The sequence below is a fragment of the Equus asinus genome, chromosome 2 (genome assembly GCF_041296235.1).
Source record: "Equus asinus isolate D_3611 breed Donkey chromosome 2, EquAss-T2T_v2, whole genome shotgun sequence".
NCBI lineage: Eukaryota > Metazoa > Chordata > Mammalia > Perissodactyla > Equidae > Equus > Equus asinus.
In genome coordinates, this window is record NC_091791.1 from 102,419,238 (window position 1) to 102,491,326 (window position 72,089).

Here is a 72,089-nt window from a genome sequence, read left to right on the forward strand (position 1 = left end):
TGTGCATAAAGGGAAATTGATGGCAACAGCATACAAGAAAAAGGGACAGGAAAGAATAAAAGATGACTGTAGTGTGATTTGTGTATGAGTGATACTGAAGATAATGGTGTCATTAAGATGTGTGTGGCACTGAGGGAGGAGATAGCTCGAAGAGGGATGATCAATATTTTAATAAACTAAGTTGGAGATATCAGCAGTCACCTGCCTAGACAGCACAACCAAATCTATGAGGTTGCCAAAGGAGAAAGCAAAGAAAGACAACGATGGACAAGATGTGTGCTGGAATTTTTCCTTTAGCTCTTCATAAAAATAAACATTAAATGATTAAAGGCAGCATTCGGGTTATGATATGTAGCCTGAATCTAGGTGGAAACAGCTGGCGGGAGCCAACCAAGCAGTGGAAGGATGGTGCCATTGATCGCGAAAGGCAGTTTGGAAGGTTCAGTTTTGGTGGGTAGGTGATGTATTTTGTTTTAAGTGTCTGGTAACAGTTTGGAAGGTTCAGTTTTGGTGGGTAGGTGATGTATTTTGTTTTAAGTGTCTGGTAACAGTTTGGAAGGTTCAGTTTTGGTGGGTAGGTGATGTATTTTGTTTTAAGTGTCTGGTAACAGTAAGGCATTTTTTTCTGAAATGTGTCCAGTACGCGATTGGAGACAGGGAACAGGAGCTCAGTGATTAATGAGGATTTACCTTGATTGAAGATGGGGCTAGAAATGTAAATTTAGGAGTCATTAGCATAGAAGTGACTTTTAAAGCTGTGAGAATGGATGAGCTCTCCTGGGGTGAGTGTTAAAGGAATAAAAGGCAGAGAGAAGACTGTGGCTTCTGGAAGGCCCTCTGCTGAGGGGAGGGGCAGGAAGGAAGAGAATCAGTGGTGGAAACAGAAAGAAAGAGGAGATGCAGGGTTGAAAGTGAGAGAAAGCCAGTGAAAGATGCGGGCAAGGTCAAGCAGAAGTATCAGCTATGTCCTTGCAGCTGAGCAATGAAAGAGGGTAGATGTGGAGAGGGCTTCACTGATCAAGTCATAAATAAACAGAGCCATTGGGGAGCTTTAGGAGAGCGATAGAGATTTGTCATGAAAGACTTACTCTTTGGTGTATAAATATGTTATTCCATTTTGTTTCTGCTTATATTTTATATACACTTCAGTGGGAATACAGTGTTATATAGAGAAAGGAAGTCAGGTTCAGACCCAGGGCTGCCACTTGCTGCCTATGAAATCTTGTGGGAAGTAACTTAACGTCTTTGAGCCTGTTTTATCATCAGTAGGATAAGGATATTAATGCCTGCTTATATAGCTGGTTTGAGAGTCAAATAGAATAATTCACAAAAAGTACTAAATCATGCCTGACATATGTACAAATTGATTTATACATAGCTACTTGGATACAAATTTACGTGCAGATATAGAGCAACAAAATAAGGACTACTTTAACTAAGGCTGCTTGAAATAAGTGAGTTTTTGAAGTAATTAGGGGAAGAGGTATTATCAAGAATGACTTTCAGGAAGAAAGTGGGCCAGAAATCTTACACTTTCTTTAAAAAACTCTAATTTAAAATTCACAGACAGTTTAATTTAAAAGCTTAAGGAAATGCTAAGATAAGAGTTCTAGAGTGTGTTTTATTATAAAGTTCTTATATTCTTATATTTTTATAGTAGTAAAAAATTGCAAACAATGTAGATAGTACATCAATGGAGGATTAAACCAATTCTAATTTATCCATAAAGTGGACCATGGAAAGCTTGAAAAACTACGCCATGGAAAGCTTAAAAAGATCAGTTTGCAAAACTATGTACAGCATGATTCTGTTTAGGAAATGGTTTGATAGGTAAATACTTCTACGTTTTTTTTTCTCCCTTCTTTCTTTTCTTCCTCCCCACCTCTCTCTCTCCCTCCATCCCTCCCTTCCTTCCTCCTACCTTCCAAGAAGAAAATGCTTCACATTTATAATCAAATAAACAAAAAGAGATATTTCAGTTTTGATTGAAGAAATTTTCGTAGAACTTATCCCACACTAAGGAAGAAAATACTCAAAATAGAGGTGATGCCTCAGCCCAAGATGGTTGCTGCACAAAGCAGAAGGCATGCCCCAGAAGAAATGCAGAGGTGAAGGCTTCCTCCGAGTCCATTTCTGGTTGCGGAAACGTGGCAGCGTGCATCTCCCAAGGATTTCGGCACCAATATCTTCCCTCCCACATACTCTTCTTACGGTGTGACCTTAACATTCTTCCAGCGAGAGATGGGGTTTATGTTGCTTCCTCTTGACTCTCAGAGGAGCTGTGACTATGGTGGAAGTGACACTGTATGACTTCTGAAACTGAATTACAAAGATGATACAGTTTCTGCCTGGTCTTCAAACACTCAGCCTTGGACCCCAGCCATCATGCTGTGATAAGAGACCACACAGAAAGGCCACATGAGATCCCAGCCGACAGCCGGTAACAACTGCCGGACATGTAAGTGAATGAGCCTTCTCAAGACTTCAGCCCCAGCCCCTGGGCCACCCAGCTGATACTGAGGTAAAGTTGATCTGTCCCTGCTGATCCTGACTCAAATTGCAGATTTGCGAGCAAAGTAAATGCCATTGTTGTTTTAAGTCACTAAATTTTAGGGCCATTCATTATGCAGCAATAGGAAAATGGAACAGAGAGTGAAGTGTGATTCTTTACCAATCAGTTGTGAAGACCTCTGGAAACAGGAAGCTATAAATTATTAGGAGATATTTTAAGAGTATCTTGTATGACAGAGGCCACTGTCTCCTCATCTTTTCTTCTGGATTTCACATTCAGTGAACAGATACACTTATGTAATTAAGAAGAAAGAAACGCTCACTTGCTGACTACAACGTACTAGGTATTTTACTCAACACTCTGTGTACATTATCTTATTCAATTTTCATAGCAGATTTATGGAGTAAGTAGTATTATCCTTCAATTTACAGATGAAGAAAAAGGGGCTCAAATGGTTTAAGCGACTTGCCCGAGGACAAACAGCCAGTAAGTGCCACGGCCACAGGTAAAACCCAGGTCTTCTGATTGCTTAGACTGTGCTCTCCCTCCTATGCTAAACCGCCTCCCATCAAGATCTGTGATATATATTCGGCCTCCATGTCCGCTCTGCTGATTTCGTATTTTCCTATATTCTATTAGTCAATAAATCTTCTTTATATAGTCTTATACTACAAGCACATTCAAGGTGAGGGGGCAAGAGATTGTCTAAGCAATAGAGCAGAGGTTCCCAGGAGGACTGGTGGGGATGTGTCATAGAGGGCGATGCAGGCCTGCGGAAACAAGAGACTGAAGACGACTTAAGAATATTCCAGGAAGGGGTGCAGCAGATGGAAAGTCAAAGAGCCAGGACAGATCATGACAAGGGGCTCCATAGACTGGACAGTGTGATTGGTTTGGAGGCGTAGTGAGATGTGAGGTCTAAGGAGTAGGCAGCACCGGCCTCTTTGTATATTGTTCTGGCAAAATTGTGTGTGTATGTATGTATGCATGCATTTAAGTACATATGTATGCATATATCTATCATCTCTCTCTCTCTCTCTCTTTCTATCCATCCCCATATGTACATAGAGTAGCACAGATTGAAGTTGACCATTAAGACCTCAACTGTGGCAGTTTCCAAGTTTCCACAGAGGAAGGGCTTAAGGACAGTAATCTGGCAGCAAACGGGGTGAGGGGTTGTGCTTGAAGCCCTGTCTGCATACTAAGCAAAATGTGTTTTATTCAAAGTGTATGTTCATTGGATCACTTGGCAGGCCAAAGGGCATTATGGGGGGAGGCAAGTAGGCTTTGAAGCACCCCCAAGGCTTCTTTTGGCATGACCACTGGCCTCCTCACCAGACTTCTTCGCTAACCATAATTCCTTGCTTTACACCAGTTACATATGTTTCTATGTAGGAAAAGAACAAGCTTGAGAGGAAAGCTAACCAGTTCAATTATGGCTGTTGAGGGTCATCAGGCAAACATATAACTATTCTGCAGTCTTTTGTTTGAAATAGTAAATTGGTGATTTTATTTACTTAGAATTTTCCATGTAGGGTAATGACTTGCTTCTTTTTTTCACCTATATAGTGGGGGTTGGAGCACGGAGCTATAGGAGGGGACGCATAGCTTGAGGTGAATGGATGGACCAGAGGATAGAGAAAATGTCACTTTCACTTTCTTTTCAGAGTGGGTACTATAATTCAGAAGAGTGCCATAGAAAGGAAAATGAACTAGAATACTGAAGCTCAGCCTAAGAAAGGAATCATGACTTTTGCTCCATCTCTTTCAGTAAATTAAGGAAGTCCAAGTTCTTAGTCCCAGGTAACTCTTAGGAAAGTTTCTTGTCTTCCTTTCATTTCCGAAAACTACTGTGAGGTTCTCACTGTTCTAATCCAACAGAACAGGCTTTCTGATCTTTCGTACATTGTTTTATCTCAGACAGCTTGATCCTGCAAACCTCCCTCCTCCACAGCTGGCAGCGTGCTTCTAGCACACCGTGCCTGTCCTCCTCAGCCATGGAGAGAGGGAGGAGGTAGGTTGTGAATTCCAACATATTGGCAATACTAATAGTATTTAGAGACATATACAGAGATACATAGGGAGGTTACCTGGGATAAGTTGTGATTAATTGCATTAATTTTTTCTTATCCTTGAATTAATCTATTGGTTTAGTCAAATCCAAGTGTATTTCATTTGAAAAATGGAGCCAAGTTTTGGTTTATGTAGTGCATGCTCAGATGAAATTGTGAATCCTTCGGACATCATATATTGCTACAGATTTAGTGAAACCTCAAGTGCGAACTGCTCAAGAACATAAATCCGCTGATGATCCTGATGTCTCAAATCCTTAGAAGTGAAAAGTTTCTGAATTCTTCCCACCTTCCTGCCTCTCCCAGACGGGAGAAGATGAGGTTCTCAGGAGAAGCTAAATGGCTCCTGTCGGACCCTCTCCCTCTGAAACTCTCCCTCAGACTCATTATGGAATTGATTTGGGAGAAGCAAGGTCTCTGCGTACCTTTGTGCAAGTACTTCCTTAACTAGGACTCTTGGCCAAGGAGGTTGGGGGACCAATCCAGCTTACGCTCCACTCACTGTACACCTTAGCCCAGGGCTGTGTCTCCTAGAGAAAAAGAGATTTTGATGGTATCAGGTGTGGGCTAATGACAGCCCTTGGAAAAACTGAGAGAATGACACCAAAGTAAGAGAAATTGCAGTATTCCTGTTCACACATGAGAAATGTACACTGAACTTGTGGTTGGCTTGCAAATGACTCTAAAGGCTAGATAGAGTTTGTCCTATGGCTCTCAGGCTTTGATTGTATAGAATTTAAAGTTCCATACATTGTTTCTGAGGACTGTCAATTTTTATGTACTCATCTGGCTAACACTCCCTGAAAGAGCTTGAAGCAGGGGCGTTGGTGTTCAGTAAACACTCCCTCGGCTCTTTGATATTCCCAGTATCCCCTGCAGTTAGATAGGACCATGTGACAAATTCTGGCCAATGGTATGGAAGAGGAAATACTGTGTATGATTTTGGAAAAAGCAAAAAAGAATGAGCAAGAAGTGTGAAAAACAGGACAAGTTAATCACCCTAAAGACAGCACCGCTACGAGACGGTCGAGCCTCCACCCAGGGTGGCGGTGGAGGGTCTGTGTGGAGCCATGCCTCTGTGATTGACACGAGTCAGGGTGCACGAGGGAGAAGTGGATTTTCGTTGTGATAAGACACTGAGACTGTGAGGTTGCTTTTCACCTAATATAGCATAACCTGTTGATCCTGGGTAGTAAACACAATACTCCCAATGAATGAACTGATCTCCTGCCTTCTGGATTGTTTCCTGGGGAGTTCTACTGTGTACATTAACTGTATGAACATCCCTCCATTGTCAAAGCTGGATACCCTCAAAGAAGGTAATGTTCCTCCTTCACTTTAAATTTTAGATATCAAGTCCTTTGATTTTATTTCTGCCAGGTCTCTCAAGCCTGCCCGCCTCTCTTCAATCCCACCACTGTCCTCAGGGCTCTGGTCCACATCGGTTCTCACCCTGGACCTCCAGCAGCCTCCCAACTGAGCTCCCCATCTATTGTCCCTTCCTACTCCAATTAGTTCTACACAATGTTTCCAGGTTAACGCTCCCGATTTTATCATTTCTGTGCTCAGATTCTCCCACTGGTAACCAGTTGAAAATGCATTAAGGCTAATTATGCCTTTAATTACCAGCCTAGCCTTATTCCCCACCACTGCCCTTCATCCACAGTCAGAATGTTTAGCCAAATATGACAGTTAGCTCTTTCCTAAACATTCCTGTGGTAGATTGATTATTGACCCCAATTCTATCTCTAAATCTATGTCCCTTGCAATCTGACTTTGCCAGTACGATGTTTGAAGAGCGCACTTTGAACATCATATTGGCCATAACTGTGGGAGTGTTCGTCCATTTAGGATTTTTTTAAAAACATAGCTTGAAAGGTTAGAAGTTCTTCTACTATGTGTCACATATGTGGATGTGCAAGGATGATTGTGTATTTCTTTTGTTGAACAAACGTGGATTAAATGGAATAAACAGAGACACAGGCAGAGAAGTCAACAGTGGTTTTTGAGGATTGAATGAAGTCTCTTTTTTAAATTCTGCTCAACTCATACCTCGTCAAGTATAACTTGCAAAAATTTGCTTTGGAATAATTCAGAGGAATCTAAACAAATGCATCAAGCAGCATCATGTTCTAGAAGTGTCTACAGAAAGCAAAGGTGTTATTGTGAGTGTGATTCCAATCACAACAGAGTCTTAAAAACACGAGATCCTGGGGTTTTCTCTTTATTTCTTCTCTAGAGCATCCAGAACACAATTTCTCAGCATATAACCCCTTGATAAATTTTGTAACTCCCAGGCTGCAAGCCTGTCTTCAGATTTGGGCACCAAGCTGTGACTTTGTCTTTGCAATCATTCCTGGTAATGGCAGAGCTGCAGCAGTGGCTCCACCAAGGTCATTCTTACTGATGCTCCCAACCTGGAAGCCAGTCTCTGGTTGGGTCCGTTGGAAACCCTGCTGAGCTGAGGCAGAGCAGGGTCAGCAGTTAGTGAAGGGCTGGAATAACCTTGTGATTTACAAGAAAATGTCACATTGACTGGATTGTTCAGAGCCAAAATTGTATTTAAAAGGTCTGTGTCCCTCACCATTAGCTCTCAAGTCAAAAAATGGGGGCTGTAAACAAGCTTCTGGTAATTAATTTTTCTAATTTTGATCATTGTACTGTGACTACTTAAGAGAGCTTCTTCTTCTAGGAAAATGTACACCAAAGTATTTTTAGTAGACGGGCAAAATGTCTTTAACTTAGTCTCAAATTGTTTAGATGCAACAATGTATGAATGTATACTTATGGACAGGGTGAAGCGAAAGTCTTACCGCAGATTTAAGTTCTAATAACTTTAAGTATAAATGCTACAGATTTATAAAAACATCACTCGAACAGTTAACTGTTTAAATTTCTTTTACACTTACTAGTGTTGTGAATTTTTAATAATGTTTTTAATGACAAGTTTCATTTCAGTCAACATTTACCAAATTTAGTCAGAAAAACTGAAGAGTACATAAATAGATTTGATACATTTTTAATTAATTGTTGAAAATTAACTGTTTTCCTTAAAGATTGGCACCTGAGCTAACATCTGTTGACAATCTTCTAATATTTTTCTTTTTCTTCTCCCAAAAGCCCCCCAGTACATAGTTGTATATTCTAGTTGTAGGTCCTTCTGGCTGTGGCATGTGGGACACCACCTCAGCATGGCCTGATGAGTGGTGCTAGGTCCGTGCCCAGGATGCGAACTGGCAAAACCCTGGGCTGCTGAAGCTGAGCGTGGGAACTTAACTACTCCACCATGGGGCTGGCCCCCAAAATGAACATTTTTATTAACTAAAAATATCAGTAAAATTAAAAGTCAAACAAGAGAAAAATGAGGTGACAACAATACTAAAGATTGCTGAAGAAAAAGTATTTCACTAAAGGCTTCTTCATTTAGCACAGAGACTATTTCCATTTTTGCATATTACCATTTATTCCTGATCTGCATAATTACATTTTATAGAATTATAAAACACAGCATATTACTTTATATAATGCTTTTTAATTAATACTACGTATAAACTGTTTTGGTTTCCTATATTGTCTTAATCACTATATTTTTAAGTATCAACTTAACTATCCTATTCAATGGTGTAATATCTACTAGCTATTCTCTTCTAGCTGGACATTTAGATAGCTTTTAATAGCTTTTAAATAATTAACAATGAATATGCTATAAATGCTGTATTTGTTTATTTCTTTGTTTTCACATGTGCTGAATTATTTTTTTAGGATAAATTCCCAGGAACGCTATTCCAAAGTCAAAGTGTATAAATAACTTCATGGGTCTAAAGAGGTATGCTGATTTGTATGTTCACTAGCAGATTTTTCATTAAACATCGCATAACTTGGGAAAACATGCTAATTAAGCCTTGGCTTTTGTGATGTATTTGTTATGCTAGCACAAGCGATAAGTAAATTTAGACGTCTGAGGTGAAAAAGAGTTGGATTAAAAGAAGGCAGGGAAAAAGACAATATGTGAACAGGAGTTGTGTTATGATGACTAGAGTTTTCTGTTGATAGTACGAGAAAAATATTTATAAACTGAGGCTAGAATGACACTCACAAACAGGTAAAGACAAAATGTAAATAGGAAAAAAAATAGTTTCAATTACCATTAATTTTCATTTTAGTAAGGATAATGTCAATCTTAGATGCAGAATGACGGCTGGAAGCCAAAGATGGCTCCATCTTCAACAGGAAATCTGGATTACGATTTGAAAAGAAATGGGACAATGTCACCCGGACTGGCCCATGACAGCTGAGTGCCTAGGGCCCCATGGACATCTCATGTTTTTCCTGGAAGCACAAGCTCATTAGGGCCTAAAGTATCTTTTCCCATCCTTACACCACTACCATCGGTCTCTATGAAAGGATCTCCCAGCCCTTGGGGATGCCTAGGCATGTAAAATATATTCTGCAAGTGACGAATAGGTGACTGAGGAGAAACCTGGAAGCACCAGACCACTCTTATCATGGTTAATCTTCCCAGCCAGTTAATCATGTAGTCCTTCCAGTTACCGAGGTCTTTTTTAATTTAGAGTGAGAGGGTTGGGGTAATTAGCCCCACCAGGGTCATTGATCTTAAAGGGGATATGCTCACTCAAGTACTTTCATTCATCTTATACTGCATTCTCAAACTCCAAATCTCCTCTCTTATCTTTAGCTCAAAATAGGATTGAGTTAAGGTTCATTTTAAGCAGGTTTTACAGAAATGGCTTTCACACTGAATTAAACTTGAAAGGAAAGTACTTTTATGAAGGATAAAGCTATATGTCTGGGATTTTCCTACGTGCTACAGTTACAAATACACGCACACACACACATATATGCAGTTTAAAAAAATAATATCATCTCAGTTAGGCATCTGCTGTTTTCCGTTCTAAGTTCAATAAAAGGATATTGTTTGTACATCACACAATCCAGTTATCAATGGTGAGTCCAATCAGAATTAAGCCAAAAGAATTTCCCCACTCAAAAGAAGAGAATGAGAGAATTGTTGCAATTTAATTGTGCTTATTTCTTTCTGAAAGTTTTGGCTCCATTAATGTGTTCCCTCCATTTGTTCTTGCCCCTCTAGGCTCTGCTAACTTTCAGCTTTGGACTTCTTCAAATCTTGGATCAATAACCAGGCAAATGATTACATCACAAATACTTTCCGGGATGTCTTTCAGTGATTTTTTGGATAATATCCTGGGAAGGTACATGAAAAGCATTTAGCTTACTAGAGTGATTACGTTTTCAAAAGGAATATGGTAGATGTTATCAGAGATGGGGATTAAATCCATTCTCAATTGGTTTTAAAACTCCAACTGTGTGATCATTAAAGATGACTTACGTTTACTCTTTTTGAACCTCTTACCAAACTCTTGCCTATCTTGTCAATGTTTGTCGTGAACAGGGAGGTGGGGATTGGAAAAAGAGTGGAAACAACAATGCCTGTTTAAGCACAGCAGATTCCTCTCTCATTTCTCATAGCCTTAACGTTTACCCCCAGAGATCCTTGTGGTCTTTAAATATATTTTGTTTGTCCGATTTTTAAAGTTCCCTTTACTAAGTCAATTTTCTTTCTAAGTTTGTTTTCTATGCACAATGCACACCTATAACTCATCTTCAATTCTTCTGTACTTTGTGCTTCATCTGTCAATTGTGATTGAAACTATAAACTCTAGGCTGTGGACAAGATCAGTGGAGACATTGAATTTGGGCTTCCTGGCTTGGAGTTTAGCTTATCTTCCTACAGCTTAAGCCCCCTCAGGAACCCATGAAATAATGAAAGAGTTATTCCAGTAGGTTGCTCTCAATATTGCTATGAACAAAACAAGGTCAAAGAGCATGCTTATGGGTTGAATGCTGGATATGGAGAATGGGAGTCCACATTTACAACTTGAATATGTGACTGACATAGATATTCTAGGGTGAGAAAGAAGACTGCCTTTATCTTGCTCATATGATATTAAAGCTTGCGTCCTATTCAGCCACTTCCCCCTTTCACTTGAAATAAACAGAGAGAGATAAAAGACAGAGTCCAACTCCAACAGAGTTCATGAACTGATTCTGTTTTACTTTAAGACATAAAATCAATACAGATGTGAAAAACAAGGTGGAACCCATAATTTACCTTTTACAAGACCAGTTAAGAATTTATAACGTACTAGCTCTGGAGTCACATTTGTTTAAAAGATTGTTCCTTGAGCTGTTGGCAGTTTCTATAGTAAACATATATGTTCACCTATTTCTTGTGATGCTCAGGGCTAAAGCAGCAAAAAAGGTTATGTTGACTGGTGGGGCTAACTCAGAGATCATGATGCACAATTTCTCTGCAGCCCATCTACAAATCACAATATACATTTCTGTGTAGCTCATTTTATAAAAATGCATAGAGTTATTGAATAACTTCTGAAACACCTTTTTAAACTATGCCTATAAAGGATAATACTCTCAAGAAGTATCTAACATGACTTTCTGAAGGGCTGCTCCTTTGTCTGCAGGCCAAGTGGAAATCAGTAACAGAAAGAGAGAAGAAAGGATGCAATGGGAGTGATGACTGCAAACTAGTGAAAGGTGCCTCTACAAAAAGAAGCATGAGGGAGAAAACAATAATGACAACACAGATTGTGTTCGTGCAAAGAAAGAAATAAAGAGGATTCAACTAAGCATGGAATGATAGAATGGGATGGTGATAGAATGAGGTGGGTAATCAATCTACTTTGGGGGAAAAAATCAATAAATTACAAGGTATATTAATCTGGTTGAAACAATGAACTCTTTGAAATCAACTTTTTGCAATTTAAGAAATATAGTAGACTAATTAGAGGATAATTTTGAGCTTTTGTCTTTTATGAAAGAATCCTTCTTGTAAGAGGCAGTAAAGAATAACTGATTCTTAAAATATATGAACATGAGTTAGGGGATCTGACCAAATGATGTGCCATTGGAGATTTTAAAGCAATTAGACTAATATAATTATGGGAAATTGGAAAAATACCAGAAGAAATAGTAAAAAAAGAAGTTGTCTTATCTTCCGAGGAGGGAATGAATAATCCTGAAAATTAAGTGTTTGACAGTAACTATCATTAAGAAAACAGAACAAAGAAACTTCTCATGGGCACTGTCAGGCTTTCCTTTTTGGAAGATCAACCTACCTTTTAGAGAAGAATGTAATATTATTGGTTTATGAAAGGCTTTGTTCATATAAAATTAGCAAAATAATTGCTAGGGTCTTCAGAATTTTATTTTCTTTCTAATGACCATGGATGAAATTAATTTATTCTTCCAACAAGTAGTTGTTGAATTTCAACACCATGTTAAACACTATGTGAAGTGTTGCAGGGTTTATAAAAAGGATAAAAACATGGTCATCTTTCAAGGAGCTTAAAGTCTTGAGTGTGTATGTGTCTATATACATCTGTATCATCTATCTTCTTGATGTATACGTAATATTGTTTATAAACAAATTTTTTTATTCATATCAAATTGTAACAATGAAGAAAATATATATAATAGATACTATTCTGAGTCATTCATTGCTTGTTTTAACTGTGTTAAGTTTTGGAAATAAGAGGATGAATAAAACCTTGTTTTTACCATGTAAGAATATACAACTTAACAGGGAAAAAGAAGTACAGAAAAAGAAATAGTTGTAGAGCCATATCTTATATATTAAGTTAACCAATGCACAAATGAGGAAGTAGTTAATCTTACATGGAGGCATCAAAAACTTTCACAGAAAGCTCCTAAAGACATTCCAGTGGAGGAGGGCACGGAGGTGGGAAGAGGAAGCCTTTGAGGTAGATGGGATAGCATGATGACAGGCACAAAAGTCAGGAAGAAAATGCTTTTTTGGGAAATGTGTGGCTAGCCCAGCTGGGGGAGTGTTGAGTATAACATATACAGTGGGAAGAGAGAAGTCTGAAAAACTACATGAGAAAGCACAGGGTGTGCCATGCTATGGAATCTGAACAGTATCCCACAGGCAACGAGGAACCATTATTTTTATTTAGTTTAATTGAATTGAATTAATTTATTTGATTTTTGTGTATTTTATATTTATATATTAATATACTTATTGTATTAATTTAATTTATATTTATTTAGTAATTAGTAAATTTTATTAGGTAATAAACTCACTTGGTGTAAATTTCCAAAGATAATTGTGTGAAATATGCCCATTCTCCTATTTCTTCAGATACTGTCTACTGATTCTCAGATAGAAGTAATGACAAAATAAGCAGACTTCAGCCACCCCTCCCTCCCTTCCTTATGACACTCTGTTTTAGTTAATTGCTGTATTTTTCTTCATTTTTTTCTGGTATTTACCTTTATGCCTTTAAGTATATGCTGTACCTTTACTTACTATTTTAGATTTCAATTAGGTCATTTGAGATCCTTCAATAAAAACATGAGGAAATCAAACATTTAAATTGCCTATCCCTTTTTCTCCTTTTTCTCTTCCAATTGTGTTAACTATGTCACTTCTATATTGCCATTTACTTGTTTTTTATAACCATAATTCCCACTGCTGTTTCAGTCTTTCCCGTAAAGCTGGATGTATTTAATGCTTACTTCAAGTACGTTAGCCTTTATTTCTCTACTCATCCTTTGATTGACAAAAGATTTTCTCTAGAATTGTTTTCTGGAAGAACTCATAAAATTCTTAAGATATGAATGGTCAAAAATATTTGAGTATAAACTTCGTATTTGAACAATGGTTTGGAGGATTAGAAAATTATTGGTCATACTTTCTCTTCCTACAGGCCTTGTAGATATAGATCCACCATCTTTCAGCAACTGTTGTAGAAACTCTGAGCCAGCCAATCCCCAGCCACCCCAAGGCCTGCTACACCTTAGAGCTGACATTATTGTGTGCTTGGCTTGATATCCAAAGGATTCTTTCTGTAACTTTAACATCCAAGGCATTTGCCAAGACATAAGGTGGCTTGCAAATCTGTAAATTCACAAATTTTTGATCTGAAAAGATTTTTGGGCTTATATATTTGGTGTTTTGTTTTGTTTTGTTTTCCAAATTGTTTAGCTCTCTTCTTCATGCATATCAGATATGTATATTTTGACTCACATTTGTCCGTCTTCCAGATCTCTCATTTCTTTTCTGTGTATTTTAGTTTTGTGTTTTAGTTTTGTTTGTTCAATTATTTTTGTTTCAATGTCATTTTGATAATTTTTCTGGCCATTCTTGGCCTTTCTTTGTTTTCGGTAATGCCAATTCTTAATTTTATGGTTTACAGTGTGACATTTATCATATGAATTTCACATCCCTCTTTTTCACTTCCTTTTCTTAGCTTTGGTTTGCCTGGATGCTCAGGGGTTTGCAAATAAGAAGCTTGGTGTATTGATGGCAAAGAATTTTGGGTAATAGTTTTATGGAATGGAATTTCAGGCCTTGAGTGAGATGACTTGTTTTCCAATAACATACTCATGAAAAGTCCTTGCAGCAGGGAAGAATATCAGTAATCAGGTAGACAAAGTGGCCTACCCAATGCACAGCATTCTCTTTTCATCAGTAACCCAGGGCTTGCTTTATGGGCTCACAGGGGCAGGCATAGAGATTATACAAGGGCTCCGCAGCATGAACTTCTCTGCTTACTGGTTACTGCCAGATCTGAGTGCCCAATTTTGCAGTTGTGTGACCAGCTCTGAGCCCTGTTATCATACCACCCACCAGGTGGACCAGACAACCTACCAATGATAGGCTGATTACACTGGGGCCCTTTTGTTATGGAGGTATGTGTGATTTGTTCTCCCCGAAACAGACATCTAACCTAGATTTAGCTTTGTCTCCACTCCTGACATGTTTCTGTAGGCAATAAAAGCTGTGACTGAGCAAACGCACTATTCAACAACAACGCCCAACCAAGAAACTGATTTTACAGCAAAAGAATTAAGGCAATGGGCTTATGCTCTTAGACTTCAGGGTCCTGCAATGATCAGCCATGATCTAGAAATAGCTGGTCTTATAGAAAGTAAAATAATATGTTAATGCTAAGAGTCCTATTAGGAGGCAAAGCTTGTGCTGCCTCCGTAATAACCAGCATATAAGAATTCAGAAGGAAGGTATAGAAATGGGAATGCTACTTTACAGTATTATATCTAATGACACATTTGCAAGATTTTGCTTTCCTTATTGTAATTCTGGTTCTGCTGGTTCAAGGGTCTTAGCAGCCATAGTAAAAAGACTTTCACTAGCAGATTAAATATTGGTTCCACTGAAATTTCAAGCTTTTCAGGACATTGGATGGACAGAGATAGAGTCAAGTATTAAGATAAATGGGGTTATTGATTCTGGTTTTCAAGCAGTAATGGGCTGTCAGTATATACTGTGTGTATGGGGGGTAGAGGAGTTTTTCTGAAACTCAAGCGGTCCCCTGGTATGCCTTCTGCTTTTGCCATGTGCAGTGGCAGCCTCTTCTGCGTAGGGCCACAAGATCTAAGACAGTGCGAGAATGAAATTTTGGTCCCCCACCAGGAATAGAGTTCAGAGCATCTCGAGCGCTAACAGAGACCAAAGGGAACATAGTGATGTAATAGATACAGGAGTAAATACACTCAAGACCTCTTAATCCATAGCAGAAACTAGAGCAGTATCTATCCATAACTTCTTCTTTCCACAACAATATATATTTAAGTGATTTCCTCCGTTTCTCCTACTATTTTATATAGAATGTGTTATAGTAGGTATCGGTAGAATTTGACACATAGGTGACATTAGTCCACTAATTAATTTAGTCAATGGGATTGTGGTAGAACTGAAGGAGAAGGGACATCACTTAAAAATACTAGTCTTAGAAGAGGGAGATCTAACTGAGACTTTGGTTTGTCTCAATTTAGGACAAGGGGAAACGCATTTCCATTTTAATGATGGATAGTTGTTTTCTATCTGTTGGGAGTAGGGTGGTGGTGGGAGCCGGAACGGAAATGTAGAAGAAGGGTGTATGTTGTGTTTGTGGTTAGGCAATCATGGAAGCATGTGGGTGAGCGTTTATCACATTTGCGTCTGACAGAATCTTTGTACACTTCTCCTACATTTCAGTTATTTCCCATGATACAAGCTCCATCTTCCCAAGATAGAAACTTGAACACTCACTTTTGCAGTCGCCTTGTGACTGGGGTTAAAGCATGTGCCATAGGCTCTGCCCAGCAAACATCCCTTCACCAATGCGAAGAAGGAAGCGTTGTTTTATCAGTGAGACTATAGAGCTTGGCAGAGAGATATAGAGCCTGCAGAGGCAGTGCTGGCTCAGGGTCCTGGGTTCAGGAGTTGGTACTCAGTGTCCATACTGGGCACTTTGCAATAGCAGCAGTGGTAGAATCACGCCTGTAAGCCGACTGGTGGGTGGTTTTCATCCTGTTCTTGTTTCTGTAGCTTCTGAGCTGAAATCTCAGTCACTGAGACCCTGAAGATTCTGAGTAATGAATATACTGTAATAAGTTTCCCTTTGCTTCAACTCTTTAGAGTGGGATCTGTTGCGTGCAGCTAAGAAATCTGTCTCCTTCCCCCAGAAATCTCAGGTTTTACCAAGTTCCCCAGGTAATTCCTACACAGTCTGTACAAAATAGGTACACAGGTACAGGTCTTTGTGGGGATATCTATGAGAATTCACCAATCAAGAGAGACAGAGATAGAAACAGAGACCAGTGACAGAGAGGGCGACACAGAGAGACAAATATTAGAACTGAAGGACTGTGTATCTCTGAATCAATGGGATTCACATAGACAGAGACAAGATGAAATTTTGAGGATAGAATCGTGTGCTTTGAATCTCTGTATTTGAATTTCGTGAAGAGATATAATGACTTACAATGTAAACTAACTTACATCACTGACTGCTTAAAGCTCCCGACCTCCCCTTGCGCGTCTATCAAAATGTGAAACCCTCTTACAGCAGTAGGCAGCAGCTGCCTGCTTCTCTGATCTTTTCCCTCAGTGCTCACACCTTTACTCGCTATGCTACAACCGCACTGGCCCTTTCATGTGACTTTCCCTATCAGTGCCTTCATGCTCACTTTTCCTTTTGCTTGAACACTCTTCTCTGAAACCTTCAAACCTTTGGATCCTTTTTAATATTCTAATCTTAGCTCAAAATGTCACCCAGGACAGCTATCTCTGATCATACTATCTTACTACCTAAAGTTCTTCATACTCTTATTCCATTATCTTATTTTCTTCATAGGTGAATAAAATGACTTTACTCAGCTATGAAGAAAATGAGATCATATCCATATCCATATAATATATATATTATGACGCGGGCTTGGCGAGCCGAGCAGTCAAAGATAGATTCCCTGGACTCTCAAGGTCTAGTGGTAGTTCTCCTTTCTTCGGAGAACAGCATGGAGTAGCATGGGGACAGGACCCACGGGCAGTAAGAGCTGCAACATGAGGATGGGATCCATGGGCAGAGAAGAGCTGCAAATATGGGTTGAGGGCAGGGCTAAATTTGTAAGGCACAGGTATGTGAGTTATCTCTTTACAAGACAAAGGAAAGATTATGTAAAAAAGTCATTAAAATGGTATCAGTGCAGGTGTGGTCTGGTTATCCGGTGGTCCTAGAACTTTAGCTAAGAATCAGATCGGATTAGGTTAGGACACCCTATGCTTCCCGGAGGATGATACAGGTCGGTGTGTAGGGCAGGAAGCCTTGGGCTTCTCTCCCTGGGGCAGCCTGGATCCTCATCATATTATATATACATATTGTATGTATATTTGGTTGTGGTTTATATGTTTCCCTCTGAAACCCTTACCAGAAAAAAACAGCTTTAAGTTTTATCACAAGAGCAAAAATGTTGAATACTCTGCTCTATTCCAAGAATTTAAGATAGTGCTTACAACATAGTAGGTTCTTAACAATAGTTGTTGAATGAATAAATTAATAAAGAAATCGGTTAAAGTCTATATGCAGTGGAATAGCAAGAGGGGCAAATGGGATGTGTAAACATAGTGGAAAATGAATATTAATATAAAAAACATAGCAAACATTATTTAACAGTATGCCAAACTCTATTTTAAGCTTTATGTCTATTAAGTCATTTAATCTTTATAACAACTTCATGGGGTAGGTGCTAATAGATTTGTTCCTCTTTGCATATAAGGAACATGAGGCACAGAGAGCTTAAATAACTTTCCCAAGTTCACACAGCCATCCACTAGCAGGGCCTAGGATTTTGACTCCAAGGTCTGTCTCAAACTACTCTACCATGTGGTTATAGAATTAAGATAAGAGACCAGTATAAAGAAATATAAAGAAAGGCACAACTGAATATTTAGAATGTATTAATAATAATCATACATGCGTTCAGCTTGTACGTGAATCAGAATCAAAGCCAAGGAGAAGGTATCAAGAAAAATTAATTTTCCAGGAAAGTTGAGATGGAACTTTAGGTTGATAGGAAGATGGTTGTGAAAACTGGGAGCTTATATGAGGAACAAACAAGTGGGGACAGAATAACCAATTCTTGTGCTAAATAATTTAACCCTGCCTCAGAAGAAGTCTGTTCTCCCAGGAGGTAAGCTCTAAGCCCTTGGAATGGCCTGCCTGAGAGGAGTGTTTTGTTTCCATGAGGGTCTTCCATCGCCCTGGGTAGTTCAACAATGTGATCTATGGTGGGGTCTTTGGGTCAAGCAGGTGAAGCAATGTGACTTCAGGTGGGGATTTGGGGTCACCCAGGATCAGTCAACTTAGAGATGGAGATCACCCATGTGGTGTGAGCAATCAGTCAATCAATCAATCACGCCTAGGTGATGGAGCCCCAGTACAAACTCTGGAAACTGAGGCTTGGGTACATGTCCCTGGATAGCAGTACTCCATACGTACTGTCACACACTGTGGCTGGGAGGAGTTAATGCTGCACTGAACCCAGAGAGGGAGGATGGGTGGAAGTTCCATGTTTAGAGCCCTCCACGACTCTGCCCCATGTGTCTCTTCCCTTGGCTAGTTTTAATCTGTACCCTTCACTATGAAACGGTGCATAACCATAAGTATCACAGCTTTCAGTGAGTTCTGTGAGTCTTTCTAGCAAACCATTAAACCTGAGGGTAGCTTTGGGAACCACAACCCCTAACTTGCAGTGGGTGGCAGAAGTGAGGGTGGTCTTGTGTGGACGACGTGCCCTCAAACTTGGCCTGAACTTGTGCGTCCCTACGAGAGAGAGGAAGAGGAATGAGCATCTGTGAGTGGCTCTATGCTTCAGGATCAGTACTGAGCTCTTTGATAAGTGGTCTCACACAAACACCCCTGCTGACCTGGGACAGAGATGTTATCATCTCAGTTTCTCAGATGAAGAAACTATGGCTCAGAGAGGTTTTGTGATTTACCTAAAGATGCTAAGACCAAGGAATATACTCAGCCTCTAATTTTTTTGGGTAGTAAAAGTAAAACTTCATCCTTAGACAGTGGTGAAAGGAGGTCACACCTAGAGTGAAAGATCAGAGCTGTAAGAAGGGCCTGCCAACCTAATAGGAAGCGATGAAAACAAAGCCAGGAATTATTTAGTATTTTAGACCTCTGCAGTATGTAACCAAGTGAATCAGAACTGGATTATTCCTCAAGCTCATTCTTTAGTCCTAACTTATCTAAAACTCTACCTTCTATTTGTGGGACTCAGTAAATATGTTCTAGAAACCTCCTAAGCTTTAATCTCTGTGCATCTATTGCACATTCATAGGAAACCAAATAGTATTATACCTGCCCTAGCTCAGTATTGGAGAAACATTAAACAAGAACCAAAACATAATGCTTGTGTAAAATGACAATTTTAATAATTGCTCTAGAGGATAAGTTCAAGGTGCTAGGAGTTTGTATGGGAAGGTCAGAAAAGCCTTCTTAGAAAAAGTGATACCGAAATTGAACGTTAAAGAATGAACGGATGTAGTTGGGAGAAGTGAAAGAGTAAGAATATTCTAGGCAGAGGGAAGAAATCACAAGAGCAAGGATTTTGACATGTTTCAGAAACCAAAGGCAATGTGATTAAAGCACAGCGACAGGGAGAGGGAAGGACAAGGCCAGGTCATTGCAAGCCATCATGAGGACTGCAGAATGGGTGAACCGGACAGTATCTGGATTTTAGATATAATAGAAAACTGGCGTACAACCAAAGAAGGTGGGAAAATGAAGATAATCTAGAAGAAAGGGAAGTTCATTGATGGATGTCTTGGCTAGCCCTGAAGATAAACCTTGGATGCCCCAGTAGACAGAATGTCTGGAAATTCTGGTGCACATTGTATATGTAATCTAATCAAATGATCCCTTCCAATGGCTTTGACAGAAGATTTCCTAAAGGGGCCATGTGAAAAAAAAAAAATCTGCACACAATCATTCAGTACATCTCTCATTTCAGTAGGTTAGAGTGTCTTACAAACAAAATTAAATTAAAATTTCAGACCACTCCTGGGGGATGGAAGTGACTGTTTCCAGTGGGAGAAAATAAGGGGGCAAAAAAGGAAAGCCATTCTAGCAGATTATTTACAATTCAGCTTGTTATCATCTCAACAACTCTTAATGTACTTACCATGCGTATATGGTTTGTATGTCTGAAGCAGCTACAGTCTGAGGAATACAACACTTGTGCTGGGGGTTGTAGACTTGCTATTTAAAGCCTTGATCGTTGGCAACCCAATTTTATTTCAGATTCATTCTCTTTGTTTTTGCTCAGTTCTAGCAGCTCAGCCTGAGTCTGGTAAATAATTTAAGAATCCTGACTCAAACCACCAGAACACATCTTTCTAAATCATCAGCAACATTTTCTCTTTTCAAAGAGACCAAACCAGTCTTAGTGCTCTGGCCTCTTTCTAAGGGAATTTCTGAGAACTTCCAGTTCAAAATGGCAGACAGAGCATTTGAGGTTATACCCGCTCCCTCCCTAAAGCCTGGTGAAATACCAGAACAGCAAAAAACAAAAACAGGAAAAACCATCCACAGCAACATTAGGAGCCTGGGGAGCTGTCCATCGGCAGACTATAGCATTTAAGAATCTATGGATGCTACAAAGTCCCGTAATTGAGAACATAATTTAAAAAAAAAAAAGTGAGAATCTCAACATACAAAAAATAGGGATGATAGGGTCTCCAAAAAAAAGAGTTTCCTGGGATCAACATAGGCAAGGGCAGGATGTAAGAGTGAACTATGGGGTATCTGGCAGCAGTGTTAACTAGAATGAAAAGGCTCTGAGACAGCACATCTGGACCAGTCTTTGCCGTATAAGCTGACTGTGGAAATTGCCATCCTATGTACATTTCTATTACTGTGGAATCTGCCGTGCTAGCTAGAGCTCTCTGACTGCTGCAAGAGACAGAGGAAGGACAGTGCCAGGTAACTCCTGGCCTCCACAAAGGACACAGAACCCCTTCTCCAAGAGGCAAAAGGACTAATGCTCAATAAAGAAAAAACTCTCTAGACCTCATGTCTGCCCAGCTCCTCACTGCAGTCATAGCTTCTGTGACGAATCTCAATTCGCCGAGGGAGACAGTGGCTTTTTCTCCTCCTTTAGACCTCAGGTACACGGAATTGTACTGTCGAAATCCTGCCATTGTTGATCTATGAATGATTCACTTTCTTTAGTTAGTTATTTTTAACAATGTTATAGCCACACCTCAACCTATTACCTATAACGGAAACTAGCAGATTGATAATGACCATAAGTTCTCCTCATCCTTCTGCCACTCCCATCCCTCTGATTACCTTGGGGCTGGCCTGGTGGTGCAGCAGTTAAGTTCTCACATTCTGCTTTGGTAGCCTGAGGTTCCCAGGTTCTGATCCTGGGTGCGGACCTATGTGCCACTTGTCAAGCCCGTGCTGTGGCAGGCGTCCCACGCATAAAGTAGAGGAAGATGGGCACGGATGTTAGCTCAGGGCCAGTCTTCCTCAGCAAAAAAAAGGAAGATTGGCAACAGATGTTAACTCAAGGCTAATCTTCCTGAAAAAAAAAAAAAAGAAAAGAAAAAAAGAAGATGATCAGCTTGAATCCCATATTCATCAATCCCATGCTTTCCTTTTCACACATTTATTGTTTACATAGGAGTTCTTAAAAATATTATATTACTTACGTTATTTTTATTCTACTTTATAAAAATTGGTATCATGTTATATAAAATCCTTCTAAAGTTCTTTTTTTACTTAATATTATATCACTAAGCTTCATCTCTCTTCTTGCTTGTCTCTGTAGTTATATAGTAATATTTCATTTTACTGCATTTTAGTCGCACACTCTCCTGCTGGTGAGTATTTTGACTGCTTCCAAATTTTTGATCACGTGAACAGTGTTCCTATGAACCTGCTGGACCACGTCTCCTGTGGCCACGTGCAAAAGTTTCTCTTGGGTGTATACCTAGGAGAGGAGTTGCCAGGCGATTATTCATTTAGGGGGAATGTCCAAGCAGGGTAGCAAAGCGCTCTCCAAAGCAGTTCCCTCCAGCAAGGCATATGGCCTTCAATCAGTGCACTTCTCTCCAGCACTGGACATCGTCAGATTTAACTTTTATCATTAAATCACATAAAGTCATACGTCATTATGGTCATTATTGGCATTTTCCTGATCACTAATTATGTTGAACATTTCTTCACAAGTTAACTGGTCATTTGTATTTACTCCTCCACAAAATGCCTGTTCTTGCTCCGCACTATTTGACTTTTTTTCAGTTGGTTGGTGTTTTTCTGGCGAATTTTTAATGTTTTAAACAGTATTTTTGAGATTAATGTTTCAATTTTCTGTATTGCAGATATTTTTTCCCCATTTGAAACCTGTATTTCCACTTTCTTTATTTTTTGGTAAATAAAATCTTAGTTTTAATATAGCCTATTTTATTGATATTTTATATTCCTTGCTATTTCTGTGATAAGCAGCTACTTTTTATAAGTTACTGTAGCCATCTTGCTAAATTTTCCTATTTCTAAAACACTTTTTGTATATTATTTTAAGTTTTCTATGTAAAGTTATATTATGACATATCTATTATAAATGATATCATATTGTAAATGATGACACTTTTACTTTCTTCTTTCCAAAACTTATGAGTCTACTTTTCTTTTTCTATTCTCTTCTTAAATATTATTGTTCTCGCTAGCACTTGTCTTAAAATATTGATTAGAAGTGGTGACAGTGGACTCCCTTGTCACATTTCCTGTTGTGAAGGGAATGTTTGTAATATTTATCCATTTAGAATTAAATTTACCATATCTTTTTATTCTGTATGAATGTTGAATTTTATCAAATACTTCTTTTTGCATCTATTGAAGTCAAAATAATTATATAACGTTTCTTTTTCGATCTAATGTAGTAGTGAATTTCATTTATAGAGTTTTAAATATAAAATTATTTTTGTCACCCGGAATAAAACCCAACTTGGTTGCAGTGGATGATCATTTATTTTTTCACGTTGAAAGATTGATAAAAATCAATACTGGGGCCGGCCCAGTGGTGCGGCTGTTAAGTTCGCACGTTCCACTTCTCAGCGGCCAGGGGTTCGCCAGTTCGGATCCCGGGTGTGGACATGGCACCGCTTCGCAAGCCATGCTGTGGTAGGCGTCCCACGTATAAAGTAGAGGAAGATGAGCACACTGTGAGCTCAGGGCCAGTCTTCCTCAGCAAAAAGGGGGAGATTGGCAGCAGATGTTAGCTCAGGGCTAATCTTGCTCAAAAAAAAAAAAAATCAATACTAAAATAGTCTTGACTTGGTGTTTCTTTAAGTGCTACAATTTCTAATAGTTATACAATTAATCAAACTTTGATTTCATTTTTACTCATATCTGATGTCACATTTTTTCCCAAAATTTTTCTACTTCATTTAAGCTTTTAACTCCTGTAATATAATTTTTGGCATATTCTTTTATCTTCTTTTAAGTTTCTACACTGCATTTATGTCTCAATTTTTATAGTATTTCTTTTTAATGTTATTTTTGTCTTCATCTTGATTATTTTTGCCACAGAGTTGTCTACTTTAATTTTTTCAAAGAACCAACTCGTGGTTTTTTTTACCATTACCATTGTATTTTGTTTTCTATTTTATTAATTTTTTAAAAATTATTTTGTTGAGGTCATAATGGTTTATAACATTGTGTAATTTCAGATGTACATTATTATTTATCAGTTTCTGTGTAGACTGCATCGTGTTCGCCATCAATAGTCTAAGTTTTATCTGTCATCATACATAAGTACCCCTTTACCACTCATGCCCACCCTGGAACTCCTTTCCCCTCTAGTAACCACTAATCCATTCTCTGTCCATGTGTTTGTTTATCTTCCACATATGAGTGAAGTCATGTGGTGTTTGCCTTTCTCTGTCTGGCTTATTTGGCTTAACATAACACCCTCAAGTTCCTCCATGTTGTTGAAAATGAGATGATTTCGTCTTTTCTAGGGCTGAGTAGTATGCTATTGTATATATATATATATCACATCTTCTTTATCCATTCATCAGTCAATGGCACCTGGGTTGCTTCCATGTCTTGGCTATTGTGAATAACGCTGCAGTGAACACATGGGTGCATATGTCTCTTTGAATTGTTAATTTCAAGTTCTTTGGATAAATACCCAGTAGTGGGATTTCTGGGTTGTATGGTATTTCTATTTTTAATTTGTGGAAGTCTCCATACTGTTTTCTGTAGTGGCTGTACCAGTTTGCATTCCCACCAGCAGTGTATGAGGGTTCCCTTTTGTCCACAGCCTCTCTGACATTTGTTGATTTTTGTCTTGGTGATTATAGCCATTCTAACAGGTGTGAGGTGATGTCTCATTGTAGTTTTGATTTGCATTTCCCTAATGATTAGTAAAACATCATTAGTAAAAAAAAGAAAAGAAAAGAAAAAGATGTTGAACATCTTTTCATGTGCCAGTTGGCCATCTGTATATCTTCTTTGGAGAAATGTCTGTTCATATCCTCTGCCCATTTTTTGACTGCATTGTTTGTTTTTTGTTGTGTTTTTTGAGTTCTTTATATATTTTGGAAATTAACGCCTTGTCAGATATATGATTTGCAAATATTTTCTCCCTATTGGTAGGGTGTCTTTATGTTTTGTTCATGGTTTCCCTTGCCTTGCAAAAGCTCTCTAGTCTGATGCAGTCCTATTTGTTTATTTTTTCTTTTGTTTCCCTTCCCTGAGTAGACAAGGTGTTCAAAAAGACGCTGCTAACACCGATGTCAGAATGTACTGCCTATATTTTCTTCTAGGAGTTTTATGGTTTCAGGTCTTACATTCAAGTCTTCAATCCATTTTGAGTTAATTTTTGTATATGGTGTAAGATAATGGTCTACTTTCATGCTTTTGCCTGTGTCTGTCCAGTTTTCCCAACACAATTTATTGAGGAGACTTTCCTTTCTCCATTGTATGTTCTTGGCTCCTTTTTGTCCTTACCTCTCCTGTGTTTCTTCTCCTTCTCCTTCCTTCTTCTCCTCCTCCTCCTCCTCATTATTATTATTATATAGATAACTTCATAAAATGGACACCTAGGTAATTAATTTTGAGGTTTTCTTCTTTTTTTATGTAAGTACTTCAGGATATAAATATCTCATCTTGCATCATTTTGCTGAATCTCATACATTTTATGTGATATTTATTTTCATCATAATTTAATTATAACTACATTTAAATTTTTATGTTGAATTTCTTCCTCAGCACATCCGTACATTGAACAATTTCTAAGTAAGTAGGAATTCTAAAAAAATCTTTTTGTTATTAACATTTAGCCTAATTATGTTTTGGTCAGATTTTGATCTGAAGAATACTTGTTTTATGAAATTTGTTGAATTTTCTTTATGGCTTTGTACATAACCAGTATTTGAATGTGTGTGTGAAAAAAAGATGTGTATTCTTCAATTGTTGTAGGCAGAACTCTATAATGTGGTTATTAAGTTGAACTGGTTGATTGTGTTTTCTGCATTCTGTATGTCCTTACAGATGCTTTTTGTCTATTTGACTTACCAAGAATCAAGAGAAGTGTTTTGAGTTTTTCTATTAAAGTAGGGGAATTATAATTTTTTCCCTGTAGTTTCATAGCTTTTTTTTTACTTTATATGTTTTATTTTATTTTATTATTATTATTTTTTTTTTGAGGAAGATTAGCCCTGAGCTAACATCTGCTGCCAATCCTCCTCTTTTTACTGAGGAAGCCTGGCCCTGAGCTAACATCTGTGCCCGTCTTCCTCTACTTTCTATGTGGGATGCCTACCACAGCATGGCATGCCAAGCGGTGCCATGTCCACACCCAGGATCCGAACCAGTGAACCCCGGGCCGCTGAGAAGCGGAAGGTGCGAACTTAACCGCTGCGCCACCGGGCCAGCCCCTACTTTATATGTTTTAAAGCAATTTCATTAAGTTCTTATGTCTTAAAAGTTATAATTTTTTGCTAAATTGACCTTTTATTTTTTATTTGTGACCCTATAAATATCTAATAATTTGTTATTTAATCAATTTTATTTGATTAATATAGTCATGCCAGCTTCTTTTGGTTAGTATTTAATTGCTATTATTTTTCCCTCCTTTTAGTTTCAACATTTTGTGTCTGTCATGGTTTAAAAAATATATCTTCAAACTCTTTAATACTCCTTCTTCACAAGATGGAGCTTAATTTCTGATCTTTGACTGTGGGCTGGTCTTAGCTACGCGCTTCTGATGAACAATATGGCAGAAATGATGGTTTGGCCCAGCACAATTCCTCAGTCCAAAGCTTGACTCTGCTCTCCTGGGAGAAGCAGCCTACAGAGGGAACTCTTCTCAATCTCAGCTTTGGAAAGGCAAGACACATTGCCTGAGGTTAGCTGGTACACACAATGCTTCTCAAACTTCTGGGTGCAGACGAGTCACCTGGAGGGCTTGGTCAAGCACAGATCCCTTGGCCACATCCCCACAGTTTCTGATTTCGTGACTTTTAGGTGGGGCTGAGAATTTGCATTTCTTACAAGCTCTCGGCTGGTTGCTTCTAGTTGGAATACCATGTTTTGAACAGTGCTAAGTTAGTACTCACCTGTTTTTCCCAGCTCCTCCCAATTACTGTGTTTCTGAGCAGTCCTGAATTTATGCTAGAAGAAACCTGGCCCAGAGTTCCGACAAATTATAGGTATAGATTAGGGTTACCCAATAAAATGTAGGATTTGCAGTTAAATTTCAATTTCAGTAGCATATTTACACTAAAAACATATATTTCTTGTTTATTTGAAATTCACATTTAACCGAGTGCACTGGAACTTTCATTTGCTAAATCCAACAGCCCTACTATTGATTCAGACATTGTCTCTCCCAGTGGTTGTGAAACATCGAGTATCAGAGTCTCTTGGAGGATTTGTTAAAACACAAACTTATGCGCTCCACCTCCTCAGTTTCTGATTGAATTTGTCTGGGATAGGGCCCAAGAATTTAAATTTCTCGCAAGCTCCCAGGTGGTGCTGATGCTGCCGTCCTGGAGCCAGGCTTTGAGAACCATCAGTTGATCCCAAAGCAATATAGTCAGGGATAAGCAAGAGAATTCTTACTTTCTATCCTTTGACAAAGCCGCTACCCCACACAAACCAGTGTGCACTCTCGAGCTTTTACGTGGTTTTTGATATATCTTGGTTTTTCTTCTATAATTCTTCTGGAGTTGTTCTTGCAACAGTCAGAATCTATGCTATTTCATCATCGTGGTGAGAACTGGAACCATAGAACAGTAACTTTATTTTAACCTGTGGTGAGAAAATTTGCCCCCAAACAACAACAAAAATTCATCTAAAACTTGATATATTATTTTATATAAGTATGAACTAATAATAGCCACATTTTAGGAACACTGGAATTGAGAAGAGGAATCCTAATGTACCTAGAGTTGAGTTTATGTAGGATGTGTAACAGTAATCTTTGTTGGATATCATATATTTGTCCCTCTAGATCAGTTCTCCTCTTTTCTGCATCCTTTGCCCAGAAATACTCATCTATATTGTGTACACCAAAGAGATCCCTTGATCTCTGGCTTCTGGTTTGCTTCAGGCATTGAGGAACCAAAGGAAATTGGAGGGAGAGAGGAAGGTGCCATGGGGTGTTTATGGATATTTAAATATCCCAGCTTCTTCCCTAAAGTGCTGCCTGTAGCTGGTTGTACCTCTTGATTAAGTTACATCTACAGTCAAGGTTCTCCTCCTTACACAATAGGTCTAATTTTAGACTTGGGTAACTGTTTCTTACCCTTTTTCTCTTTTGGTCTAGAGGTAGTAACAGTTCTGCTGTTTCTAGCCCCAGAATATGACATCTTTTGTGGTTTTGCTATATCCCACCCACATCTCTGTAAATAGTCTCTTTATTAAACATTCCTTAAACTATCCTAGTACGTACATGCCATCTATTTGATCTAAATGACTCCTTTTTATTTTTATCCACATGGAAAACCAATTGTTCTAGCACCAGTAATTGAATATTTCCTTATTGATTAAAAATGTCATTTCTATTTTATATCACATTTCCATACATTCTGGGTCTGTTTCTGGGCTCTCTAGTTTTTGAAAATTTTATTTTATTCAGATTTGTGAGTAAGAAGCACTGTGAGACCCAAGAATCTGTATTTTAAACAAACTCTATGGGAAATTCATATACACACTAGATTTTGAGAACTAGCTTAGATTTTTTTTACTAATTCAGTAAGATGAGTGAGTCGACAGCAGAGACGTAGACAGGAAAACTTTCTGGTTTTGAGGGAAAAATAACTACACAGTTTTATACAGCCCAAGAAAGACACTTGGCCTTATTTTTTCCACTTCTTTTATGAACTATTTTGGAAGTCTAGAAAGGTGGATAATTCTGTTTTGATGGATCCCTTTTAGGCAGTTTAGAGCTATTGTATGTACACAAACTATGATTCTTGATTACCCAGAATATAAGTGAAAGATAGCCAAAACGAAAGATAAAACTTTGATTATGTAGGAATTTGCATTATTTCAATTCAATTTAGCTAGAAAAATACTTGATTTGTTCTAGGTCATCTGCACTTATTTGAAAATTGCTGTTTAACAAAATATTTTGCAAGGGTTAATAATCATGAATAATCATGCTATTTTTAAAAAGAATTAAGTTTACAGGAAATTATATATTAGAAATGCTCACTAGATTCAAGCACTTTCCCTTTTGGAAGCTTTGACAGCTGGCTTATGTAAATGCCTCAAGGCACCGCTATTCACCTGGAGTGACCACCCATGTTTTAGCTAAAAAGCAAGTAACTAATACTCATCCTCCAGCCCTGCAGTCTGCAAGGCGAGATACCTGCATTAGGGGTACAAACAGTGGGGGGACGTGCAGGAAGAAGATATCAGAACTTCTGTTTGCATTTATTTTAAATATTATCATTTCCAATTTTCTATTTTTGTTGCATTTTATAACACCCATAATGTTGGTAGCAAGTGATAGCAAATACATTCCTTTGTTTAAATCAAGGGGGTGTGCTCTTGTATATTGGGGGTATATGCTCTCACATTTTTTATTGAGCGTAGTACAGGTTCAGGTAAGTTTGGAAATTACTGCTCTAAAGCCTCGCTACTCTACTCGGGGTCCACCGACCACCAGCAACAGCATCACCTGAGGGATTGTTTGAAACGCAGAATCCCAGGCCCAGATCCAGTCACTGAATAGGAATCTGCATTTTCACTAAATCCCCAGGGGGTGATTTCTCTGCCCAATCAAATTTGAGAAGCACAGAGGATCAGCCTTGTAAATCCTTTCACACGTGCGTCACAAGGATCCTATGAAGGAAAAAGCTGATAGAAACTCTTTGGAAGTTGTTCCGTTCTCTTCCCAGGAGACGGGAAGCTTCTCTTTCTCCTCCTAGGTTTTAGCTCAGAACAGCCAGTGGGGAGCGGAGGTCTGTCTCCCCTGCTAGGAGATGTCCTTTCCCTTGTTCTTGGTTTCGTTTGTTTTTTACCCTCTTACGGTTTTTCCTCTGGTTTATGTTATTTCTCTAAAAGACAGTTCCTTGTGGACAATACCTCTGCTCAGGACTCTTGTAGTTTAGAAACTTGAGAGAAGCTACTTGATTTCCTAGGGTCTGTTTTGACTCTTGTCTTCTATATCGAAATAGCCTAGCTGACAACTCTGGTCTTATTTTTCCTCCAATCTATGTTCCATAATACGATCAAATTTTCTTTCTAAAACTAGATTTTAAGGTTATTCTTCTATTTAAAACTATTTCATTAAAGCAGAGGCTTTCAATTTTTTTTCAAGTATCCTACCATTGGACATTATTGAGTATGGAATTCCCCAAATGTTATATATTTTTATATTCATATCTATAAAGCACATCCATGAATTCCAATATTAGGCTCTAATTAACATACTACTATATTGAATAGTGATATATGATGGAAAAGGCATGAGAATAGAATGAAATAAATAGTATTTTACTATCTTATTAATCAGGCTGAATGTATACTGTTATCACCTAATAGCTTAGAACAAAATATACACGTTGGACAAAGTTCACTCTTAACAAGATAGATGTAAATACTTCAGATAAAGTTCTTGATAATTTCAAGTATTTTTAGCTGATGCCAGTCAGAACTGATTGCATTGTCATCATTTTTGCTTCATCATCTGGCTGATGAAGAGCTTTCCCAAGGTTCAGGGAAAGTGTCATCTTTGCCATTTTTGAGTTGCTCACTTGTATTTGCATTATTCGTATTATCTTCAGGCTGCAGCTCTTGGGAAAAAAATCTTTTTAAACCACTTGTCCATTTTATGATAGTTTAATTAAAACCAGATAATTTAATACACAATTCCACTCAACTGGGCCCACAGAAACTGCAGCATGTTGCAGTGTGCTGATATTGAGCAGACAGGAAAGGGTAGAGCTGTCAACTCCTGTCTTGGCGCCTTCAAGTCTTCCCACGGGACACCTTGTACCAGGCGAGACTTGGGACCATCTTACATATGAACCCAGCAGGGGCTCAAGGGGCGATCAACATGGTAATAGGAGGAAAGCTAATTTTCTCTCTTGTTGTATCTTAACATTATAAATAGAAAGTCTAATAATTTGGTTCCCTATAAAGACTGCTGGCCTTGATAATAAAATTCAAATTCCGTGTGCAATGTTTATTAGATTAGACTACTCAGGATTACATAAACCTTCTTGACTGGGGCAAGATTCACTCACTTCCACATCCACAAACCTTTATTCAGAGCTTACTTTTTGCCCAACAATAATAATGCGATGATGCCGTCTTAGTTTTGTCGAAGGAGCCTAAAGTCACTTTATTGATTTTAGGGAACTTTGAACCATGTTAAATAACGTTCTTAATTCAAGCATTAGTCAGACATTTCTTTTCACATTGTTATATTACAGAGCAGAAAAGAAGTACTCTGTAAGGTAAATCACTGAGAATTCAGTGATCTGTTACCTACCCATGACTATTTAATAATCTAGAAACTCTTCCAAGAGTTACAAAGTTATGGAGGTTTATGGGCTCCTTTCTCCCATAATACTGATTGCTTACATATTTTCTCCCTTATTTCCAATAAAACAAATCTGTGATCTTCAGAAAAAAAAACTGGGGTGGATATGAGATCATGCGTGATCCACTATATTCTCTCCATCCTTCTGCCAAATGTGCTTGCAATTTCTTTGATAAATGGGCGGTAAGTGAGTGAAATTCTGACACACAGACAGACTAATTCTTATAGCCTTCCTTTGGAAGGAAACTAAGCTAAGAAGGGGATCGTTAATAGCTCTTTGGAGCATCCATGACTTTGGCTTTTAATACTGTGGTTGGAAAAGGAAATACTATACTCTAAACTGAAGGAATCTGCTTTTGCATAGTAGAAGGATAAAGATTTGACTCAACTCTCCTAGGAGTTGGGTGTGTGGTTTCCTGAGGACTGCACACGCTATACCTGATGCTTAGATTCCTAAACCAGACCCTTAGACAGATTCCATTGCCTAAGTGTTCTTACAGCACTGAATGCTTGCCTGATATTAATTTTTTTCTTGTTTTTCTAACTGAGAAAGCCTTTTTCTTTCCTTCATTCTTTTTCTTTCTTTCTTTCTTCTTTCTTCCCTTCCTTCCTTCTTACTTCCGATTTTCTTCCTTCCTTCTTTCCTTTCTCCTCCCCGTCTACTCTGCCACCCTCTTCTCCTCCTTCTTTTCCTCTTCCTCCTTCTCCTTCTCCACTTCCTTTTCCTTCTTTTTACATTTTAGATCTCGGTTACTCTTGGAAATCTGCTGTCTCTTCCTAGGGTGTTCAAATGAGCCACCCTGAATTTATGGTAGAGAAAAGGCAAATCTTGGTCAGTGAAGAGATAAGATTTATCTGTCTTAATAAACCCAAAATTAATATTTTGTGATAAGTTCCATGCAATTTAATAAAACAATCTCCCTATGATTATTCTCTAGAGGATTCACCACAAGCCACAGATCTCTCACTTGAGGGAAGATCTGAGCCTAAAAATTGGAAAAAAGCTGACTTTTCCATTTCACCTTTCCTTTAGATTGAAAATAAATCTTTTTTTTTTAAGTAAAAAAGGTTCTTTTTTGTAGTTCTGTGTTTATGGCAGGAAGTACTTTGCCGCAACAGATGAAAACAGTGGGTGTGCAAGACAATGGTAATATAGACAGAGACTGAGAACATTCGTATTGCCTTATGAGGTCTTTGTATTTTATTTGGTTGCGAGAGAGAGAGAGAGAGAGAGAGAGAGAGAGAGAGAGAGATTGAGAGCGAGACCTCCATTTCATAAAGCAAAAGATTTGATGCGGCTGCTCTAAACTTGGAGAAAAGCAGTGTCATAGGGGCTAATTCTATTGTTCTGCCTTTGGTATCCAGTTTCTGTCTCTTGGGGGAAAGTGGTGTGGCCAGCGAGATAACTTCTCAGGCCACAGACTACCTCTCATGGTCTAGCATATCTGATCACTAAAACCACGGCCCAGCTCTTATTGGATTGCCAAGTATGAGACTGATTTCTCAGTCCACTAGGATGGCCTTTACCCTAAAGACATTTCCTTGAGTTTCTTGTCCTGGTAGAGAACACGAGGAGTGGGCATAACATAGCATCTACTCGAGTTCTCATGATTTAACAGCCTCATACTATGGTTGAACCACGGAATAGAAAAAGCATAACATTTAGAGATTGCACATGCTTAGAGGTCACGACTTTAAGCTCCTCTTTTTATAGAAAATAAAGTCAAGGGGAGAGATAATATGAAAGACTTGAGGCCATCTGGTGAGCCACTGCTAGAGTTGGGACTAGAGTCACAGTATCCTGCTTCCCAGGTCTGTGTTTGTTCTGTGATACCATACATGACCCTCTACTTGAGTTGAAGGAAAGGGGTGTAACTGGGCCAAACCATGTGACTAATTGAGTCTGGGGCCTTCCCAGATCTAATGGAACCCCTTTCACTGACAATACTCTTGCTAATCCTTATGTTTCTATAGCACATTACAGTTATCAAAGCCTATTCACGTACTTTTTCTTATTTCATCTTCATCATAATTGAGTGAGGGTAGATACCATTAGGTTACTATATTTAGATCGAACATCCAAGGCCCAGGTACTCTCTCAAGTGTTTGCCAATATTGGCACTTTTTATAGTTTTCTCTGTATGTGGAATCTTTAAAGACAAATACAGAATATTTGTTTTATTTCATATTTTTAGTAAACTCCATTACAATACATTCATGGGAATTTAATTAAATTCTGAGTCTTATTTAGGTAGCCTTCTGCTTAAAACTTTACAGAGATGCCCTGATCCCTAATTCAGAGATAGGAATTCCTGCACAAGGTTGAGGTTTTCTTGGGGAAACATCTACTCTAACACTCAAGAAACATATGAATCCAGCTTCAGTGCATTTTTTTTTTCACCATTCCTCAGGCTTTTATTTTAAGAAAAATTGTCCTTGGATCTCATTTTCCATTCCAACACCCCCAGGAGTGATAGCAATACAAAACAAGAAGGGTTGTGGTTATTCATTTCACTTGTACTCATTAAAAAGAGGAAAAAAAGAACTGAATAGGAATCTATGCACAATAAGCATTGAATTTATAAGATGGCATATCAAAATACAAAGTCTCTTGAAACTAATTCCAAATAGTTTTAACACAGTGATCACACAGTATGGCCAGAAGGTTGGCAGCTATTTTGTTCTGCCCCAAAATTGTGTTATGATTTAACAAATATGTATTCAGCGCCTATTATACGCCAGGCACTAGTGTGACATTTGAAGAAATACTGGTAAATGAAACAAAGTCTTGACCTCATATGGAAATTTCTTTTTATTTTACAGGTATTAAGCAGACAATATAATTTCAGGTGGTGTGAGTGCTAAGAAGAAAAAGAATGCAGTTGAGTGTAATTGGGTCAGTATATAGAGGGTGGAAATGAGGGTTATTTTAGGTAACATGGTCTAGGATGTAGTATTTGAACTGAAACCCACATGATGTGAAGTACCTAGCCCTCCAAATCTCCTGGGGAAAAACATCTTGGGAAGAAGTGACAGGTAGTATAAAATCCTGGAGGCAAGAAAGTGCTGGCCATGTTGCAAGCATAACAGGAGTGAGGGTACAGCAAAACGAGGGAGTGAGAGGTGCGTAGAGGTGAGGGCTTAGCCGTGAGCCGGGCCAAACCATGTAGGATCTTGTAGGCTTTGCTAAAGATTTTCCATTTTATTCAAAACCCAGTGGGAAGTCATGGGAGCATTTTCAGCAGGGGAGTGATATGATCTGATTTTCTTATTAAAAAGGATCCCTCTGGCTTCTATGCATGGAAAAGCCATTGTGGAGGGCGCAGGACAGTATGTGGCAAGCCCAGAAGCAGGGGACTCTGTTAGAGGTCTTCGTGGTAGTCTAGGGGAGAAATGACCAGGGTTGGCTTTACATGTTAGCAGTCGATTTGGTAAGAATTGATCAAGTTCATTACATAATTCGAAAATAGCAGTGACAGGACATGTTAAATGGATTATATAAGGAATATCAGGGAAAAGAGGAATCAAGAGGATGCCTAGACTTCTTGACTAAGTAACTGGGCAAAAGTTGATGCCATTTAATTAGATGGAGAAGTCTTTGGGAGGAGTGGATTTGGGAAGGAGGTTAAGCGTTCTGTTTTGGACCTGTTTGGTTTCAGAAGTCTCGAATACATCTACGTGTAGTTAGAAGTGGAGTAAATGAGTCTCAAGTGCAGGGGAGAGGCTGGATCTGAAAAACACAAATTTGGGAGTATCGGGGTAGAGAGGTGAAGGAAGCTAAAGACTGAGCCCCAGAGAGTTGAGGTTTGGAGGTGTGTCCTCGACGTCCATCCTCCTAGGGACCCACTGTGGTCTGCCAACTCCAGCATTGGCTCAGCTGTGTCTTCACATACCTTGGCTTCTGTGAAATCCTCAACTCACATACAATTCACCAATCCACAGATCTGAGCAGAGGGAGAAGGGATAACCTTGGTTTTTTTGTCTGAGTCGTTGACTCCTTGTCTTCTCATTGCCCCATAGCCTGCCTTTTGAATAACTCTATTGTTTCTTTTGTGACAAGTGGTCAATTCTGAACTTTGTAGGTGCCCCAGGACTCTATGTGTATACTGGGAAGATGGTCCTGGACATCCACTTCTTCAGGTGCACCAGCCAGCGTCTGTTTTCAGTTTATTACATGTATATCACAAAAGCCATCTAGGAAACATTGAGTTTGGAAGGCAATGAAATTACATGGCAGGAAGATTGCAGAGGAAAATCAGATCCTGTTTTTAGCTCCTGAGGAAGCTGTACTGTTTGGTAAATTTGAACATATGATATACACCGAAATTTCTCCTTATGGTCAAATGGGAGTTACTGAACCTACTCAGTGAGGATGGGAGGAGGCCTGACTGAACAGTGTGCTAAATTCTAATTCTAATTGAATTGGCTTTGGTGAAGTCTATGCCCCCAGTGCCTTGTATCCAGCAGGACAGCTTTTTAAATCTTGGCAGGCAGGCGATCAGAAAATCACCTCTAGCCAGATTCAATAGGAAGACAGGCAGTGGGAAATGGAGTTGAACATTCTTAGGACAGGTGGGAGTATCTGCCCTAATGTTTACTCTAGTTTACATAAGTTGAATGTATGGATCTAAATACACAAACACTGATGATCAATGTGTTTATGGAACACAGCCGCAGAGTAGAGAGCCTCAGGTATCTGTAATCCCAATGGCTAACTGAATAGATTGGAAATGTGAGGCATGCTGTGCTGGGCAAATGGAAACGTTTAACATGGTCATAGCAAAGAGAGACTGGCTGTTGTGGGGCTCAGAACTTTTAGAGAGAAATGGCCAGGGATCATCACTGTATCAGTCAGCCCAAAGTAAACACTTTAAAACCCCATAACTCAAGTACAAAGCAACTGTATTTGGGACATCATATACATTTAATAATTTTAAGAAAATCCCTCTAAAGCAAGTTTCTTTGTAACCAAATGTGTTGCCTTGCGCTTCCCTGTTTTATTTATACCTAAATGAGTTGATTGCCCTGGAGCAAACACAGAATAAATTCTTTAATAGAGGCATTTGTGGGACTTGTTTTTGAGGAACCCCATTATCCCAGTGTTCTTTGGGGCATATTAACATTTTTTTTCCTCTTGAGAAGAGTGCTGAGAATGTCATTTCCCTGTTCAAAAAACCTTGCTGTTGCATACACTCAAAATATTTAAGCACGCTATTCAAGACTATTGACTATAATAATAAAAACTGATATTTCTATAGAACTTTACAATAAAATCATACACTTTTAGAAACAAGACACCATTTCCATTTCCATTTCCTCTGGTCCCCACTCTACCCGTCCTATTTTATCAACTAACTACTGTGTAAAATTTTATCTCACCAATTCCTCCGCCAATTTCTTCTCCCTAAATGTTCACGTGCCTTGTCACCTCTTCCTTCTGAATGAGAAACACCTTCCCCACATCGAACACATTTCTTGACCCATAGAGGATTCCCAGTAAGTATTTACTATGATGAATGGATGAATAACTACATAAACGAAGCCTTTCCTGGCTCCTCTCCATTCCTACTTGTTGAAATTCTCTTTGTCTTTTAAAGCCCACATTAAAAAGACGTCACCTCAGAAATTTCTCCTAATTGTATTATTTAAATTAAATTTGTCTCCATTTTTTTCTGCTTAAAGCTCTTCATAGCTTAATTATGGCACTTGCCACCCTATCAATTATATTTGAGTTGTATGTGCCTGACCCATTTATAAACTCCTTGAGGCCCAGAGTTGGATTTTTTTAAAATTTTATCTTAGAGAATCAGTGGTGACTACCACAGGGCTTTGCATATTCTAGGTCTAATAGCCAAGTGTTACTTGAAGGTAGATATTATCACTTGAATTTTATATGTAGACTGACATTAATTCGCTAAGGGTTTGGCCCTACATGAGCTCTTCTTTATATATTGATCTACCATTTTATAACACAAATTTGTCTTATTATTGAAGTATGATAACTGGCGAGAAATATAAAAAGAAAGAAATTCAAGAGGAAGATGAGCATTGCAATATATGCTCAGTTGTGATATGAAACAAAGTGAAATTGTACCTATAAGGAAATTGAAGCTTCCATTTCAAATTACTGGGCTAAGAGTATATTTTCAGATAAAAATACACAGAAGACTTTCTAAGGTCCTTAGACCTAGAGTTTTTGAAGCCGTGGGTCTTTTTCCTGAGACTTCTTCCATGGGAGTAGAAGATCCCTGACTTTTCTCAGCTTTTAGTTTCCATCTCATTTTTCTGGTGCATGGCTAGGGTTGGATGGCCAGATTTGGTCTGGAAATTGGGAGACCTCTGCTGTCATGGAACTTGCCCTTTTCAATAGAAAATAAATCAGTAGTTAGCTACTGACTCTATTCCATTTTAGAAGCATTTCCTTTGGAGAATATAAGTTAACTTTATCTCTCAAATGAAGGAGAGAACTCTGACATTGGTTATATGGATAAGAGTGTTCCTGGAGCAAAAAACAGCAAGAGTGAGGTCTTGAGGTGGTAGCGGGACTTGCACATTCGGGTCCAGCAAGAGACCAGGTGGCTGGCTCAGAGGGAATGAAGAGGAGTTGCAGGTAAGGAGGTCAGAGAATTAATGATGGTTTAGATCTTGTGAAACTTGATAGGCCCTTATAAAGATTTTTGCTTTACTTTTTGTGAAATGGAAAAACATTGGTAGATTTTGAGCAGAATCGGGACTCAATTTAACCTATATTTTGAAAAGGTTACACTGCTTGCTACGTTAGGAATTGACTGCAGATGAGCAACTGGGAGCAACTGGTATGAGATGGTGGTGGTTTGACCAACGGGGTGGTGGTAGAGGTACGGGTTAGTGCCGGATTCTGGTTATGTTTTAAAGGATTTACTGGGGAGCTGGGTGTGTTTTGAACAATAAATAAGGGAATCAAGGATGACTCCAAAGTTTTGAGCCTGAACAAATAGAAATAGAGAGCTGCCCTTAAACGAGATGAGGAAAATTGTAGGACAGTCAGGTTGGAGGAAAGATCGGAAATGTGGTTTTGGACATGATAAGTTTCAAATATGTATTAGTTATCCATGTGGAGATATTAAGTAAGTAGTTGGACATCAGAGCCTAGACATCAGGGAGCTATCTAGGCTGAGATGTAAATCTAGCAGCTGTCAGCATAGAGATAGAATTTAAAGACATGTGATTAGATGATGTCATCTAAGGAGTGATTAAGTATAAAGAAGAGCTCTAGGACTGAGACCCGAGAGAGAAGGAGGAATGATCAACTGAGACCCAGAGGGAGTGGCCAATGAAGTAGCTTGAAAACCAGATGAGTGGAGCACTCTAGTGATCAAGAGAAGACACTGTTTCCAGGTTCTAATCTATCAACGTGTCCAGCTTACTTTTTAAACTCTTTGTCTTCCTTTTGGTTCAGTAGACCACTGACTGAGTCTGAAACATACTGTGATGGATGTTTAACAAACTGAGAGCTCTAAAATAACTTTCTCTTCTTCGAAATAACCCCTTTGGGAGGGGATGTTCCTCCAAAAATAATGCCGTTATTGCCCAAGTCATTTGCAGAATTATTTTGAGCAATTGCCACCATTTCCCCGAGGATATACACTGATAGCACACAATTATGTTCTGAAAGATAATTTTGCTGGAGGATTAGGGCTCTTCCCATCTCCAAGACCCAAGTCTGGTGAATAAGAGCTGTCAAACCAGACATTGCTGTACGTGGTTGACTCCACAAGAAGAACTTAAAGGAATAAGATTGATTTGCATCCTCCTCTATTCTTTTAAGTAACATTTTTCTTTTTTTCCCAAAAGCCATATATGCTTACTGATTTCAAATTAATATTTAGAATATACAGTTAAAAATGAAAGAAAGAGGTGGCACAGCAGGTAAGTCCACACATTCCACTTCGGTGGCCCCGGGGTTCCCCGGTTTGGATCCTGGGTGTGGACATGGCACCACTTGGCAGCCATGCTGTGGTAGGCGTCCCACATATAAAGTAGAGGAAGATGGGCACGGATGTGAGCTCAGGGCCAGTCTTCCTCAGCAAAAGGAGGAGGATTGGCAGCAGATGTTAGCTCAGGGCTAATCTTCCTCAAAATAAATAAATAAATAAATATAAAATAAAAGAAAGAAAAGAGCACCTATAATCTTAATTTTATTGCTTGTAATTGTTTTGCATCATTTTCTCATTTTCCTACTTTTGTTTTTAATTTTACCTACTGGAAATTGAAGACCTTATAAACCTCCTGGAATGCCCTTTCACTTAGCTATCAAAATAAGAGCTACAAAGGATTTCAGACAGTCACCCAGGAGTACTACTTGGAAGTGTGCATTACAAACGTCAATGTATAACGTCTAGTTTTTAATATATCTTATCTCCTTTATCTTCTTTCTTCTTTCTCCCTATCCCGTTTCCTTCCTCCAACTTTCAGTTGGTCAACTAGTGAGAAAAAAAGAATGGGATTTGATGTCAAACAGACTTGAATTTAAATTGCTGTTCTGTGCCTGTGAAGTTATTTACTCTGTCTGAGCTTCATTTCCTTCATCAATAATATGGTAATCTTAACAGAGAAGTTTTATTAAGACAGCAGTTATAATGGGAAACGTACTTAGTACATCATAGTGCTCATCAAAATTTAGTATAACTGAAAACACATAGGTTTTATATTCTGAGAAAATACTGCCTTCATTTTTTCTCATCTCTACATAATGAGTAATATGCTTCCTCATTGGTTTGTTGCAATAATTAAGTTAAACCATGTCTATAACACACAGCAGAGACACTGCAATACGATAGGTGTCCAATAAACCTTTGTTGGGAGAATGGATATATTGTATGTTTTATATTTTATTCCTAGTCCAATACTTTGCACATAGTAGGACACCTACTTTAATGTTTTTTTGAATTAGAATGAATTTTATTTCTTTATAGTCACATGCTTTTACTCATGCTGCTCCAGAGAAATATGTCATGCTATTTTCCTTGAAAATATGCGGGAAATGCGTGGGTTTCTGTTTCCAGTAGGAGGTAGATTAGTAAAATAAATATGTAAACATACTTTCCTCACAGGAAAGCCCACATTAATTATAAAGGAAAATTTCAAACACTGGCAAAAACAAAGAAACAACCTAAAAATATTACTAAGGATCACATGATTCTTTTCTAACTGTATTTTCCCTAATTGTCAAGACTATGAGACAACACTATCTTTTGAGGCTAAAAGCTTCAAAACCCTAGTTCAAATAGGGAGATCCGAGTCTTCCAGGTTTCGATCTGGTTTCCACAGAGTTCCTTCACTGTGTGTGCGTGTAACCGTGCAATTCATGATGTACAATCTCCCCACCTCAGTTCTGTGCGTTTGGCCTTTCACCACCATTTACACACGTCTTCATCGCCTACGCCCACGCCCATGGCCGCAGTGCCGCAAGGACGTTTCCTTTCGTTCCTCTCCAGTGGCAACCTTTAACAGCACATTTGAATGTTGTAAAATTTCCATTTTAAATGCTCGTTCCATCCCAACAAGCTCTTATATTATAATATCTGTTTGGGGTAAAATGTCCTCCCAGAAAATAGAATTTGTGATAAAGGACCTTCATTGCATACCCTCGCCAGCTACACCTCTCTCTCTGTGATGCACACACAGGCACGCACACCTACTCTGTCCCTCTCTCTCTGCCCCCACCATACACACATAGTACCCACATGATGATAAAACAAGTGCTCTATTTTATTAATTTGGTCATAAAATTATGGCAAGTTAGTGAAAAATTCAGTCGTCATACATTAAAACACCTCGAACAACGGTTTCAATGCCCTTCTCCTCTCATCTCGATGGTGTGATAGTGTTTTCTTCAGTTAGATAACCTCTTTCTCACAAACACACTTCCTCATATACTCGCTAACACACATGCACACACACACTCACTCACTGTCTCTTACCCTCATACATTCCCTTGTTTTTCATCCCCTTCGTATCAAGGAGAAATCTGAGGTGGCAGAAACCTCAACCTCGCTGGTTTAAGCAGAAAGAAGATGCATTGGCCCACATACCTTAGATGTACCAGGGTCAGGGCTGGCTTCTGGAAAGACTTGATGCATGGGCAATGCTTGATCAATAATTTTTGACTGAATATCAATTTTCAATTAATTCCATCCGTGTAGATATAGATCAACTATAGCTGCTTAGTATTTTCTGTTTTCCTAATTGGAAATGAGATGCCAGATTATCTAGATCTGTGGTTTTCAGCCCCAGTAGAACATTCAAATCATCTTGAAACTCTAAACAATGTCATGCCCACACTTCAGCTCCAGAAATCCTAATTCCGTTAGTCTGGGTGAGAACTTCAGTGTTGATTTGCTTAGAAGTCCCAGGTATCCAAGGGACTCTTCTGGAGCGAGTCACTCATTTCTCTGCCTTTTTGACTTTCCTTCCCTAGGGTGCTGAGGTCATGTTATCCTAAGAGGCTGAAGCTAGGGGCTTCAGCAGAAGGATCTCCAGGGGAGAGGTATTCCCCAAATTCTTAGAAAACATAGGAAATCAACCTGTAAAAGGGAAAATGATCCATTAAAAGAGAACTCCAGACAGAAGACACCGCTTAGAGTAGAAGGTAAAGTCAAAAACGAGGAGGTAGATGGGGCAGGATGGAAGCTAGCTGGAAAACAATCTAAATATGACCATAGATGTTAGACAAGAACAGAATATCTACATAGCAGTGTCTGGTTTAAGTTAGTTTAGAGGTACCCAGTCTCGTCAGACAAACTCCAATGACTTAACCCACACTGGTCTCCATTTGTATGCATAAGGTGACATCACGGATAAGAGCGGCTGGCTAAATTTTTTTCTGTATAGTTGAACAGCAGTATCAACAATGCACAAGAATGCAACCAGAGTGACCACACCAGGATTTCTCTATGCGTGAGGAGAAGCAGAGCCTAAATGCTTCTCTCTCTCCCGGGATTAGGCTGTGGGTGACTTAACTGGCAGTATCAGTTGTCAGCTTCTGCATTCGTTTCACTGAAGTCCATCCCAAACTTTGGGTGCAGTACAGTCTGTCCTCGGGTGAGACTGTGGCAAATAATTCTCGTGCTCCCATAATCAGTAGGACCCAGTGCCAGAAAATTTTTGCCGCTGAATGAAGATCTTTACCATGAATAATTACAAATGAGGCAGGCAATCATTTGCGTCATGGTTCATTGGCCCCGTCAGAGTGACACAAAGACATTTTTCACTCTCTTCCCTTGACCATACGCACTATTAAAATGCCTCTGTAGATTACTGTAAATAATTCAAATGTTTATTAGAAACTCTGTTGGAAGATCAAAGAATCATAGATAATAGGAGGGAATACCATCCAATTTATTTTTATGTGGCATGCTCCATCCATCATACCACAAAGTGCTTCAAGGGGACACACAAAGGGAGGCAGGGTTTCAAGGCAGGATTCAAAGAGGAGGTCATTGAAAATGATCTGAGGAGAAGTGTTGAGAAAGTGATACATTGTTTCTTAGGGTCCCAGTTATTTTGCTGGATCAGGTCATTTCTCTAATTCAGCTCTGACACTTCGTTATTTTAATCATTATTCCAACCAATAAACTTGGCTTACAGTAAGGAGGAGGAGTGGGCATATTGTCTAACATCTGCAGGCAGCTCATCTTCTGTGTCCTTCTGTTTTTGTGTGTCTATAGCCAGAGAAAATGTGAACCCCCTCCAACTCCCCCTGGGGTAGGGGCATTTTGACTCAACGGCATTACCCATATTACATTGCAACTGCCGTGTTGGCTCAGTGTGAAAGCAAACAGGGGAGGCCAAGTCAATGTTGGCATCCTCATCTAAACTGTGATGTTCATGGTTGAGCGTAGTCAGCTGCCCTCAGCCCAAGTGATCCTTGTCGTTGTTAGTAGTAAGTAATAATATCTGCCATCTCTTAGGTGCCAGACATGTGTCAGGCTCTGTATGTGGCAGTTTTGATACAATGAGGGTGGGATTGTCATGTGATGATTAAGTTGCTAGCGTGGGAGTCAGATTTGAGAGTCAGATTGCAGAGTTTAGAGGACTGGCTTCGAATATACTAAGTCAATGACTGGAACAAATTATTCAACCTCTCTAAACTTCAGGTTATTCATCTGTAAAATGTGTATAACAGTGAAACCCACTTCACAGCCTTGTGGATTATACAATACTCTATATGAAGAAGCACCAGCCCAGGACTGCCACTACCAACACTCGAGAAATGTTAGCGATTATTATTAATCTCACTTAGCACTTAACAGTAATAACAAATACACTATAATGAATATACGTTAATATTATGACAGTAATGTCGTTCCATTTTATAGAAAACGCTAGTGAGAATCAGTGACATTTAACATCTTGTGTGTGATCAAGCTAACATTTGAATCCAGGCTTCTTTGATTCCATACATGCTTCAAATGTAGCTATCAAAATGGTTTCCCTTTATTCACTATACAAATAGAATTTTAAAGTAATTACACCTCCTTTAGGAAAAAAGTGGATTTTTTACAGGAACAATAGACAGCCAAGTGGCTCTTATCTGCTGCCTCCTTACCTTAGTTCACTGGCTTCTGCCAGCATCTGGCTCCTTGAAGGTGCACCACTCCTGTCGTACTCTGGGTCCAGTCTGAAGATGCCGTAAGCCCACACGAAATTGCTGTTTACAGAGTAAGACCTAGAATTCTTCCCACCACATCAGTCAGGATCCTGTGAATCATTCCAGGTATTTCAAAATTTCCAACACACAGGATTTAATTCAGAAAATTGGTTACAGTGGAGTAGGAAGGACTACGAGAGTAAAAGGGGAATAGGCAGATGGCTGGAGGAGCAGAATGAAAATTAAGTAATGCACAAAAATTAGGAGCTACTAACGTTCTGGGTAGACCCATGGGAAGGTGCTAGTTTGTACCTATTGATGCATTACTACCTGTGATATTGTGGTCACTTCCGCTGAATGAGTGCCACCTTGACCAGGGCTGAAATAGGGGAAAATGTGAAGCTTCTGCCTTAGATGCTGGAGTCTGAAATCACTCTATCTCTGTTACTTCTACATCAACCGCCACACCGTCAGATCCAGGAGTGGGAAATGTCTCTCTTTTTCCTGCCTTCTGATTTCCCAACAGAGTTCTATTGGTGGAGCACAATAGAAAGCCAGGTAGACCAGGAGTCTGAGAAGCATTGTTTGCCAACTCGCTGCCCTAGCAGTACAGTTTAGAATATGGAGGGACATGTGTAGCTGAGAGACAACAAGCAAATACTTGGCACTGTAAGTGACCTTTTAGTTGAATAACCCTAACCTTTAGTTGAAACTTTAGTTTCAGTCCACAGGATTGTGGCTTTGCCCATCTTGATGAATGGTTCGGTTTTGTGATAAAGGAGAACACCAGCCATTCCTTTAATGAGAATGGCTTGTAAGGGGAAGTTATTTTATTCCCTCACAAGAGTAAAAAGGGTAGAAATGTGAGCAGACCCTTCTGAAATTTACCCAGCGCTAAATGAAATGGAATGTTGATAGTCTCCGAGTAAATGTGGCTATTCAGACAACCAATTCTGCATAATTAAAAGACTCCTACTCCCAAAAGTCTTTCATTATTTCTCTTAGAAATTTCAGTTTGCCTTGAATTTTCTAGATTTAATAGACCACTGTAAACTTTACTAGATGGCCTCCTTTGCGTTTAATATACGGTATGGCACGAAGGGTTCTCCCCTCCACAACACGAGAATCAATGACCTCTTTGTGCCTGACTGAGCCAGGAGCAGTAGAAGTACATACCTGCTAATGCCTAGCTTAGCTGATTTGTGGTTAAGTATGTTTCCATCTCCCATCTCTTGTGGTCGCTCAGGGTTATGTGACTAGTCTAGCCAAAAGGACTGTGAACAAAAGGAAGATCAGCTCCAGGTTCAGGCTGTGAAAAGCCCCTGCACAACTGCCTAACCCACTCTCTGCCTTTGGTAAGGGTGGAGGCTACGTGCTAAGATGGTGATGACGCAAGATGGAAAAAGTCTGAGTTTCCACATGGATAGGAGAAGGGCAGCCCTGAGTTTGTTGAAAATTTATGGTCAGGCAAAAATCTCTTTGAAATCTCTTCCAGTTAGATGGCTTATTTCTGTTCACAGGACCAACATTACTTGTAACTCACACTTGAAACTTTGTAGTCATTTTTTTCTTTCTTCTTTACCCTAGTTATCACATACTCTCAGTTCTATTTCGAGTGTCTTTCCAAAATAGCTTTCTTGTCTACTCTTGTGCCTACCGTGTTGGCCCATGAGACTGTCAAGAATTACCAGGACTCTTTCAACAGCCTTCTAAATGGTCTCCTTCACTCAGACTTTCCCTGCTCCAATTCTTTAGCTTGGATTCCCAAACATCATACTAATCTCTGTAAGCAAAGCTTTGATCAGTCCAATCTCCTACAGTGTAACCTTTGACAGCTGCCCAGTGCCTAAAGAATTAAGTTTAAATTTCTTAGCCTGGCATTCGTGATCCACCATGCTCTGGCTGACCCATTAGTCCCTTTGTCAACCCTATGTTTATATCTTATTGGGAATACGCTGGGGAAATTCAAATATAACCCTGTTTTCAATTCTAGCTACACACACTGCTGGGGGCCATGAGACTTGTGAAGCTAAATGATAGAAATGGCCTATTTTCTTGGTCAGGATAACCTGGACTTATGCTGTGTTGGCAAATAAACCCAAGACTTCAGTGGCTTATTGCATAGTTTATTTCCTAAATGCCCCAAACCTGCTCTATGTTGGATCCTTTCCAGACCCATCTAGCTGACTACTGCTCAGTGACATAGTGATCTAATCTGTTTCAATCATGTGACTTCATCCTCTGAACACATCCCTTCCACATTCACTATCAAAAGGGAAGAAATGGTTGGAAATGAGGTGGATTTTCACAATCTGAACTAGGAGTGTTACACTTCACTTCTGCTTATAATCTACTAAGACAATAGTCATTTGACCTTGACTACTACACGAGACTAGGAAGTGAAACATGGCCTTCTTTTTGGCCATGAAAGTGAGGAGATCCAGTTTGGGGCAGCAGTAGCAATGTCCACTTCATATCTCTTGTTCGATAATTAATTCTGCTGCTCTATGGTAATAAATTATAGTTGATGTTTTTACAATAAAACCGGCATATCATGCAAAGAATGTACTTTCATTAATATTGAAATTAATTAGATTTGCAAGAAATTCTGTACTTGTGACAATTGCTTTAGATTATGTCCTCAAAACCTGGCAAATTAATTCTTTCATTTGTGGTTTTTTGTTGAAAAGAACTGGAGAAGCACTGGGTGTATATACAAGTATGTCTTCCTGCTGAATTACTAGCAATTTTGTTAATAACATAACTTTCTATTCACATTTCAAATATTGTTTTATATTGGTGAAAACAATCTCTTCCCTGAACCATCTGATAAATGACTTTTATCTAGAATTTTTACAAAAAGTTATTTTTTAAAAGTTTCTACAATTTTTTAATGTGAAAAAAGTTGCCCAGTAGTTTTGGGGACTCATTATTATAAGGTTTCTGCTTGTTGTAATAAAATAATTCAAGCCTCTGTCTTAACTTATACAATATTACATCTCCAAAGCCAACGACAGCAAATGCAGATGTTCAAGGAGAGTTGATAGATTAGAGTCTTGAAGCTCCAAATTTTATGTTCAGTAAATAAGATTAGCTGTAAGTTGTGAGGTCTTTTTAATTTTATCTCAAGAGCTCATTCTTTCAGGATACTGGTATACCCCATTTAATGTGACAATAATAAAACTATATTAGCTGAATAAATGGGCTATTTTGTTTTAAAACTAAGGAAAAGTTCCTGGTAACTGACATCATGTCTCTTGAGTCTCTATTATGTGACTATCTTGATGCTGAGGGTATCTGTCAAATATTGATAACTCTGAGTCATGAAATCATCAGTTAAAAGGACAGATGAGAAGAACAAAACATCTATAAAACATCATATATACATTCTTAAGGAATGACTGATGAGGGGGTTATTAAATAAATGAGTGTATTAATGAATTAATGAATTAATGAATTATATCTCCAACCAAAAATCTTAAAGCAATGAAAAAATCAAATATAGGACATGTCTTAGCCAAATACTTTTTTGCTTTTTTTTTTAATTTTCAACTTCCTAATTGATATTATTTTCTATGGATTATATTTACGAAAACTAAATCCTCTTGAATATGCTTTTCAGGATGTAGATTTAGTGTAGCCTCTGTTGATCGAATTTACTAGAAAGAGTCTTTTTTGAGAATTGGCAGTACGTACATCTATTTTGTGCATTTAAACCAGAAAGTTTACTCACCATTCCTATTTTTAGAACTCTTCTATAAAATTTGGTATATTTCAGTATTTATGGATAAAGCAAATATTTAAACCATTTGAAGCATGTGATGTTATTTCTGTATTGGTTTCCTAGGGTTAGCAAAACAGATTACCACAAACTGAGTGGCTTTAAAAAGAGAAATTTATTCTTCTATAGTTATGGAGGTTACAAGTCTGAAATCGAGATGCGGCAGGGCCATGCTCTCTCTGAAGGCTGTAGGGGAAAATCTGTTCTATGCCTCTCTCTTAGCTTGTTGTTAGCAATCCCTAGCATTCCTTGGCTTGTAAATGTGTCACTCCCAACTTTACCTCCTTGTCACATGGCCTTCCCCCCTGTGTCTCACTCTCTGTGTCTTTTCCTTTTCTTATAAGGACATCAATGTTAGGTTGGGACCCACCCTAATGACCTTATCTTGACTACCTCTGCAAAGACTGTTTCCAAATAGGGTCACGTTCACAGGTACTGGAGGTTAGGACTTCAACATATTTTTGGAGGGATAAAATTCAACGCATAACACTATCTAAAAATTGACTTTTAGCTAAGGTGAATAAAGAGCTTCAATGGTAAACCTTGAAAGCAGTTGCCTAAGAATTGTTAGCCCTTCTCCACCTGCAACTTTTTAGCTGATGCATCTTTTACCTTAACCATCCATCTAGAAACACATTTGTGATATTCATGAGTTTAATCCAGAGTCATACAATCCAACTTTATCTCTGGACAGAAATTCAGGTCTGCTCCTACAGAGTTGAATTAAACGTTAACAATTGTCTCTTAAACAGGTAGATTTTACCCCTCATCTCCACTCCAAATGGAAGAATATTGGTCTGAGCCTCTTTTCTTTCTCAGTGAACAAATTTTACGTCATCTGGCTTTGTAATCAGAACAAGAATCCAGGAAAAGTATCAACCTAATCACAGGAAATTAGGGGATGAAAAGAGAACACTGAAAATTCAAGCTCAGCTCCATAAATCCTTGAGAATGTTTCATTTGATGATATTTACCCGTTAATTAGGATCAAAGGAGAAAATTCATATAATAAAGCTCATAAAAACATATTAGCCGAATATTAATGAATTCAGTGATGGGCTTCTGTTTCCAGGCAACCAAATATTTCCCGAGGGTATTACTGTTGGTTGTGAAAGAACAACAGCTCAGGCAGGGGGCCTTGTGGCTCTATTGAGTAAAGGCTCTGCAGCCTCTAGGCCAACTTGCCTGTCTTCTTGGGTTGCAGGTTGCAATGATGGCTTCAAAGGCAGCCTCTCTCACTGTCTCTATCATGTCTGTCACCAACACGAGTTACACACTCAAAATTCAATGGGGATCTGGTTAAAAATAGATTTAGGCATCAAGAGCAGGAACAGTGAGCTGAGTGGCTGTCCACAGTGTCAAGGACCTGAAGAATTTTAATCCTCACTCTATTGCTAGTGGATTAATGTCTGTAACTTCTTTTTCCTCACCTCACCCCAAAAGGAAAGAAGGAGGGAAGGAAGGAAGAAAGAAAAGAAGGTAGGAAGAAAGGAAGGAAGGGAGAAACAAAGAAGGAAGGAAGGAGGGGAGGAAGAGTGGAAGAAAGAAATGAGGGAGGGAGGAAGAGTGGGAAGGAAGGGAGAGAGGGAGGAAAGAAGCATAAATAAAGTCATTGCACTAGCTGAACTAGAGAACCACCTCCAATTCTGATAGACTGTGATGTTTCCTCTTAGCTATGACAAATAAAAATGGCAAGTAATAGGATATATTGGAATATATGAGAAAGCCATTTGGTGTAAACCTAATTCAGCCTGACCTTGTCTTTCCAAAAGGGCCTGACCGAGGCCATTGAGCATGCATTGTATATCTGCTTTAGAGATTTCCTGTGGCCAGAACAAAGGCCCTTGAGATAAAGGTGCAACTTCCCCCCATATTAGCATTTCCTTAGGGATAAGCATCTTTCCTTAGGCTAGGAACTGATTGCTGCACTCACCTTTGACCACCCAGCTCACCTGTGACCAGTCAGCTGGAGACAACAGACTGCCACCCTGCTGTGTTCACTGAGACAGAAGACCTACCTGCTGTTTCCATCAATCGCTGTGCCAACAGAGCAGTCTCGCGACTATTGTAAAAGGGACATTTCAATCCTATGTGAAACATCCTCTTGGGGGTATATAACCAGTCTGTGCACCCCACTTCCTTGGTGCCCTTTCTTCCTTCGGGAAGAAAGGCCCCGGGTTATAATCCTCAGATTTAAGCTCAGAATAAACTCACCCAAATTTTCATTTATGGATTATTTTCGTCGACAGCTATGATTAAAAGAATGAAAAATGCTCCTCAAATGTTAAATGCAGGTGCTAGTAGAGATGACACAGAAATAAGCCAGCACGTTGGAAGGATATGTTTGGGATCCAAAGCCAAGATCGGATAAACCGCAGGTCCAGTTTCAGAGAAATCAATTAGTAGTCCCCTTGTGATGCACAGCTTATTTAATTAACTCCATCTCCCATCTAGCCTGCTGTCTAGCCCAGAAGGGGGCCCCCTCCCCACCCCATGCCGCACTCCCCGTCACAGCTTTTCCATATCTTTCTCCTGATGGAGTCAGAATGAACAAGTAAAATGGAGGTAGACTTGTGTTCTCACCAGTATTAATTTGCTCCTCATGCATCAAGTTTACCCAGTGCAGCAATCAAGAGACATGAGCCAGCCCAGAGCCAGTTGGCATAGCTACCACTCCCTCTCAAGTCCATTGTCCATACCCGATTACCTAGGCAATGTCTTTAAAAAGAAGGACCATGGCCACCTGTGGTGAGATTTCACCCTGGGCCTATGTAGCCAGCACCCAGGGGGGATTTACTACTTTGTGCTCCCCTGAGAGCATCCTCTAGTCAATAACAAGGTTGTTTGCATCCTACATTCCAAAGCTTCATAAAGTTCATGCATTGGTAGGAGAACATCTTCATTTGCAACACTATTTCAGGCAGCCACCAGCTTGTAATTTATTCCCACTTTATATCTCACACTGCTCCCTTCTCATTAACAACATATTTCATATTTTATAGCCAAAACTGGAAAAAAAATCTATTTCCCTGAATCTAACCTAGACATTGACATCATTTCCCAGAAGGGAGACTAACTAAGAAAAGGGAAAATGGCCTTGTGGTTGTGGAGATAGGCTTTTGAATCAGGAAGACCTATGTTCCAATGGCAGCTCTGTCTCTTTCAACAGCTGTGAACCCAGAACAAGTCACCTGGCCTCTCTGAGCTTCTGTTTCTTCCTCTTTAAGATATGCATAGCATTACCTAGTACAGAGGGTTGTTGTGAGAATTAAATTTTATAGTGTATTTTAAACGAGTTGTACTGGGTCTAGCAATTTCAATCACACAGTAAATGGTAGCTCTTATTGTTATGATGATGATGATCATTATTATTATCATTATTATGGAAATATGCAAACAGCCAACATTCTCAAATTGAGTTGGTTGAAGCTAGTTCTAGGAAAAAAATATATAAAAGAGGTGAAAATTGGTCATCGAAAATTAGCCATTGATGTTATGAAAAATGGACAGGATTTGGAGAAAAATAATCTGGATTTTCTTTTTCATTCTGACACTTTGCAATTGCTTTCTTGGAGGGGAAAGGGCGAGGATAAGTGATTTAGAATGTCCAGTTCTTACTAGCCTTGTGTGTCAAGTGGGGATGGGCATGACCATGCCATCGCGTTACTGGTACTGAGAGGTGGAAAGGGGATAAGAGGTGTGGGGGCATTTTGATATATTATGAAATGTACTATGTTGTAAGATGATTATGCCTTTGACTATTGTCCTCTCTTGACCCCCTCCTTCTCCTTCATTAAGCACGTGTGACCACGCTACTGTTTTCTGGCACACTGTAGTTGCTCTGTAGGTCAAATCTCATTCACACTAAGCCCATTGCAACACCGAGTCACACTGGGTTCTCCCAGGTCCTCTCACCCTTCCCACCCCAGCTGCAGCTAAAGGTGCTCTCCCTGCTGCTAGGCACCTGAAACCAACCAAATTCAGGTTTTAACAATGGATTCAATACTACTTCCAAATAAAATATGAATTTCTGCCTACAATGACTTAAATAGCATTATAGGCAGTAGTTCTTAGACTTTTGTGTGCATGGGAATATCCTGGAAGAATTTTTAAAAAATATGTATTCCTGGATCCCCCATTCTAATTAAGTCAGTTCCAGAAATCACCATTTTTAACAAATTTTCCAGATAATTGTAGGAAATGCTATAAGGAAGAATGTCAGTATCAAGTGGACCAGTGTCTGTGTGAAAGGAGAAAGAGCACTCTCAATAGAACAAGCTAGGAAGCTACCTAATTTCCCAGTGGGTAAATCTACACATCTTTCTCCTTCATCCTGACATCAAGCTTTACCTCCCTCCAATTTCCTCCCCACAGAGCCACAAAGCAGATTATTTTGGTGAAAGCTTTCTAAAACAAAATTTGAGTCTTCGTCAGTTGGCCTACTTCAGCAACCCATCTCCCATTCACCCAATTCTTTATGCTTTGATAAATACTCCTATATTGCCTACTACATCTATTCTTCTTCTTGCTAATCTTTCTCACATCCTCACCCTTCTCCCCTGCCTCACCTGCCAACTTTCAATGTTTGGTCCAGGTGGCGTCTCTGCCAGCAAACTTATCCTGAGTCCCTCCAGGAGAAGCTAAGAACTTTCTCTGGCATCTCATAGCACTTATAGAAGCGAGTTAAGATTGTTGGTTTGCATATTTTGTCCTTCCACTGGACTGTGAATTCCTGAAAGACATTGATGATATTTAGTTCATTTCTGTACCCCCAGCACTTCACACAGATACAGAAACAGATGACATTCTATCTTAGATGTCCTTTGCTCATCATCTTATCTCTTCTTTCCTCAATGGAAACATACACACAGATTGACCTCCTCTCTTTTTTCTCCTCCGCCTCCTTGCTATTCCTCACCCACTTCCTTTGCCTTCTTATTCTGGAATGCATTGTGAACCCTGGAGGTCAAGGTCAAGGCTGGAATAAAACATAGGGGTGGCTGTGTTCAGAAGATGTTTTATTGCTATTCACTTGGGCTGCTGGGAAGAATAAAAAGGTTGAAGTTTTCTTTTTAAAGGATTAACATTTCTGTCAGCACCAAGCAGGTTATAAAAATTAAAACACAGGAGATCACAGGTGTCAAATATGGATCATGTCTAAAGGAAAAGGAAAGAAAATGACTCGATTTTCTTTCTGAGTGAAATGGTAGTCACCTGTAGTTGAATTAGTGATCAGCTCTGGAGGAAGACTCTACCCTCCCCCTCACCATGGTGCTGTTTATTCATGTGTTTGTAGGCCAAGGGTCAACCCCTTTCCCTATCCTGTTTGCCTAGGGAAGGAACCCCATATCTCTGCTTAGTATTCGCTTATGACCACTGATAAAATCATACAATTGTGTCCCCGGATGTAAATAGATGATTTCAGGACCTCAGGGAAAGGATTTGTGGCCATGATTTAATGGTGTTAACAAAGCAAGACAGTCCTCTCCCATAGGGGAGAGAGAAGGTGAAACTCAAGTCCAGTCCTGTGCATGTCATCTCTTGCAGACACCCTGTAAAGAAGACAGAACTATTTTCAGATCTGGTTGTCACAAGCCTCCATGTTCAAGGATGGGTGCCTGGCTATCATTCTTGGCTCGCTTTTTTTCTAAAATGGAAAGAATGGGGATCACTTTAATTCCTGGCTTGGGCTTGCTGGATTGACCAAATGCACAGTCTACATTTGCTCACAGGAAGGAGCTGCCCCCCATTTATTTATTAATGATGGATAATAGGTGCCAAGACATTTTCCTACAATGATTTGGTATGTGCCTTTCGTCCACGCTTGTTTACAATATAATGAGCATGGATGGATGCATCTCAGGAACTTTAGAAGTCTGGCTTGGACCTGAACCCAGACTGCCAGATGCTTATCAGAATCTTTTGTGAACCATCCAAGCTTCTTGCATGTCAGGAGCTGAGGGGAACCACTTTCCTCACGAGCTTTCAGGCATTTCCGCTAAGACACTGACTAATGCAAGAACAGGCTTTGCTCCATGTTTTGGCACTTCACCAAAACTTAACAGCACCTCTCTGTGAAGATGCCTTCCATAAGCCTGTGTGTAATTTATCTCCCTGAGCCTTTTGAAAGGCTGAGTCTAGAATCTCCATATTCAGATGAAGATGCTGACCATATAATGAAAGACAGAAGCATTATCTGCAGTGTGGTTAGTGAATGAGATGATGTCTTCTTTCTGTGTCTTTCTTACTTTTCTTTCTTTTAATAAATACAGATTCCACGCTTTGGACTTTGGTTGTAAGATTAAGTAAATTTTTCATTTTGCATTTTTAGCTCCTTTTCAGAAATTAAGCTGATAGTTTTCAGAAGTTTTTGTCTTCTGGTGGTTTGAGTTTGTTTCTTTCTTTCTGCATATCTAAAATTCCATTAACTTTGGCTAAGTGAATAGTTATGTCTCAATTAACTTACAAGATTCCTCAGTAATAGGGACACCTGATGTAAATGTAATGGATGTTCTAGAATCACTGGATAGAGAATAATTGAGGGAAAGTGTATAGGATGCGGCTCCACAAGTTAGCCATTGCAGTATTAGTCACTCACTAACTATCAGCTGACAGGTACTCAAAAATGCAACTTAGAGCAAAACGTAAAGAAATAGAAACACCACATAAGAATCGTTTCTTTCATCATGCAACTTTCATCGCAAACTATCACTGCTTAATCAAATCCTTTTTCATCATGAATAAATTTGGATCTCTTTTTAAAAATCCCATTTTTAAATTTGTTTTATGTTTTGTTTTTAAGGTTAGAGAAGGTTCGGAAACTGCTTACAGGCAATTACCAAAATGAAAATCATCAGTAAACAATTTCAGTTTTATTCCTATGACAGGCTACGAAGAAGGATCTGCCCACCCACTTCTGAAAAAATTGGCCCTGAAAACCTATAAACAGCAGTGGATCATTGCCTCATCTAGCGCTGGAAGGTGAGAGGATGGCTCAAAAAAATGGGGCAGGGTTCCACTCTGCCCTACACAGGGCCCCTAGGAGTCAGAAGAATGCACTCGAGGGCACTAACAACAGTATACAGTTCCCATATACTCAGTTTCCCTTATTAACATCTTAGATTAGTATGATATATTTGTTATGGTTAATGGACCTATATTGATACCTTAATATTAACTAAAGTCCATACTTTATTCAGATTTCCTTATTTTTTACCTAGTATCCTTTTTCTGTTCCAAGATCCCATTCTGGACACCACGTTACATTTGCAGTCATGTCTTCTAGCTGTGCAGTCATTTATTTTGAAAATATTCACCATACTTGTGATTTTCCTAGGTGTCATATTAGTAAGAGTCGGCAATTAGGTTCTATTACATTTGCCAATTTAGTTTGCTTAGAGAACAGCACTGAGGGCTGTTCTGAGAATGACTCTGAGTCTGCATCTGGTTTAGTAGAAATGTGTATCAAGAGTGATGTCGGCCATATAAAGAAGAGAGAGAGACTGGTAGCACATGTGCTTGATGTTGGGTTTACTCAAGCTGCTTAAAATATAAATAAAATAGAAATAATTACCCTTTACATTTACAAGTTTGCAATTCATTTGTGAGGCTAATTCATGCATGCATAACACTTCAGCAATAATCCATGTCATCTCTTGCGTTCATCTGAAATTCATTGAACAGATGCTGTATGCTGGGCTCTTGGCTAGATCATGGAGAAGGGAGTTAAACTAGATGACCTGGACCTGTATCGATAACTTCGTATCAACATGTGAACTCTGGACAGTAGCATTTATAGGAAAAGAATCTTAGATAGAAAAGTTGTCACTGTGGAATTGATCAAAGAAGAGATTGTGTGTGTTGTTGTTAATTTTAAATATAGGACTGGAGTTAATACTTTAGACAGGCCACAAAAAAAAAAAAGAAAAGAAAAGAAAGAAAAGGCTACTCTATTCTAAGCTTTCATTAGTGCATTGAGGATGAGGTGGGGTGAAGGGTGCAGAGACCCTTCCTACCCCCGATGAATCTGATTTCTAGGGGACAAAAGGGTGAGGCGGTGTTATTTGCCAAGAAGCCACTTAACTTGGGCCTTTCTTGCCCACTCAGGCCATTAAGTCACTACATGCATCCCATTATTCCAGAGGTGACCAATATACAGGTTTTCAGAACTTGGGGGAAGAAAAAGGTGACTCTTAGCCCAACAATTAATAGGATTGATAGAATCTTGATGCTCAGCTTCAATTTGTGAGAGACTTCTGTCCAATCCAAACTATAACAATCTTGAGGCTGACTTGTGAGTGCAGTTTTATAATTTCAGAGTCACACCATGATGCTCTCTCTGGGAAAGTCAGATGCAAGAATGGGGGAAAGAAATTAATGAATTCTGAAGACTGACTTCATACCAGGCTCTAGGCTAGCTGCTTTTCAAATATTTCTCCCTTATCTTTGTTATGATTTGGGCAAACATGTTGCAAACTTGAAATATGACTGGGGAAAAAGTCATACACATTTTGGGCCTCCTTCTAAGAAATTCCACTAGGATATAGGCAGTTAGATATCCTAGTTGTCTGATATCCACAATTGGGTTCTGAGCTAGATATAATAATGCCCCTCAAAGATATCCATACCCTAATCGCTTGATCTTATATGTAGGTTACTTTATAAGGAAAAAAGGATCTCTTCAGATAATATTAAAGTTACTGACCTTGAAATAAGGAGATTATACTGGATTATCTGGGTGGGTTCAATCTAATTAATCTTTTAAGAAGCAGAGAATTTTCTTTGGTTGCAACCATAAGAGAGATGCAGCAAAGAGGGACAGGAAAAAAAGACAGTCAGTGATACCAGAGATATTTGAAGCATGAGAAGGATTTGACTGGCCATTGCTGGCTTGGAAGATGGAGGAGGTCATAAATCAGGGAATCAGACAGTCTCTAGAAGCTGGGAATTATTCACAGCCAACAGCCAACAACAAAATGCAGACCTTAATCCTACAACCACATGGACTTGAATATGCCAAAAACCTGAATAAGTTAAGAAGCGGATTTGTCCCCAGACCCTCCAGTAAAGAATGCAGTCTCATTGACGCCTTGATTTTAGGCCGGAGAGATCTGTTTTTCCCTTCTAATGTATAGAATTGTGTGTGTATAGGACATTGTCTTAAGCCACTAAATTTGTGGTAATTTGGTAGGACAGCCATGGAAAGATAATACAGGGACCCATGTCACTGACCCAAAAGGGGCATACGATAGACTAGGGATGCCTAGCTGTACCTGTGGGCCATGGAATAAAAGAGGACAGAGGACATCATGCTAGGGCGAAAGCAGGTATGAACACTTGGAAACCAATAGCAGAATATAGACAAGTTTTCAGATCAAAGGAGACCAGTCTGAATGTGAGACCAGAGTCTGAAAGAGAAGGGAACAGAGATGAAGCCGACTTGAGAGTGAGTCCCAGAGGCTCAGAGAAGAACAATTGAAACAGGAGCATGAGCTAATTACATGCAATAAAAAGAAACTATTACAAAGCAGGCTGGTTTCCATATGAGCAATGCCATGAACATGAACTCCCATGCTGCAGCCAAACCAGGGTTCACAACAGAACCTAAAGGATGCTTTGGCTGTGAGGATCCCTGCATTAGCTGGCTCTCCTCTTATATTACTTTGCCCAATAGACAGTGTAATTGGGCACTTTGCCCTATGGCTGAGAAGAAACGAACCCAAGGCACCATTTTCTCTTTCACGCTTATAAGGATTGTCTGCAGAAACACACATCGCTACGGGAAAACAAAGCTCTAAATCTGTGCCTATGATGGACTTTTTTGTTACATGAAGGATGAAATAAAGTCATTACTGGATGATCTGGGGCAAGAAAAGAGATAGACCTCAAAGGGAAGAGTCTTCCCCCCCGTTATTACTTGGCCGCTTCTGTTCATTTTCAGGGCTCAGTTCGGTACAAACCTCCACCATAATCCTACTTAACCCCCCGAGACTGGATTAACCTCTTGCCTCATGCGACCCTCCATCAGTAGAGACCTTAACACACTGTAGAATAACTACACGCTTCTACACTCTACTTGGTGAATTCCCAGTGGCCAGTAGGAACACTTGGCTATTACCATATGCTCAGTCCCTCAGGCAATGCCTGGAACATAAGGTCTCATACTTGTTTTGTGGCAAAGATTGTGTTACCTTGGATTTCTCCTTCTTTGGGCTGTAATCTTGATCATGAGATTGCCCAGCGCCTTCTGTTAATAGATTGTTGGTGAAGCCACCACACAAGCTTTCTGGTCCAGCTTAGATCTGGTTAAATTTTCAAGGGCAATATTGCTTAGGCTGGCTTTTGGTACTTCCATTTTACGTTTTAACGTGAATGAATTGGCTTGGAATTAGGGTGAATATCATTACTGTTAGGCCAAATACAAATCTAAGCTGTTGCCTTGATATTTGCTCAAAAAAAGAAGTCAAAACACATTTTTAGAGTGATGAAGCCAGCACATATTGATATATACTCACAATTTACATGCTACCTGCTTATCTGCATTTACCATGTAGACTTCCACTTGTCTCAATGACAGAGAATACCCAAGTACCTTTAACTTTTAGCTGTCGTTCATATGTCTCCTTTCTGGCAACAATGTACCCAGGGCCTTAAATGTTAGATTCGCCATCAGAAATCTATCAGCATTCTTGGAAACTGTGCACGTCTGTCTCTCTAGCATTGTTGCCAGCTATGCGTTAATTGTTCCCTCTGAATAGAGAACATACGGACTCTAAATGGCAAGGTTTGAAATATTTTTTCCTTTCATTTTGAAAGGCTTTTACTTGAAATGTGAAAGGTTCTAAACATCGCTTCATTTCGTAAGGAAAAGAAAAGGAGAAGAAAAAGTCTTCAGCAAAATGCTGAGAACAAGAAAAAAAAGGAAAAAAGTTTCTCAATGTAACGTTTTAACTATCTACTCATTTATGGGCACAATTAGTGAAGAGCTGGCTCTAATGGACACAAAAGAAAAATAGATTTCAGTTTATTTTAAAGACTGAAGGGAAAATCTATCTTCCCAGTGATTGTAGCAGAGAAATGGCCCAATTAGTTGAGGCAAAGAGAGGAGAGGGGCAAAGAAATATTCCTTGTTTTCTCTTTCAAAGCCCCAGCTTGACAATATGTGTTTTTCTTAACAGGCTAAGGGATGGTAATTAGCATAACTCAGGGCTGAGCTTGGCGCTGAGCTCTCAGGCCTGTCTCCCTCTTCCTACATCTCTCACGCAGCAGCAAGAGAGAAGCACAAAGGGAGGTCACTTCAGTCTCAGCATCAGGTTAAAGCCATAATAGATACAAATGAGCCCAGGGCTTATTTACCATCACAATATGCTCCACAAAACCGCTCACACGCCAACGTCAAATATACAGCACATCAGCGGAGGTTCCTTTTTCTGGACAAATGACTTGAAAATGCCACCCCAGTTTTGGTACTTAAGGGAGCTTAAGACTTAAAGATGGGGGAAGAAATCTATTAAGAGCATCTTTGTGTGGTCTTATAAACTCTAGCCTGTGGGTCATATACAGTCAACTGGTTTTGGTACTTAAGGGAGCTTAAGACTTAAAGATGGGGGAAGAAATCTATTAAGAGCATCTTTGTGTGGTCTTATAAACTCTAGCCTGTGGGTCATATACAGTCAACTGGGACCACCTGGGCAAAGCCACTGACTTCTATGCTGAAATCCTGAAAAATTTAGGAAGCATCACTGTGTGCAAAAAGCCATACCAGAGTTTATGAAAATTTCCTTTAGAGATCCATTCTTACAAAACTCTTGCCCTCTTAAAACCAGGTGAAATCAACGGCTTGCATGAGTTTCCTCTAAGTTTGGCCCTCTTGCTGCCCAGCTATCTTTCAATGCTTCAAAGATGACAAGTCTATTTTTGACAATGACTGTGTTCACATCATCATGAGGCCACAAACTAAACTTTGTCTAGCTGCACTGTCTCTGGACCAGTATGGATCAGAGGGACAGAGGCGAGCAGGAGAAATCGCTTCTTTCCCAAAGCACAGCTTGAAGGACTGGAGAAGCTGAGAATCACTCCAGTTAATTTGTGACCAGACATAAAATATCCATCACACTTGCTGAATTTACCTTTTCATTCATTCACTTATTCTTTCATTCATTCAACTATACATGTAATAGATGTATACATACAAATATATTAAATATACATTATATATAGAATATACATATACATATATATGGTAGATAGATAGACAGCAATATATAAATTGCCTATCTTGTGCCAGGCCCTGTGCTGGATACTAGGAAATCAACAGTGGACAGGATAGCCACAGTCATGGAGCTAATAAACTAGCAAGGAAGATAACAATTAGACAAAAGAATTTGATAAAGAATGTACTATAATAGATCATTCCGGAAGGTCCTATCCTAGTCTAAGCATTAGGAAAGTTCTCCAGGAGAAAAGTAAATTTTAGCAATGAATATTTGGACTTGGTCAGCAGAGAGCGAGTAGGATGGAGGGAGAAAACGTTCCAGGATGAGAGAGGGCTAGAAATAGGGGAAGGCTGGAGACTAGAAAAGTGCTTTGTTAAAAAAAAAATTTTAAGTCTAATATGGTCCTCCGAAAGCAAGAAGCCTTGAGTTATAATACCTATTCAACTAGCTAGCTACACAATTCTTGACACTAGTAGACATTGAATAAATAAATATTCGTTGAATGATGGAGTACGTTAGTTATCTATTGCTGTGTAACAAAGTGCCCCAAAATACAGTGGCTTAAAATAACAATCATTTATCATTTCACATAGTTTCTGAGGGTGAGGAATTCAGGAGCGGCTCAGCTGGCTGATTCTGGCTCAGAGTCTCTCACGAAATTTCAGTCAAGAAGTCGACTGGGGCTGCCTCATTGAATGCTTGCTTGCTCTGTAGAGTCTTCTCCCAAGCTCACTCATGTTGCCATTGGAAAGAGGCCTCAATTTCTCCATGGATGTTGGCTGGATACCTCAATTCCTCATGACCTAGGCTTCTCCAGAGAGTAGCTCATGACATGGCAGCTGGCTTCCTTTAAAGTGAATGATGAGAAACACACACAGACATGCACGCACATACACACAAACACATGCACGCACATACAGCAAGACAGAGGCAAAAGCCACAAGATCTTTTAGAGTCTAGCCTTGAAAATGAAATCCCATCACTTTTGCCATATTCTACTGGTCAAACAGACCAAACTTGGTAAAGTAGGAAGATTCACACAGGAGTATGAATGCCAGGAGCCAGGGATCACTGGGGACCATCTTGGAGGTTGGCTGCCATTAGGAGTGAGTAATAAAAACAATCCAAATAATTGTGTAGAAATAATACAACCTAGAAAGTTAAGTGATCTTATAATGTACCTGCTCCTCAGCATTCAATGACTAGGTACTATCTGCCAAATTGCAGGCCATATTCAGAACCTGGTCTTTGACTCTCTGTTCCCAAGCAGTCTTTCCACCTCTCGTTTTTGCACTTCTCTCATATAAACCAGGCTGACCAGACTGTTCTCTGTTTCCAGATGCCCAACTTTGATATTTTGCCCAGGTAGATCTGTCTTCCGGGAGGACCCCCTCCTCTCCCTCAGCTCCATCTGTCCAATTCCAGCCTGCTCCAGATGCTGTTTCTTCTAGGGACACTTTTCTGATCAGTCTCCAACCCACTGAAGTGACTTTCTCAGCTTACTCCTTGTAGTGCTTTGCATCTTTACTCAGTCATTTGTTCTTAGTTTCACATGGTAATTATTTGTATACTTGTCATATTCCAAATAAGTTTTAACCTTCCTGAAACAATAGGCTTTTGCTGCATTCTTGTATCCACACAGCACCCAGGACTGTGGTTGATACTTAAACTTGTCACTATCTGACCATCTTTTCCCTTTCTTCATGTAACTCTGGATATGAACTTGCATCTTCTTGCTTCATGTTGGTTAGGGTTTAGTTTGTCATTACAATGTAGAAATAATCCACATAAGTGTTTCAACTCTTGCCCTTCAAATGAGTCAATCACATACACATGATACTCTGCCAAAAACACAGAACCCCAGTTGCTTCTCTGTGTTATTCAGATTTCTGCCTTTAATCACAAGGCAATGCCTTGTCCCTAGTTTTCAACTTCCTTGGGTCTCCCAGGCTTGGTGCAGACTCAGCACCTGTGGCAGCTCACACCCCCACTGCATGACCCTGTGTTAGAGATGCTCTTCTGACTTCCTCTTTGGCACACTCTCTAATAGTTCCAGAACCTTCCCTCTCCATACTAGAGAAGAGGGGAAGACATTCTGATCCCAGGCTCTTGGGGTTGCCACTGACTGGGCTACCCATGCCTAGTGGGCCTGCAAGTAGTACTGTAGAGTTAATCACGATTTGTAGTTTAGAAAGCTCATCCACAGACATTACCAAATTTAATTCACAAAAAAACCCTGTATTTAACCTATTCTTATCCTCACTTTTTGTTTCTACCAAGAAATAAAGGTCCTAAAATGTATGTGATTTGCCAAAGATCACAGAACAACCAACTAGTAGAATCAGGAGTTACTTCCAGTTCTCTGACTCAAGTCCAATGTTCTTTCCCCATAACCATAACCCTATAGTTACTTGAACTTAAAATCTTCACATCAACAAGGGCCAAGTTTGCTTTGAGGTCATTTCCCTACCTACATGCTACACATCAGCCTATCAGAATAGCTGGCCCAGAATCAGACATTTTAGTGGTCTGTTCACAGTCATCACTGATAAGTAAGGAAGCAGAGATAAACCTAAGCCAGGCACATAATGAGCCAAGGTCTCACTGCAGCCAGGTTAGACAGGAATGGAGAGGCACATGCTGGAGCTGAGGCTACTCATTGGGCAATTCAGCTGGCTGGCAGAATCAGGAACTAGGGTAAAATGCTGAAGCAGATGCTTCTGCAGATTTAGAGCCTTAAAGTCAAGTGAGAGCTTTGACGACATTTCCTTCAATGACTTCTGTTCTCTGCTCAGGCCTAGCCACTAAAACCCACCCTACATTGTCTGGTCAGCAACTTGGGATAAGTCTTTTACCTGTCTATAGTTTTCTCAGGATGGGCTGGGATGTCATCCGTGAAGTGTGTGTGTCAGACACTGGGCACTACATCTCCTCGTCAGAAGCACTAGCGCCCTCCAGATTCAAAGCAGGGATACTGAATTCACAGTGGAGATAAAGATTTTGGTAATCTCAAAGCCTAGATCCTGGTAGGTGTGTGTTGACTCATTCAGATCTTGGTTCAAATCTTAGCCTTCACACCTGGCAGCTATGGGCTATCCTTACTGTAAGGTGAAGATGACAGTACACATCTCTTCACTGGGTTCTTAAACACATTACGGGACATAGCTTATGTAAAGTAATTAGGCTAGTGCTTGGCACATGTAAGGTGCACGGCAAATACTTGTTTCCTCATCTACTTCCCCCATTCCTTTGTAAGTATCCTGAGTATCCTCAAGAACGAGTTTGACTCCCCTGGAGGACAGGCATCAGAAAGTGCCAGGGGGCCAGTCCAGTGGCGCAGCGGTTAAGTTCGCACATTCTGCTTCTCGGCGGCCCGGGGTTCGCTGGTTCGGATCCCAGGTGCGGGCATGACACCGCTTGGCACCTCAGCAAAAAGAGGAGGACTGGCAGTAGTTAGCTGAGGGCTAATCTTCCTCAAAAAAAAAAACCACAAAAAAAAAAGAAAGTGCCAGAACTACAGTCAATCAGGTCAGATGTTTTCAGACCTGGAAGGAACCTCTATGCTCTTCAGGAATGAGAGTTTCCCCTATATCTAGAATTACAAACCTATAACGTCAAAAAGAACAACAACATCTGGCCCTCCGGGGGTGGGGCTGGGGCAGAGACAACCCCCTTTCCTATGTCACGTTCTGTGAATGTCTTTGTTCTACTTCTGGGTCCAGGACCCTGGGATGAAGAGGTGGAATAGATGATCTGGTTAGCCTTTAGTCTGAGGGGTAGCGACCTGTAGGCTTTTCATGGGTCCTTAGCCTTTGGAGCTGCATCAGCCTAGTGCTGGCGACACAGGTGACATATTAGGAACAGCGGTTCTCCCTCCCCACACAGAGGACGTGCGCACGAATGCTCCAGTTCTCCTCCAGTCAGCACAGGCCCCAGTGGAACATTGTTCTCATTAGTTACTCTCCTACTGCCGGCTCTTAGTACAAATGCCAAACACGAGCTCCATCCCAAGGGGCTGATCCTAAGAAACTAACAACATAGAAATAGGCAGAGTACTGAAGATACATGTAGAAAAATGACGAGGTTTGTGCTCTTTTTTTTTCCTAATATTATCTAATTTTCAAGTGAAGGCATGAGGGGAGATAAGATAGGGTAGTTAAGGTTGGACCAAAATGGAAGAATCCTTAGAGAGTCAGGGCCCACACTGTTCCTCTGTACCTGGAAGAGCAGCAGATGCATCTGGCCTAGGCAGGCTTGGAATCTGGGGAAGATGGGTAGGCAGGAAGGACAGACCTCTGCCCCAGAGGTGGAAACCCTTTGAGATTTTTATAGTTCTTAAAGCCTGGACCCAAGTGATCAAAGCCAGGTGAATTCTGACCCTGGATAAATCATTGTTCACACTCTAGCTATTATGTTCAAATTCATAAATTACTTTCTAATTACATTTCAAAGAAGAAAATTTCTCTCTCTCTATCTATCTGGATTAGTTTTGGGAACAAAATATTTGTGCATTTAATAACGCAGAAGTTTCGTTCTCTTTCATGGAGAATGGTTCTTGGATTGAAAGTCAAGGCCCAGTATAGAGGCTCCACAGTCATCAGGCTCCAGGCTCCTTCCACTTCTCAGCTCTTTGTTTACATAGATGTAGCTTTCATTCTCATGGCCCAAGATAGCTGCAGACCTCTAAGCATCACATCTATGTACTAGGTAATAGGGTAAAGATGAGGATGACAAAGGGTGTATCACTTCATTTAATGAGAATTGTCAGAACTTTCACATAATTCTACTTACAGTTCTGTTTTAGCTCAGGTTACCCCAGAATCAAACCCTGAGATGAGGGTTCATATGCTACTTGTAGTTTATTTGGGAAGTGTAGGGAACAACAGTAGAGAAATGAGGAATGATATATGCAAAAGAAGGTAGCCAAAAGATAATTTACTATTAAGTCTGCCATCAAAGTGGACAACTGGAGTATCTTCGGCAAATAAATTCTGGGCAATTGCACAAAACACACAACTTCAAATTTTCCCACTCAAGAGATGAGAAAGCTAGAGTGTTTGTACATCAATTCCAGGGAGCCATTGACTGAGGGCTATTGTAGGCCACTGTTAGCTTGTACTTCCGGTCTGCCACATACAGACAGTGGACTTCCACAGTCCTGGGAAAGGATGCCCCAGGAACAGAGGTACAGTCTCTTGGCTGTTGGAGCACACTGAAGAGTTTGGGCGAATATAGGTAGGTCACTGACAGCTTTGGCTACAATCTCAATCGCCAAAACTTAGTCTTATGACTACATCTCATCGTAAGTCACTAGGAAATGTGGTCCTTTATCTGGATCCATTGCTGCCACCTCATATATAACATACTGTTTTCAAGGTGGACTGGGGAAATGGATTTACATTAGGAAAATTCAGTCTCTGTCAAGTTCACTTAGCAAACTGTGCCTCGATTGTACTCCCTAAAGATCATGAGTGAATAAGTTAGATTTGCATTTCAAAACGAGTTGATTTGTCAAGATACAGTTTTTACATCTGAGACTGAAATTACTCTGCCTTTCCTATAGGAACTCTTCTGATCAAGGAACACACTAGGTGTTCCTTCGATAAATACTAATATCTTAATTTAAAGTGTAATATTTGAATATTTTAATTATTGGCATTCTACTTTTGCTTTTAACATATATTATGGAGGCACAAACAGCTGTCATAATTATGATCCCTGAATTCTTGACATATCAGATAAATTGAAATCCAGGACCTATGTTCACATGTATTTGGGAAAAATTCGGAGGATAAGGCTTTATAAAAGAGCATCAATTATGAAGAGGTAAGAATGATCCATTCTGGCTGTGACTGTTGACCTACTCTGGGGAGTCATGTCAAACGTCCAATGAAATCAGGTGCAAATTGGTTCAAGGGGATGTAGACCGTATCCCTTAGTGAGAAAGGAAGAGCGAGCTAAGAGCAGAATAGGGGATGAGGCATGAGGGTGAGAGAAAGCAGCCAGAATAGAGAGGTCAGATCCTTCCAGAAGCTCAAACCACCATGTCTCTGGAGGTACAGTTATGAATTAATTCTGTCACAAACTAGGCCAGAATTGACACCTAAGAGCTTTTATCTGGAGGCACAGGGAAAGTTGTGATAATGGGACAGTCATGGACCAGGAAAGATCACGGGCTGATAAACTTTCTCATACACCTTTTTATCACCAGTGTCTTACACAGGAATCAGCACAGAAATCAGTACCTATCAGCTGAAAAATGAACAAATGAGGAATGAGTCTCCGGATCTCTCACGTATTTCAAGGACTGAGTAGGGCTGCTTTGGAAAGTGGTCAGATCAAGGCAGATAAAAGATATGTTATCTACCTGGAGTTTTTCTTCTTATAGCTGCTAGTTCTGAAATAATCTAAGACTATAAATTTGAAACGTCCTTTGAAGTTTTTCCCATTGTGGTAGTCATTAAGTTTCATTCACCAAAAATTCCTGGCTCTCCACCTGCCAGGTACATGGGAAGAAGGCTCTTTTTGGACTTCATGGGGTCAGAAAGGATCATGTGGTTAGTTCTAGCCAATAAGTTGTGAGCAGAAAGAAAGTGTGACTTCTGGGCTGGAACCTTGGCTCTCCAGAGCTTTCTCTTCCCTCTGCCACTGCTACCCAGAACGTTCCAGATAGTGGCTGTGTTGTCAACCTTGGTCTTGAGTTAGGACAATCCAGAGCAGAGCCCCCAGCCAACACGTGATTGTTCTGTAGTGTGACAGAAAATAAATGTTGTTGTTTTAAGCCATATTTTGGAGTTGTTTGTTACCATAGCATAAGCTAACCTATCCTGACTTATTCCACTCCCACGATAGTTTATCAAACTTTGAACACACGCTCTCTGTGGTGCCCTGCAAATTCTATTTGTTTCTCCCACAGCCTTTTCCTTCTTTCACTTCTCTTTTAGGGGGGACTTCATTTATTTCTCTACGGAAACCCTTTATCTGGATATGAAATTTCTTTTTCCCTGGGAATCCCACAGGAGTCCTCAAGAAACTGATCCTCTTTCTTTACAAGTTCCTGGGTTCAGAGCAAAAGAACTGTGTTCCGGAGAGAGCTCAATGTACCCATGTGTATGCTCCCTTGGTTCTCTTCCTGGCCACCGGCTGCTGGATTGATTAAAGACAGGCAGGAGTTTCATCTGAACGCTAAGCCCCATTGCTGCCTGTGTGTGCAGATCACACACACTCCAGTCCCTAGGAATCCACAAAATTATCCGCTACGATATATGCTGTGGGGAACATGAGGACCACCTTCCTTGCCCCCAAAGAGCTCATAACACAATGGGATTGACAATCACAAGTATGACAAAAAACCGTTACACAGAAAATGATGTTGTAGTGAGTAAAGCAGAATTGGGATTCAGAAGACGAGAGATGAATGTCCTCTTAAGCCAAGGCTATAGAGGAGAAATGGGTATTTATTACAATTAGTACTGGCTAAAGTTAAGATGATAATAGGAATATAACTGTGCAGAATAAGACAGATGGATACTGCCCAAGCCACTTGGAATTCAGACTTGCACCGTAAGATCCTGATGCCCTGATATGCCAGTTGTTGTAAAGGGCTGTGAGTGATGGAGGGACGGGGATTCCTGCCTTTCCAGCAGAACCTTCCAAAATTGCTTCATGAGCACTTGGCACTGCTCCCAGCTCTGCTCTGAACACTGCAAGAGACAGCTTTTCCTAGTGGAAACCTCAATTGCAACTTTCGTTTAATTCTCTTTCAATGCCGGTGACCGTATGCTTATCAGAGAAGGAAAGAGAAGCAATGAGAAGAAGCTGGCTGTCCCCAAACCATTGTGCAATCTTTGCTCCTTGTGTCTGTCTCGTCCCTGCCGCCAACCTTCTATCTTCTTTGATAATATTATTCTTTATGTTAAATCTTCATTAGCATTCTGAACCTAATATTACCTCGAAATGTTCTCTTCTCTCGTTCTTATTATGTTCAGGGTACAATAGGCATTACCTTTATTTTCTTTTTGCCTGTTGATATTTTCCTAACTTCATTTTTGAGAGTTTTATTTTTTAAACTCAAATATGGTCTCTGGGACAAAATGAAATGGTATTGCCAGAAAAATTGATGGGTTTGAGGAGGAGGTTGCCATGGAAACCACTTAGGTTTTGATGATGGAAGATGATGGCACATCTTCTGGAAATAACTTGAAACTGTAAGGACACTTGATCCTTTTTATGACAGAGATAGCAAAGGGCCTAGAATTGAGTTTCCAAACAGTGCCTTGGGGCAGCTTCTTGCTTTTCTCTTTTACAACACTCTCCAACACACACACCCCACCTTTTTAAAATAAACGATGACCCTCTGATCTTTCTGACATGGGAGACCAGTGCTTGGAAACATGGTAGTGGTAGCAGGAAATGAAGTATTTCAAAACATGTTTCTTTGAGGGGAAGACTTGATCCAGGTTTGGAGGTCAGGAATGCTGTCGTAAATAGGGTGAATTCACGTGATAGACTTCTGGTGGTCTCGTTCCTCATTCTCTCAGCCTCTGTTGTATTAGCCAGTGTTAGGCTGCATCTAGCTGCTTCTTAATTTCAGGCAGAAATGGGGGGAAAATAACAAATGACTGAAGAAATGGTGAAAGTAATGTGCAACCCTCATACTTTCTTTTGGTTGCTGCAGAGAACTAGAAAAAAAACCCAGAATATTCTTGTGCAAAACGTCTTGAGGTTTCGTAAGATTTGCAAATTGTATATGGTCACCACACACTGAAAGTTGTTAGAGAGCCTGAATTCTTTTCTTTCCTTTTCTTTTCTCTTTTTGTTTTCTTTTGTCTGAAATTAAATTGCTCTTTGATCTTGGACAAAGTGCTCTATCAGCTGGGTGACCAGTGACCCCGTGAAGGGGTTGGACTGAAGTCAAGGTCATTTTCCAAATTGCAGAGGTTATAAAATAAAGCTCAGCTTTGTAATTTCTTCTTATAACTAGTATATACCTTTCTCATGAAACTAAATTCTTGGGTTACATTTTCCTCTCTATGGTTGCCCCTGACCATGGGGCCGTATCTGGTGCTTTCCCCAAATATTAGTTTCCTTTTGATCCTGCAAAGGCAATCATGCAGAAAAACAGTCAATGAGAAACACTAGTTGTTTGAGGGCTGAAAACACACCAAAGAGAGTGGGGGGGCCGGCTCCGTGGGTGAGTGGTTGAGTTCGTGCACTCTCCTGGGTGCGGACATGGCACCGTTTGTCAGGCCACGTTGAGGCAGCGTCCCACAACAACCCACAACTAGAAGGACCTGCAACTAAGATATACAACTGTGTACAGGGGGGGTTTAGGGAGATAAAGCAGAAAAAAAAAAAAAAAAGATTGGCAAAGTGAGTAGGACCCTGTTTAAAAGATTTACAAAGAAATTTATACCAGCCAGGCAATTGCAAAATTAGAAATTGACCCCTAGGATAGAAGTATAGATCCCAAAGATAGTTGGTTTCCTACTGTCTACCTTTTGTGAAAGTGAGACATACCTATTAAGTATTTTTCTATTGCTGACTTTGAGGAAGCCTGCTGCTGCAGTTGACCTGGTAAGTTGCCTGTGACTACTCAGGTTCATGCTTAGAGTGGCATTATCGCCCCATAAGTACAACTGTCCAACTAGTCTAGTTGTCAAGGAGATTGACAGATATTTGGCATGGGCTGCCACCCAGCAAGTTACACAGTTTTTTATTGTCATTATTCCTGCATAGATTCGGTTCTGCTATAACACTTATTTTTAAAATGTGAATTTGTTCTAACACAATTGATATATTAGTGAACAATTTGATGGTAATGCAAATTTTGCACTTGCTTATGCCTGCTTTTATTAACATCCAAGCGCTAGGGTGAACACAGGAAACTGCACCGAGTCACATATATTCAAAATGCACACATGTACACACCTTAAACATCTACCAGCAAACTCAGTTCACTGTGTGTTGTAAACCACACCCGTTCACACCTGCTATTAACCCTTCTGTCCAGTTTCAGATAAACGTCCCTCCACTACTTCACAACAATGAATGAGCTGTAATCCTTCTGATGGCCAATTCCAGAAGGAAACTTCAGATCTTGCCGTATTTATTATAGTGTTTATGTATTTGTTAACCATTTCATATATGTAAAACTGTGCTAACATTTTTATTAGATTTCTAATAAATTAGATTTCTCTTTTTTTTGCACATGTCTCTGTCAAGTTTTTGGAGTATTTTGCCCTTAATCCCTGTGGTTCTCATTGCGCAATTTTTTATGGCATAGCATATTTATTTTCTACTGCTACTGTAATAAATAACTTCAAATATGGCTGCTTAAAACAATGCAAATCTATTATCTCACAATTTCCACAAGGCAAATGTCCATATATAGCGTGGATCAGCTGGGTTCTCTCCTTAGAGTCTTAAGAAGCCAAAATCAAGGTGTTGGTCAGGTTGGGCTCTCACCTGGATGTTCTTGGGGGAAAATCCATTTCTGGATTCATTCAAATTGCTGGAAAAATTCAGTTCTGAGCAATTACAATGTGGAAGTCCTCATTTCCTTGATGGCTGTTGGCCAGGGGTTGTTCTTAGCTTCTAAAGGCCACCTGCATGCCTTGACTCATGGTTCCTTCCATCTTCAAAGCCTGCAACAATGCGTGAATTCTTCTTTTGCTTCAAACCTCTCTGCCCTCTCTTTCTGCTCTATATTCTGACTTCTTCTGCCCTTAATAACTAGGAGAAAACTCTGCTTTAAGGAATATGTAACTACATTCAATCTCCCTACTTCAAGGTCAATTGATTAGCAACCTTAATCACACCTGCAAAGTATCTTTGGCAGGTAACACAACATATTCAAACCAGGGTGTGAAGGTCATGGGAGACAAATTTCTGCCTCCAAGTTTGATTTTTAAGTATACATGTGTCATGTTAAAGCAGAACTGATTGTATGAATCATCTTTGTGCCTTCATGGCTTTCTTATTCTTTCTCCTGCCTCCATAGCATTGGAATCCCTCAACAGTCACTCTTTATTGTTCTTTCTTTGCACTCTCTGGAACTAGTACTTGTCTTTTCTTTGATTGACAAATTTTGGAGAATATAGCAAAAGCTGTGGTCTATCTCCTCAGACAAATGCAAGTACACATGAAACTTCACTGATCCTCTTACAGCCCGTCCATGAAACTCCTGCAATGTAATATGCCCCTCTGGCATCCTATGTTGAAGGACAACTTTGAAGTAACTAGTTATTGCTATGTGGCAATTAAGATGCAACACTTTTCTGTTTGCTACCTTATTTAATCCTCACCGAAAATCCATAAAGGTGGTATTATCAACCTCCCTTAACCTGAGACTTTAAAACAGTTTAGTATTTCATCAGGTTACATGTCTAGTAGGCAATGGACCAGATATTCAAACCCAAGTTGGTCTAGTTCAAAAGCATGTGATGAAAAACATTTGGTTTGAACTATTACATCAATACACAGCAAGCAACAATTTCCATTTTTAGTCCTTGTATCTGTCCTAATATCCAGCCCAAATAGCACCCCACAATCGCTGGGCAGCACCAGACTCTTTCACCATCTCTCCTGCCCCCTTGTCTAGTTTTCTCACTATTGTCCCCATCTTGCCCCCATCCATCAGAAAAACTCACAAAAACTTGTTTGGATTCTTCCCCTTTGCTTCAGTGTGTTCCCAATCACCAAACCCCTGCTAATATCCATGCCCTACTCCCATGGCAAACTTCTACTTAATCTTAAAGAAACAGAAAACATGACACCACCTATGGAAGTTTCTCTGACTCTACCACGGAGAGCATTAAATTATTATTATTGTTGTTACTAAGTAACTATTTTACTTTTATTATTAAATCATTATTTAAATTAGTAAGTTATTATTAAATTACTTCTACTATGGCACTTACCTCACTGTATTGTAATTAATTCTTTGCATCTGTCACAAACTGGATGTGAAGTGGACATTCTCACAAGTAAAAAATCAATCCCTTGATTATCATCATTCTCTTCTTTTTTAGCACATTTTCTGGAATGCAGTGTGAGCTTAGCAAATATTTGTTAAGAACTGATTTGAATTAAATTCAGGCAGAATCAGCAAAGGCATGAGGTTTGAGTGAGAGCAGTCTAACTTTTGTCAGTAAATATATGTTAAGATATCATCCCAATTAAAAGAATGGGGAAAAAAGATAAAATATTTGATAGACTTAACTCACTTTGAGGAGTATTTTTGCTCCAAATGAAAAGTTTTCTAGCTAAATAGCTTACTATTTGGGGCCATCCTAGAAGGGATGGCTCGTTTTATAGAATCTTCTGGTATTCCTTGCCCATTCCAGAAAGCTCCTTCCTTTCCCTTTACTGATATTCCACAAATGCTAGTATTCATGAGTATGAATATATGGAATCAGTTGACCAAGCAAAAACCTAC